Source organism: Cornus florida, unplaced genomic scaffold (genome assembly GCF_030987335.1).
Source record: "Cornus florida cultivar Cherokee Brave unplaced genomic scaffold, ASM3098733v1 CherokeeBrave_3.0.0_Hap2_Chr10, whole genome shotgun sequence".
NCBI classification, from domain to species: Eukaryota; Viridiplantae; Streptophyta; class Magnoliopsida; order Cornales; family Cornaceae; genus Cornus; species Cornus florida.
This window is the reverse complement of record NW_026775580.1, coordinates 65971771-66042807: the sequence shown is the minus strand read 5'-3', so window position 1 is coordinate 66042807 and position 71037 is coordinate 65971771. Positions and strand designations below refer to the sequence as shown.

Below are 71037 nucleotides of genomic sequence, written 5' to 3'. Positions count from 1 at the left end.
TAGTTTGCAAGAAAAATTATTATGGTAACCATTGCCAAAATTTATTAGTACTTTATTTATATCATTTCTAAATGTGCTATTAAAAAAATGTTTAATAATTTGGCCCCAAAATTTTTATTTCTGACTCTGCCCCTGATTACATAAATCAAAGAATGGTTGCAGGAGCAGATGAAGATTTGCAAATGGTTAGAGTAAATGATATTGTGTAATAGAGATACAAGTGTTATTATTATTTAATAAAAATCATAAATATTATAAAATTATTATTATCATTATTAATATTATAAAATTATTACTATCAACAACTTGCTGCGATTCTCGTCTATAGGTCAGACGGCAGACCTCGTGAGGTTGAAATTTTCACTTTCAATGGTTTCGCCACTTTATTTTTTATTTTTATTTTTTATTATTATTATTTTTATCTATATAAAATCAACAAGAAAACGAAATATATATATATATCCTAGTAAATTTTGTTTACCAATTCCAGACGTTGAACAAAAAAACTCAAATAGGCGGTTTCGATTAGTTGCGTTACGCATTTTATACGATGTAAAGGATAGACATGAAAGCCAATAACGATAAGGTTTTATTTATGCCAGTGTAATAATAGACACGACATTTGATGCACCTTCCCATATAAGGGAATGTGATGCGACAATAAGAAAGTCAATCCGACAATAAAATTTTATAATAGAGCTCACATAAAATTATTGTTAATAAAAAATATTTATATATTTGATAATATATTTTATGAAATACTTTTTATATTTGCGTGGTTTAAATTTATTTGGTAATAATATTGTTTAAAATATTTTTTATTATTAATTTACTATATTAGACATACACTAATAATAATATTGTATAACATTAATGTGTGATTCATTCACCTAGCATAATTATTACATGATTATTATTATAAAAGTAATTTAAATACACGTTACAATTGATCTTATAACCCTCTCATTTTTAATATCTATTTAATATAAAATATTTTTATGCATAATTTTTTAAATTTATTTAATTAGATTTCCATTACCTTTATTTTTAATAAACAAAAGCTAAAAGAATCTCTTTAAATTTCAAAAAAATTATTTAATTAAAATTTTCGCATTGCCTCTATTAAAAAAAAAAAATTAGTCGGTTACAATTCTATATAGTCTCGATAGTTCATTTGAAATAAATAAGAACAATTTAGTTAAATAATAATATTTTCATTATAATCAAATACATTTAGTAAAAATTATTTCATTTTTTCTATTACTTTCACCTACCATTATTTATTTATTTATTTTTCCGCAAAATAGTGACCCTACCAAAACATGTGAGAATTGCCAATATCCTCAAGTAAAAAATTAGGATGATCCTAACCCTTGTCTTATCATCATCGTCACCTTACCACTTGCTTCTTTTTGCAGTTTAGCTTCTCTGCGAAACAATGTAGATCTTCAACTACTACCATGTCAAATCCAAATATGCCACGTCACCCAATGGACCTCAAATATAAAATATGGGGGTATTATTGGTAATTCAATCGAAAACATAAAAATCCACCTATCGCCCCATACATGATGTGGCACGCATTTCTTGGTTCGATTGGGACCGGAGGTTCAATGATTGCACAAAAGCAAAAAAGGTCCCAACGGGTATGGAGCAGATACAGACCCAACCCATTGTCCAATTGATCATCATCATATAAAAAGCTGCAAATAATTGTAAGACAATTGGGACAACAAAGAAAAATTCAAAGATCATCATCATACCTTCATTTGCATACAAATTATACAATCCCTTTCAATTTCTGAAAACTAGAGAAAGTTTGGTGAAAAGGGTGGTAGTCTCCGAGCTTGGATTTGGAAAATCGGTGAAATTTTTTCCTGGAAAGTTGGTTTTTTATTTTCTGGGAAAATATAGAAGTGAAGGGTGAAGATGTGGGGATTTGGGGGAAGGTACTACTGGGGAAGAAAAGAAGGCGGGAAAGTCGAAGGGATTGTGGTGGTGTTCGCGTGGATGTCGAGCCAGGAGAGGCACTTGAAGAACTACGTTGAGCTCTACTCCTCTCTCGGTTGGAATTCTCTCGTCTGTCATTCCCAATTTCTCAATCAGTAAGTTCAATTTCACTCAATTCGGTACTTCTAGATTCCGATTCCTTCCTTCGTGTATTGTTTTGACCAGTAATCTGTTGTTCTTGTTTATGGGTTTGATTGATTTTGACTGAATGAGCAAAAAATTGGCTTCTTTATTTTGTGGGTTTTTGAGTTTTTATATATTTTTGGATATGTCTTTGTGCTTGTGTACCGTAGAATATGAATTTGGATGGAATTTTCTTGAGGATTAAGGGGTCAATTGTTGGTCTGTGGAATCTGTGCTACCTTGTATGTAGTTACTATATAACTTGTAAGTATAAAGGTTTATAGTGGGTCTATTGGATGCCTTGGTATCTTTGAATCTCAGTCCACAAATTGGGTGAGCAGGGGTGGTGGAGATTCATAAAATTTCTTGATGGAGATTACAAAGGAGGAATATGAATTGACTTTGTTAAAGCCTAAAGGTGGATTGCCTAGTTTAATACCTTGTAGTAAATTAGATGACACTGAGAAACCTTAATCTGTATTTAGTAGTTGGGTTGTATAGCTTATGAAATGGAGTTGACGAGGGTTACCATTGAAATAATATCTTGTTCCTGGGAATTCCTTGTTGAAAAAAAAGATATCTTTTTTTGGATAAATGCAATTATGCATGTCTTTCTTTATGGACTTGCTAAAATCATTGACACAGGTGCCAGTGTCTGAAGTGAGCTTGAATCCTCCAATGTAGGTTCAAAAGGTTGGGAAGATGTTCAAGAGAAGCAAATATCTTAGACAGATGTGTTTCTTGCTATATTGTAGTATTTTTTTTTTTGATAAGTCTTGCTATATTGTAGTATTTAATCTTAAAAGAACAGGTACTCTCAAGTAAATTATAACAGTGAAAGTTGTACAGTTATCTCTGTTTATCTGTTGTGTCAGGTGTTCATTTGATATTAAGATAGTTGAGCGTTTATCTCCAAAGAAGAGTGTTCTAATGTTCTCATATACGCCATGAGAATCCACCAATTATGTAGAAAGCATAACTGATGCACCTAATTCAAATATGTGATATCAGGTATGTAGAGTGTTGTGTCAGGTGTTCTTTTGATATAAAGATAGGTGTATCTCCAATGAAGAGTGTTCTAATATACTCATATACGCCATGAGAATCCACCAATTTTGATGCCAGGTGTGTAGAAACCATAACTGATGTATTGTATAACTCTGAGATCTTCCCATAGAAGTTTAGTACAATGTAATCATGAAGTTTTATGTCTAAATTAGCTGCAAAAAAAAAAATGCCGATGAGGATGCTGTATATATGTATTGTATATATGTAACTTATTGCATGGTAAAATGGAAGAGCTGTGACATGCTAATAGATGCAATTGATATGCTGATGAGGGTGTTGTACAGTTATAAAACATATGTCTAATTTTGCAGATGAAACAGAATTTAAGTTTAAGTTGTGTGAGATCAGAAAATCTGTGATGGTGTGCTGGTGGGGTGTCATAAGTTCATGGTTTTTTGTGCTACGTTTTACTTTAGCAGTTTAGTGTGTGGCCCAAAGGGAGCAACAGCTGTGTGAGATCATCTGCTTTGAAGTTAGTGAATTGAACTTGTCCTTCTGAGGAACTCTGGATTGAGCTTTAGATTTTGATAAATTGAAGTTGGGCTTTGCCACACTCAGAGATATTAGATAAAAAATAAATAAATAAATAAATAAAAGAAGAAGGAAGAAGAAGGAAGAAGAAGATTGTCCTTACCGACGAATATTCAATATTAAGTAACTTCAAAAAGAACACGGGTTGAAATCAATGCTTTAGTGGATTTACATAGTTTTCTGAAGTTTTAATCTGCCCAATATTTTAGATGTTTTGCGAACCTTTTAGCTCGGATTGTAGTTAGGTTTATTCTATATTTCTTTTTAATTGTCATTTTTTGTTCCCAAAGGAAATGAAATGTGATAGCAAAGTAGGAGTATGTTTGGAAGCCAGCTTTTGTATTTATGAAATTTTATCGTCTTATGTTGGCTGTATCACTAGCTGAGTGACTCATGCTTATTATATTGATTGGTTCTGTAACACATCATAGACAAATTTGGGAACCATACACAAGTGTGGTTTTTTGCGAGACATGCTTAGACTTGCATATTGTAAGAGTATAAACCAACTGTCACCAGTGCTTCAACATTGCATATGAATGGAATTTAATCTAGCAATCATAGTTCTCTGTGTTGGCCAAGTCTCTGTGAACCGGCTGAGTCGCAACAGACTCAACCAAGGCCGAGTCTGATACAAACCAAAATATTGGTGAGAATCGGAGACTCAGCCGAGTCGTAGTGAATCTACCAAGTCAGCACATCTGATGATGTGCAAGTTCGAGCAAATTTCATGACTGCTATAACCAATTCCATTACTTTATGCGCCTTATGCCCAATACGGTCCTGAGCACGTTACACTGTGTTACCATCTGCGCCTTCAAACCATGCTAACAATATGCCACTACTATACAATGTCACCAAACTAGATTGGCAAATTGCAAAGTTCATCAGTTAACCTTTGTGCTATTCAAGGTCATTCATTTTAGTAGCTTGTAGTTGATTTAACTTCTTATAAATTATGGAACAATAGAAGACAGTTAGCATTGAAAATGTTTTACAAAATGAAATTGAAATGTTTGACAAATTTCCTTTCTTAAAAAGATGTAATAATAATAAAGAAAGAAGAAAAACACGAGAACCTGGCTAGTAATTTTTTTCAAAATCATTCAAATTGAAAAGAAAATTCCAAAAAACTGGTACTTGTTTATGGCTGGTATAGTTAAATCGGTAATAGTTTTTCTTGCTGGATCAGCCAATCTTCGAATTATTTCTAAAGCTTAATTATCAACTGCACATATGGTATTTCTACATTAACGAGACAAGTACTGCAATTTATATTTGTTCAATTAAAGGATTGTTTGATTAAGAGATTGTTAAAAGATTTCTAGATCTATTGACATTTTTGCTTACTGCCTGTGGAATTAATAAAACAGTTTACATTTTAAAATTAAATTTTATGTTGTTTATTTATTTATTTTTTTTGATAAGTGTTGTTTAATTTAATTTGAACTTCATGAAATCATTAACTTTTTGCAGATTCTTCCCTGATCAGGCCACATCATTGGCATTTGAAATTCTCAACGAGCTCGTCGAGGTCAGTGCCATATAACATCGTCTGGTTGTTATTATTGTTTTGTGGGACTAAGTTCTATGAAGGATCACCAATTACAAGTGGATTGCTCTTTTATATTGTCACTCAATTGATATTCTGAATCAAAGTCTATAAGTGCTACAATCTCAGCTAGGCCCGATTGGTGTTGAACACTTTGAGACTTGATTGAGAGACTTTGAAAAAGGCAAACAAAAATTGAGAGTTGAAAATTAGTATAAGCTTGCATTCTTGCTTTCTATATCGTCTGGCTCTCACTTTGCATTTTTTTTCTTCTGTGCTTTAACTTACTATTATTTTTCTTTTTGATCAGCTGAAACTCGGGACATCAAGCTTAGTTTTGTTGAAAGTTATATCACTTTAAAGTTAACTAATGATTGCTTCATTTTGATTTTGTATATGAAGGAGCTAAAAATTAGGCCATGCCCTGTTGTCTTTGCATCTTTCTCTGGTGGTCCGAAAGCATGCATGTACAAGGTTCTTCAGGTAAATTTCAGTCTCGGATGATTAAACGATAACACAAATGATGAAGTATGTTTACTTCTTGTCTTGGTTGTCTCTGCATTGATTGTAGCATTCCAGTTCTTGATTGTTTGTATGATTGCATAAGCTATGGAGGTATAACTTAATTTTTCTCTATTTATTTCAGATAATTGATGGAAAGTGTGAAGCACAAGTCAATCTGGTATTCTTGATTTTTCCTTTTTCGGTTTGTTTGTTTGTTTTTTTGTTTTTCCTCATGTTCCAGATTTTATTACTCTATTCCATGGCTTGTTTACTTCTATTATTGCATCAAGGTTAAATTTCTTGTTTTTGCATTTCATATGAGATTTAAGCCGTTGTTTGCTTCGTGTATGACTTAGATATTTAGATAACTTCATTACATGGTCTGCTCATCTTATTGTTTGTTTCTTGTGAAGGATGAGTACCGCCTGGTTAGAGATTGTGTTTCTGGCCACATTTACGATTCAAGTCCCGTGGATTTTACCAGTGATTTGGGTACTCGATTCATTCTTCACCCAACTGTTCTCAATATGTCTCGTCCTCCAAGAATAGCTTCCTGGATCGCAAACGGCATTGCTTCCAGTCTGGATGCCCTCTTCCTTAGTAAATTTGAGTCCCAGCGTGCCGAGTATTGGCAGACTCTGTATTCCTCTGTAGTAAGTATTTTAAGATACACAACCATTTAAATTTGTTGATTTCCTTTGCTGCTCTGCCTATTCATCAAAATTCTTATACAGAGCATGGGGGCTCCATATCTCATTTTGTGCTCTGAAGATGATGATCTTGCTCCCTATCAAATTATCTGCAATTTTGCTGAACGCCTACAAAACCTTGGGGGTGAAGTCAAACTGGTAAAATGGAATAGCTCTCCTCACGTAGGTCAGCTCCTAAACCTGGATAATTGTTTTGTGAATTCATTGCCTCATTACACTTTATGATTGATTCCAGACATAATTTTACGTCTTGATGTTGTACTAAAAGATCTTGCAAGATAAAAAATAAAAAAAAATAAAAAAAAAAAGAGGAAAGAAAAAGAAAAGAGTATGACAGTTACCTCTGCTATTCTTACCCCCCAGATCATGTTGATTTTGCTGAAAAGGTGACAGAATAAAAAACAAGGAGGAAAAATAAAAATAAGAAGAAATTGGAAAAGAAAAATAATTATATGTTGACGGCATTGGATCTTGTTTGAAAGTTGTGATACTGGTGGTAGTCAATATTTATGCATAATTTTTACTGATAGTAATTTAGTACCTATATATAAATAAGGGGGATTTTCACAGTTGTACAAATTATGGCAGTATCAAATTAATAAATTAATATTTTTATAACTTTGGGGTGAGAATGGTTGAACAAGGACTAAGACACAAGACAATGGTGTTGGGGAATCAAGTTGAATTTATATTGGGAATGTCAGTGGATATTTACTTGACAAGTAGACAAATCGAAAGATGAATGTTCTTATAGATCTGTAGATTACCTATAATAGCTATAATTATTGGCACGATAAAGTATATATATGATGGATCTGTGACTATACTAAGAAAAATTAAGGAGAAACTTGTAAAGTATCAATTATGTAGGTTTACATTAAGGATTGGCAACAAGTCTGCATTTTCACCCAGTGATGAATTGACAAAACAAATTCAAAACGAAAATTCACAGTATATACTATTTGCTAATGATTTGTTTTGATTGGTGAAACTTAAGAAGTGATAAGCATGATTAAAACTAATTATATGGAATTTAACTTCAGAAAAATATAGAATATTATTTCCAAAAAAAGAAAAATTAGGAATACATGTGGGGATATAAAGAAAATTGGGGTCAATAGATATAAAAAAGTGAGTAGTTTTGTTTCCCATACTAGATAGTTAGAGAGAGAGAGAGAGATAAGAGATGATGTTACTTGCATAATTCGTTAGTGGAGTTAAATGCTAGAGTGCTTCTAGCATATTTGTTTGTATACCTTTAAAATTAAAGGGTAAATACTCTAAAACAATTATTAGGCTGATTGTGCTTTATGGTACGTATTGTTTGGCGGTTAAGAAACAATGTGTTTTAAAATGGGCTGGGTTTGAAATAGAAGCACGATTGCATTTTTGTAATAGTTTGACCATATGCAGCAAGCACTAGTAACTATTCTAAAGAGGAAGAGTGACGCGATCTACACAGTAATATCAGGGGACTGGGAATATTAAAAAATAATATGCTTTGAAATAGTAAAGAAAGAAAATGACAAAACATGATTCATTGTCAATTTTCTAATAGATGTGACAAGGCTTTATTGAGTTGAGTTTGAGAACTTTGAAAATGTTTGTGTCCAATTTGCTTGCCTTCTGCATTGCACTATTTGACACATTATATAAAGAATTTTTGTAGAATATATTATATGTTGAGAGGAGGTATATAAAGAAACTTTTTTTTTTCTTTTATAAAGAAAAAGAAAAAAGAAATGGTGTGTAAAATGTACTTCCATTCTGCCTGCGAAAAAATGCATCCTAATCTCCCGTATTAGCAAGAAGTTGCTTTTTTCTATATGATGGAAACTCCACAAGGAATGTTGGCTTTGCAAGATTAATATTCCTTTGCACCAGAGTTAGCCCATTTTTTAGATTTTCCTTTTCCTTTTCTTTTTCTTTCTTTTTATACAAATCATTGTGATATTTATCCTCTTGACGCGCTTCAATGCTGTCAGGTCATTATCGGCATTATCCAGTTGAATACAAGATTGCCGTGACCAAGCTACTTGGAAAGGCTGCTACAATTTATTCCCATAGAATTCGACAACTTGAAGGAGAGAAAATAGGCTTGGAGGGGACACAACATGAGATCTCTGTGCCATTTTGCCACTTAAAGAAAGTAGCAGCAAGCTCAAATCAGAGCTTTCAAAGAGTTTCCCTCGAGCTGAACGACCGCTTCCTCGTTCCCAGTTCAGTTGAGTATCATGAGGGTAGAGATGTTGGGTCTGTGCCTGATGAACGTAAAGAAGGCTTTATTCATCTGTCCACCCCACCAAGCATCAATGCTCATGGTGTTCTTGGCCAAATCCTTTTCGATGTATGTGTTCCCAAGAATGTTGAAGGGTGGGATATAAGATCATCACACTCCTTGAATGGACCACAATTTGCTTCTACGCGAAAGCATTCAGCTTTCAATCCTATGAAATGCATTCGTCGTTCCAGATTATAATATCTCCATCTGATTTAAGTTGCAGCAGAAGTTGTCGCTGCATGTGGAAGTCCGTGTTGGGTCCCCAGAATTTTGTTTGAATGGTTCACAATCTTGTAAGCAATTGCATTTGGTGGCAGCATGATGAAATACAAGAAAGAATGCGAAACTTTCACTTTGCTGTTTCTGTTCGGGCGACGAGGATATTGCCATGGTTTGAACAAATGGCCTTTCTTCTGACAAAATGTACAGCTAATTTACAGATAAATATGGATACTGAGGAAGAATGGAGTTCACTGTATTAGAAATAAGAGGAATTTGTGAGTTGATATCTTCGAAATGCTGAATTTGGTATGCGTTCTATGACGTTAGTTCAAGCTTATTTTAGTTCCGAGTTTTTGAATCACTCTCTGTAATGTTGTTGTTTATAATGTTATTCTCCTTTATAACCATCAAGCATTAAGGGTCGAGGAAAATTGAAAAATGGTTTTCATGGTGGTGGTTATTTTTATTTTATTATATATATTTATTTATTTTCATGCTTAAATTAGATTAATACCTTGTTTGGTTGGAAGTTGGAACCATCCTTCAGTTTGATGGAAGAGAAGAGAGGGAGGAAGTGAGGATCACTTCAACCCCCCTGCCTCATGTTTTTTATCCCTCCAAAATTGGGAGGAGAGGGGAGAGAGAAAAACTGCCCCAAGAACATGTAATACTATTTTTAACCTTTAATTATTTACAAAATCATCTGTTATCATTTTTATTAGTTTATATAACGAAAATGTAAAATCTATTCTTACATCCCTTTCGACCAAATGATGAAAGGTGACACCCCTTTCGACCAAATGATGAAAGGTGACACGTTTCATCTCTTAAGGATGACTCGTTCTGTCATTTATCCCTCTACTCTTCTTTCCATGGATCATAAAAGCTACATAATTTTTCAAAATGATTAAACAAAAAAAAAAAAAAATGGCAATTGATATGCATATCATGTATTTCCTTTCTTTTTCGTCATTATTATAACAAACTAGAAAGATTTTCATCATGGAATGAAGAGGAGAAAATCAAGGGAGAGGAATGAAAACCCTTTCCAATGTTTTTGGTAGAGAAGAAAATGGAAGGACAATGAAGGGGTGTGAGAATTGGGAAGTCTTTTTCTTTCTTTCTTTTTGATCCACCGAATTCCTTCCTCTATGGTGTTGGTGGAAGGGAAGAGCAATGGACTTTCCTCTCTCTCTCTCTCTCTCTCTATATATATATATATAAGAAAATTATTCTTTTGATTATGTGTTATTAATTTAATGTAGAAGTCAAAACATGTAATATACTTTTTGTCTTATTATTTTCCTATTTAATCAAGGGAATAAAACAAATCATACCAGAAAAGTTATTTATTGTCTTTGATGGTGTGTTTGAATTTTAAAGTTGTTTATGAAAATTGATACCTTCATACTGAACCGGATCTGAGTTGAAATCAATCCAAGGATAGCCCCAATACCTCTTCCGTCCTATCCCCTTATAATTTTCATATTTCATATTAAACAGATAAAAAGGAAACAGAATATTCCATTTATCAAGAGATTGACCTTTTTAAATAGATTTTACCTTTGAATGGCAAGTGGTTGGAGCGGGTTTAGTTAAATTCTATCAATTTTTCCTTTGTTTCGGGACGAATTTGTGATTAGTATACCATATTCACTCTTATTTCAACAGATGAAGTACTGATTCGATTCCGGACACTCCGTTTAATTGTGGAGGCAAGACAGGTTATGTCATTTTTATTATTTAGTATAAAAAAAAAAATAGTTCAATGTGTTGAAATTGGGCTGATAAATAAACTACTTCAACGTTTAAATTATTTAGTGGTGAATATTAATATATTAACAAAATATTATAACAAAAAAACAAAGTTTTAAAAATATTCAATATATATTATATAAATATATATATATATAATTGGTAAAGATTCATATATAATTGGGGTGGGGGTGGGGGGGGGGGGGGCAGGACAGGTATATCACTAACTTTGTCCCCTCCCCCAATCCACTTTAAATTTTTAATTATTTTATCGTACTTGTCCAACTCATTTGGGGCTGCCTTTTAGGAGCGAGGCTGAACGGGACAAAACCCACTAGTGAGTGGAAATTGTCATCCTACCTTTGTAATAATTTTAGTGTGACAATAGTGAGATTTTAATATATACTAATTAATTAACGATGAATCATGGATGATGGATGATGGATGATGGATGATGGGTGATATTTTGTTTAGCTAAATTGATGACTGATAGAAAAAAATATATGTATATTTTGGTGGTACAAAAATATCATACATTATCATGTGGAAATCACGTGGGTGGAGCTCCACAAACCATTTCCCCTCATCCATTTCACGGTCCTCGTCCATCGTCATCCATTTCTTCTCTCTCACTAGCACACAGTGGGAAATCCAATCTCCCTAATCTACAGTAATATTATCTTCCATTGTTTTCTTCAATGTCTGGTGTACTTCAAACTCTCACCGTCCCTCGCTATGCCGGTTTTCCAGCGACTACTTTGGCTCCGATTTCGTGTTCCTCGGTCTCTGTACTTTCCGGCAACCGTCAATCGGTCATGTTACCAGAATTTAGAGGATTGAAGATCCAGTTGAGTTCTTCGACTCGCTCTTTTCAATCGGTGAGTTCGAGTTCGAGCTCGAGACTCGTTCGTCGTGGCGGACGAATCGCGTGCGAGGCTCAGGACATTGACCTGCAAGGTTCGTTTCACCTTTTCGCTTCCAATACTCGATTGAATCAACATTTTTGTTCACACATTGGCAATTATATGCTTTTAGTTTGTTTATTATTTATATTAAATATATAGTGATAGTAGTTCGAACTCAATTTTGATTGAGAACCGAAATTCTTTACGTGTGCTATGGTTCTTGTAGAAAGTTCAGGTTTTGTTTGGGATGAAATTGGTTGCGAAAATGATAGATAATGCTTTAAATTGTTTGAAAATTTTGTATTCATTGAAGTCGAGGCTACAAAATATTGTTTTTTATTTATGTTTCTCAAATGTTATATACTAATGAACAAGAGTTGACCACCTTCCCCAAAAAACATAAAAAATGAAAAATCAAGAGTCAATTGCTCATTATCTTCAATTGGTTGTTAAACTCATTGACTTAATTGAATTTTAATCAAATTTTTTAACCATGAGTGTGAAGTCTACTTTGAGCTTTTTGAAGCTAAACATTGATAATTTTGTTTTAATTGACTATACATTGACATTGACTGACTATTCAAAAGGAACATTTATTTTGGGGCAATGGATGATACATTTTTGAAGTAGTTGCATATCATCACTAACATAAGGGATGTTGAACTCTATGTCAATAATCTTGTTGGCTGCATATTGTGACCATATATCTTTGATGATCCTCAAATAGGCTCTTAGTGGTCAAACAAATTGGTTGGTTAAGTACCTTAGATTCAAAGTTAAGAGAATCTGGGAAAAGGAAAATATTTTGAGAATTGAAAATGAGACTGAAAGATCACTTATTGGCCGTGAAGGGCTCTGAAAAATGATCATTTTCATTCACATATGGATTAAAAGTTAAAAGAATCTTCACATAAATTTTCTATTTACTAATATATGAAAAGAGCTGTTTATGTTTGGTTTGACTCATAAAAAGTGGAACGCTGAATGGTCTCAAAATGGACTATGGATCCCGTGAAAGAATGTATAGGATTTTCTTCTTCCTTTTTATTTATTTTCTCAAACTGAACTACAAAAGGTACCAAATGGGGTGTACTTCTTGTACACAATAAAAGAAAGCCTATAGTGTCCATGTTATTAATGCTGGTTGACATCTTGTTTTTAATAAGTAAAGAATTCATTAAAAAGTGCAAAGGCCAGCAATTTTTCTATATTGCAAATGAGCAAGAAAACTGATGGGATAAGGTGCATCGGCTTTTGCGCAGCTCAATCAAACAGATGTCCAAACCATGGATATATGATGTATATACAAACTTTGAGCCTAGTTATATAAAACTATATATTGAAGGGCTTTACCTTGCACCAGCTGATTGCTTGCCCCGTCTATACTGAAAGGGCAATAAACCATATTCTCATTTATCTCAAAAAAACTCTATAGAAGAAGCAACCAAAATTGAAACTGATTTCAAGCACTTTGATCGAGACAAGGAGCCATGTGCTACACATGCTTTCTCACTTATTTTAGGCAGAGAGATTAAAATTGAGGGAAATTTCATTTTATTTATTTATTAGGTTTTAAATTTTAATAATTTAGAATTTCTATCCCTAGTGTTAGATTATTAGGGTTTTATCGGTTTATTAGTCATTTCTATTTGATTTTCTATTTTGCTTTTGTTTTCCCTATATCTAAGAGGCTCTTGTAATGAATTATTCAGACTTGATTAATGAAGAATTTGTGAAGAATATTGATTTGGGTCTCTCCCCTTTCATCTTGTTTCTTTGTTTGATTTCACATCCTCGTGTCTGGCTTTATCTCATCATTTGTTTCTCATCCCTTTTGCTTCATTTCATCTTTTTTTGTCTCAGCCCCCTTTTTCTACAACAAATTATTTCAAAGCTCTTTTGGGTTCTGGATCAGTTGGCATCAGGATGTTTTCTTTACTCCTGCATCATCATCCCTATAAGCCAACGGTAATGAGATGTGAAGAAAACATAATTTTTTATCTTTTGTTCCATTCATGAACATTTGTAATCCTATAATATTTGTTATGAATAGTTTACTTATTACTTTTTGCCGAAGATATGTTGCATAGGAGTTCCTAAAAGTGATCATAATTTACAACTAAATCTTCCCATGTTGTCTCTCTGCGCCTTCCAATCATTTTCTTATAGGAGGCAAACATTCGGAACTTGTTACTTAAAACCCACAGCGATCAAGGATCAAATCTTTTGCAAATACTAACGGAACAATGGCATTGACATAATTTATGATGACTCTCCACATCCGATAACACTCCTTTAATATGGTCATTCTGAATGTTTGTTTTATTTTTATTTTTATTTATTTTTAGGTATTGTAAATATTTTGCAAAAAACTTACAATAATCCTTCATTTTCTTTTTTATTCTTTTTACATTACTGCCCAATTTTCAACATTGGTTTGAAAACAGTTATATAACCATCCAACTTGCCACATAAATGAAATTTTGCTTTATGTTTGTTAAATAACTGCAGTTCCTCCCGTCACTGATGCAACATGGCAGTCACTTGTACTAGAGTCTGATTCTCCTGTTCTGATTGAATTTTCGGCTCCATGGTGTGGGCCGTGCCGTATGATCCACCCTATTGTTTCTGAATTGGCAAAGGTTTATGCTGGTAAACTAAAATGCTACAAGGTAAATACTGATGAGTGCCCCTCAATTGCAACCAGATATGGGATCCGAAGCATCCCGACTGTCATGATCTTCAAGGATGGAGAGAAGAAAGATGCAGTTATTGGTGCGGTTCCCAAATCAACACTGACCACCAGCATAGAAAAATTCTTGTAGTCGTCGTAAGTATATATATTCCTTCCAGAAATGACGATCTCTCTCTCTCCTTCCTTTTTTTTTTTTTTTTTCTTTTGGGTATTTGTTTCTTCTTTCTCTAGCTTGTTGTGTTGGAAGTACTATGCTCCACAGTAAACACAATGTGCTCATGTATGGTTATTGGATGTTGCTACTTCCTGTTTGCCTTTAGATATTATGTTGCTATACTTTGATAATATGAGGTCAGCAGATGTACCAATTTAGTTAGATGAGTATTGTTATCCACATCCATGTTATATTTGGTTTCTGTTGTTATATTATTATCATTTTGATGATATTAACACACTACTTCTCTTTGCTTGCACTCCCCTTGTGTTTTTTATTTATAAAAACACACACACACACACTCAATTTCCACAATGGTTTCAAAAAGGTGCTTGTACACTGCACTTTCAAGGTGTAATCTTGTCTTGCCCAATTTCCACAAGTTTGGGATGTATATTGATTGCGACTGTTAGAACGTTGTGCATTTTCATCCGTTTGATCCATTGTTATGAATGTGCTCAAGTACATTGAACACTTTTTTTTATATAGGTTAAAAACACACACACACTCAACACTTTTTTTTAGATAGGATCCGACGGAAAGTTTTTTTTTAGATAGGATCCGACGGAAAGTGGAATGGGCATAAATAAGTGGGTATTTAGTGCCTGTCCATTATAGTTGGTATCAGAGTCACATCCAGTCTTTAATTCGGTGTCATGCTAAACGCCTGGCTTGGAGGCGTCTGAGTGAGTCCACCCGGGTAGGCAACTGTAACGAGGGGGTTGCGAATTCGGGTGGGGTGAATGTTAGCGTGGATATTACTTGTCCTATATCGGATCCGAATGAGAAGTTAAATAGGTATAAATGAGTGGGTATGTGCATTATCTAATTTTTTTTTATAGATAAATGAGCAAACGCTCACTGGACATTGAACTAAAATCTTACCACCATCTTTTGCAGACGATAAAAGAAAGCCCTTACATTTGTAATATAGATTTTTATAATTGTAAAGTATACAACATGTAACTTTACCGGAACATCATGGAAACACATGAAAAGAAGATAAAGACCAGAGAAAATATAATCCTTTATATAGGCATCAAAAGCCTAATGGTCAAATCCAATAAATTAAATTTTAGAAACCCAATAAATCGTCATCAAAACGCTGATAACCTAAATATTAAATTGAAAAATTAATGAGCTACCATATGAAACAGAAGAAAACCTTTCAAATTCCAACACAAACATTACCTCCATTATTACTTATTTAACGAACTTATGACATGTTTAACTAAATGTATCAATTAAGTTAAATCACTTTTTTAAAACTAAATGAAACATGTTTATTATGATACCTCTAACTGAAAATTCTAATTGCATTAATTTTATTTGATATTTAACAAAATTTTATTTTATTTCTGAAAAAAGATGTTACTATATAATTATAAATAATTACGTAAATTTATTAAAATTTTGAATTTATTTATTTATTTTTGTCATTTCAAAGCCACAAAGTCAAGCTAGAAAAAACATACAAATTATGAAGAAAACAAAAAAATGAAGAATATGCTCCAGATCTGTAGAGAAAACAGAGCCTAAAACTCTACAACGGAATTACCATTGGAGAAACGCAACAAACTGGAGTGACTCAAAAGTCAGACCATTATTCAGGCAACAGCTCCAAAATTAAAGCCACAAGGCGCTCCGATACCCAAAACCCCGCACAAGATTAAATCAAGGAGAAAAATATCAAATCTAGGCGGGAAAAAACCAAAACCGACTTAGATTGGAAATCTACTCGAAGAAGAACAACAGATCCGTCAATGAGAGCCGAAAACGAACCCAACAGGAGCAGATCTAACCGAACAAAAACAAAAAATTGCGTAAAAAATACCCACAGAGCGCACTTATTGATACACATCGAGTTTAACTATCATCTCCCACTTCTCATGGAAGAGAGCAGGGAGGCACAGAGGGAAGAAGACGAAGACTAGATAGAGAGAGAAAGTTAGAGAGAGGTGGGACAATTTTCTATTTACTAATATTATTTTATGAGTGTTGCATTTTGTGAATTAACTTTATTGCATTAAATTGAAAAATTAATGTGCTACCATGTGAAACAGAAGCTTTTAAAACCTTTCAAACTCCAACACAAACATTACCTCCATTATTACGCATTTAACGAACTTAAATAGGTTGTAGATATCTTCGCATTGAATTTTCAAAACCAAATGAAACATGTTTATGATACCTCTAAGGCTCTAACTGAAAATCATAATTGCATTAATTTCATTTGATATTTAACAAAATTTTATTTTATTTTAAAAAAAGATATCACTATGTAATTTTTAATAATTATGCAAATTTATTAAATTTTTGATTTAATAATATTATTTTATAAGTGTTGCATTTTGTGAATTAACTTTATTGCATTAAATTGAAAAATTAATGAGCTACCACGTGAAACAGAAGATTTTAAAACATTTCAAATTCCAACACAATCATTAGCTCCATTATTACGAACTTAAATAGGTTGCAGATATCTTCTGAATTTTGTATTGGACATGACATGTTTAACTAATGTATCAATTAAGTTAAATCAGTTTCAAAGCCAAAATAAACATGTTTATGACAACTCTAACTGAAAATCCTAATTGCATTAATTTCATTGGATATTTAACAAAAATTTATTTTATTTCTAAAAAAGATATTACTATATAATTTTTAATAATTATGTAAATTTATTAAAATTTTGATTTAATAATATTATTTTATGAGTGTTGCATTTTGTGAATTAACTTTATTGCATTAAATTGAAAAATTAATGAGCTGCCATGTGAAATAGAGATTTTAAAACCTTTCAAATTCCAACACAAACATTACCTCCATTATTACCTATATAAATAGGTTGTAGATGTCTTCGCGAATTTGGTATTGGACGTGACATGTTAAACTAATGTATCAATTAAGTTAAACCAGTTGAATTTTCAAAACTAAATGAAACATGTTTATGACACCTCTAACGAAAATCCTAATTGCATTAATCTAAAAAAGCTATTACCATATAATTTTTTAATAATTATGTAAATTTATTAAAATTTCAATTTAATAATATTATTTTATGAGTGTTGCATTTTGTGAATTAACTTTATTGCATTAAATTGAAAAATTAATGAGCTACTGTGTGAAACAGGAGTTTAAAACCTTTCAAATTCCAACACAAACATTACCTCCATTATTACGTATTTAACGAACTTAAATAGGCTGTAAATATCTTAGCGAATTTGGTATTGAACGTGACATGTTTAACTAATGTATCAATTAAGTTAAACTCGTTGAATTTTTAAAACCAAATAAAATATGTTTATCAGTTTATGACACCTCTAACTGAAAATCCTAATTGCATTAATTTCATTTGATATTTGACAAAATTTTTATTTTATTTCTAAAAAAGATATTACTATATAATTTTTAATAATTATGTAAATATATTAAATTTTTGATTTAATAATATTATTTGATGAGTGTTGCATTTTTTTAATTAACTTTATTGAAATTGTAGTAATACATGAGATCACGAATCAACAAAACAAAATTGATAGTAAAAATAAATTGATATGACCATTAATGAAATAACAGAGAGATTCTACTTAAAAAAAATGGGTAACAAAAATCAAATTGGAGAGGTTGCAACTTACAAATTTAATATTAATGAATTAAACATATAGGAGAGATTTTATTTTATTTCATTTTAATATTTATTGGAGGTGTTACAAAATCCGACCCGTTTGTGTAGACCATATAAATATCGTGGTGGGGGAGTTGAACAATGTACTAAAACCCTCAAATCTAGAAGACGCTCTCAGACGACAACACTCCCCAAAACACCTCTCTCGCTCTCTCTCTCATCTCCTTCATGCGAACACATGAATTCAATTCAGCAATGTGTATTCAGAGTCTTAAATCGATCAATTTTGAACCCTAGAAATGCTTTCGAAGGCACGTGCTTGATCAGATCCTACCGCAGGGGAAGGTACTCAGCAATGGACTCCCTCTATTCCAGAATTTGTTCTATCGGGAACCCTAATCTCAGCGTCGTCCCCGTTCTCGATCAATGGCTCCAAGAGGGAAAAAATTTCAGAGACTTCGAGCATCGACAAGTCATTCGCAATCTCCGCTACCGCAAGCGGTACTTTCATGCCCTTGAGGTCCGATCATTTCTCTGTGTGTGTCCATTTTTCTAACGTTTTTATATGCTTGATGAGAAAATGATGCTGGAAAAGAAAACAAGATCGAAATCTTGGCATTTTTGGATTGGATGGTGCATTTCACAATTTCTGAAGCCAAAACGAGATAGACCATCAACTTAAAATGCTCTACTTTTGGAAAGATACAAAAATCATCATTAGGGAAAACACTGTTTAGTGCAAAACTGTATATTGTTCATTTTTGTATTTGTAAAGTCATTTTATTGTTTCACCTAACCTCTTCTCTACACAATGAGTAACCCAAAGACACTCACGGAGATCAATCTCCCAGCGAGACGGCTGCCAACTTGCCCGCCTTGCACCACCACCGGAGAAGAACCACCCACTCCTCCCCCATGCAACAAACTGGTAAAAGCCCTAGTCCCCACCATGCTGTTGGTGGATCATTATTGGGCGCTGGTTGCTACCTCTTGTTAGAGGTGGTGCATTGAGTGCCCGTCGTGTGTTGTGAAAGGGGGCAATGTTAGGTCGGGTCAGGCTGAGCCTCTGAGGGTGGATGTGATCCCCAGAAGACTACTCCTCCAAAGAAGAGATACCCGGGAGGGCGACCTGGGTGCTGAATCTTCGACCAAACAAAGAAGAAGGAGGTCAACCTGCTTCTTCTTTGATTTTCTGGAAGACTTGGCACCTGAGTTGCCTCCCTGTATCTCTTCTTTGGAGGATTAGTCGTCTGGGATCACATCCACCCTCAGCCTGACCCGACCTAACATTGCCTCCTTCTGCACCACCACCGCCGATACTCAATGCACCACTTCTTGTAAGTGGATCACCGGCGGCACCAGCGGACGATAATGATCCACCACAGGCATGGTGGGGATTAGGGTTTTGATCAGTTTGTTGCATGGTAGAGTGGCTGGTTCTTCTCCAGTGGTGGTGCGAGGCAGGGCAGGTTGGCTGCCGCCTCACTGGGGAGATTGATCACCGGAAGTGTCTTTGGGATTACTCATTGTGTAGAGAAGAGAGTCAGTGAAGAATAGAAGGAAACGGGACCCAACAAAAGAAGGGAGGAAGTGACTGTCCCTGTGTAGAGAAGAGAGTCAGTGTATTTGGGGTTGCTCATTGCTAGCTCGAAGTTTATGGCTGGGGACAAAATTGATTGTTATATGAAACAAATTGAAACTGTAGCTTTTATAAGCAATTTGTAACTTTGGCTTGCACATGAGCTTGATCATAGGCAACTTGTTTCTATGTTTCTTACTATGTTGAACTAGTGTTTTGTGGGTTGGTCAGGTATCAACCATCATGACTGAACTCCATATATTTCAAGAAAGCTTCATCTTATATATTTCATTAAAGTATTGGCGATTATATTGTTGCATGGGGTAGCTGAGTTGGCATTGTGTTCAACTTCAGTGTTCATGATAACTTTACCCGAACGTGTCGAAAATTTTAATCTTAATTGTTTTGCTGGGATGTTCTCAAACTTTCAAATACTACTCATTCTGAAACGTTTTTCCTGCTCCATTATTTCTGTACTCCTATCTGGTAACCATGAATTTAAGTTGCCTTATTATTTTTTTTAAAAGAAAAAAATTAACTTTAATTTCTGCTGTTGGCCACTTGTTGGAGCAGATATCTGAGTGGATGAGTGGCAAAGGTCTACTCCCACTTTCACCAGGTGATTGTGCTGTGCAGTTGGATCTGATTGGCACGGTCCGTGGGCTGAAAGCTGCTGAAATCTTCTTCCATAACTTGAGTGACCAAGAAAAGATTGACAAAACCTATGGTGCACTCTTAAATTGTTATGTCAGAGAGGGTCTTATTGATAAGTCCCTTTCCCTTATGCAGAAGATGAAGGAGATGGGTTTTGCTTCCTCTGCCCTCTCTTACAATGACATCATGTGCCTCTACGCACATACAGGCCAGATAGAGAAAATCCCTGATGTGCTGTCAGAGATGAAGAAAAATGGAGTCTCCCCTAACAACTTCAGTTACAAAATCTGCATTAATTCATATGGGAGAAGATCTCAAATCGAAAGCATGGAGAAGGTTCTAGAAGAAATGGAGAATGACCATCAGATCTCTGTGGACTGGAGCACTTATTGCACGGTAGCCAATTGCTACATAAAAAACGGATTCAATGAGAAAGCACTCATTTTCTTGAAGAAATCAGAAACAAAACTACATAAAGATGCAGTTGGCTACAATTACTTGATTTCACTCTATGCAAATCTTGGGAAAAAAGATGACGTGATGAGATTGTGGAGCCTCCAAAAAGTTGTTTGTAAGAAGCTTTTTAACAGGGACTATATAGTCATGCTGAGTTCTTTGGTGAAGCTTGATGAGCTGGAAGAAACTGAGGCATTGGTCAAGGAGTGGGAGTCATCTTGCCTCTATTATGATTTCCGAGTGCCCAATGTTCTCCTCATTGGTTACTGCCAGAAGGGATTGATTGAGAAAGCTGAAGCATCGCTTCAGGATATTATTGAAAGAGGTAAGACTCCTACTCCAAATAGTTGGGCAATCATTGCTGCAGCACATTTGGATAAGCAGAACATGGGGAAGGCTTTAGAATGCATGAAGGAAGCTCTGGCAGTACAGGCAGAAAATCAAGGTTGGAGGCCTAAACCTAGACTGATTATAAGCATATTGAATTGGCTTGATAAAAATGGAGAAGTTGAAGAGCTAGAAGCTTTTTTGAGATCATTGGAGAACATAGTTTTGGTTGATAGGGAATTGTGTCATGCCTTGGCTGAAGCTAATTTTAGAAGTAGCAAAGTAGTGGTTGGGATAGAAGAGGGCAAGGAAGCTGATAAAATAGATGAAGACGAGGAAGAGAAAAATCTTCTCGGGGAGAAAAATCTTATCGGGAAATGTTTGTAGCAGAACAGAATGTCCATTCCAGCTCTCCGTTCCGCTTCCACTGTTTGGTCAGCCAACATTAAGTTGGAAGGTAGAATGGCCACTCCCTCAATGTTGGAATACCTATTCTTATCTATCAGCTAGGGGAAAGGCAGTCCTTTTCATGAGAGAATCATTACAGTAATTTTGAGTTGGTCTTCCTTGTCTATATCATCCTTTCTCTCCCTCTCTGTCAAACCGCAAACAGAGCAACACCTACATGCCTCATCATGTCACTACCACCCTCAGCCATTGTCAACCATTTAACGTATTCACCCTTGTAAGTTCTGTTTTGTTTTGTTTTTATTTATTTATTTTTATTTTTTTAACCTTGGCAAGAAACACACTCACACCCACTTGCACCCTCGATTTTCTGCTTTGGAAGTGCCAATAGGCTACAGCCTGTGTGTTTACCAAACAGTGGAATTGGAATTCTTATTCCATTCCTGCCTAATTTCCATTATTTTACACTCCATTTTCCTGCTTCATTCCATATTTGTGTTAACGTAGCATTAGCTGATGTCAGACAATGTTTAATAACTCTGAATTGGTGATTGTTATATATTTATTTGCATATTAAGTTTTAGTTCATCGTTGACTGGGCTAGTAATGTTAAAGATGGTTGAGTGATGCATGCAGATTGAATGATGCGTGGAGATTAAGTGAAGCAATTCAGGGTGCTTCATTGAGATATCTGTCTTGCCTTGGCTCTTCCACCTCAAGCTCACTTGTCCTTCATAATCAAGCACCTCACTGGGCAGCTGTAGAAGTTAAAAAAAGTCTTCCTTCCTTTGGACTGCTGCTCTTCCCTCTCTATGGCCTTCTCGGTTATCTTACGAGCCGAATATGCTCCTGCTGATGGAAGCTCCTTTCCTTTGGGAGTGGTCTAAGTTTTTCTTGAGAACTGCAGTTTTTCCGATACAAACATACATACATACATACATATATTCCCTTCTTGCGTGTGTGTGAATTTGCCCCTACAGGAATTTTAGCCCTCAACCTTTTTATTTTTGAGATAGAACTTGACTGCAATTCGTGGCAGTTATCTACATTAGTGAGATAAGGAAACATACCATTCGGAGCTATCTTTATGGAGTCCGGATTAGTCTTTCCTAGCTGCAAAGTGCTGCTGAGATTTTCAAACACACTTAAAATCGTGTTTTAACTCATCTGTTCTTGTTTCAATACCTACAACTAGAACAAATGTGTTGACACTTGAAACACGCGTTGAAACAAATAGGTAATGATGTTTAAAAGAGATTTTTAACACAGCTAACTCTTGTTCCAACATATTTGTTCTAGATTTAAACACACAGAATTTCTGTTGAAATCTTGAAAATGTGTTAAAACACTATTTAAGTGTGTTAGATAATTTTTTAGACAGCATCCTACAGCAGTTGCTTGGTTTAATTACCAGATTCACTTGGCTAACAGTTTACTTCAGAATACTTGATGTTCACTGGAAGCTGAATTGAAATACATGGAACTTTACAGAGTTGCGTATAGAATTCTCTCAAACTGTAATGCAAATTCAAACCATCACAAAACCTGTGGAAACTTGGATATAGTCTTTTATAGAGAGGAGAAGAAAATTTTAGACAAACATTTAAATTATAAATATTGATACCTTTGAATGTAAGGAAAAATATAAAGACCTAGAATTGTGAGTCAAAGGAAGTGTGAAATTGTAAATATATATATATGTTTCTCAAGAATTGTAAATATTGATGCCTTTAAATATTTAAAAAAATTAAAACATATAAGTCTTATCTTTTTATCATTGTCCTTTATATTTTTTAAAAAATTCAAACTTAATAATTATATTTATTTGAAATAAAAAAGACAAATTAATAATAAATTCAAACTTAATAATTATATTTATTTGAAATAAAAAAGACAAATTAATAATTTTAAAAACAAACAGATGTATTATTACATGTCTCCAGTTCCGTTCCAATTTCTAAATGTGGAACTCTGGTGTGCAGTCTTTAAATTCACAGCTCATCAACTTTTATTAAATTATTATTATTCGTATTTTTAATTAATAATCTCTTTATCTTCAAGTTAAAGACATGATGGTATTATTGGGTGAGACGAGTGAGAGTGAGAGTGAGAATGAAAAAGAAGAGTAACGCTGTTGACTTTATTGGGTGAGACGGGAAGAGTGAGAATGAAAAAGGTTTTGGTGACCGGCGCTTCCGGTTACTTAGGGGGCAGACTCTGCCATGCCCTACTGAGACACGGCCACTCCGTCCGAGCGTTCGTCCGTCCGACCAGCGAGCTCTCCTGCCTTCCTCGGCCTACCGACGGCGATGATTGCGGCGGATCTCTGGAGCTCGCCTACGGAGACGTCACCGACTATGGGTCCCTCCTCGACGCCTGCTCCGGATGCCATGTCATCTTCCATGCCGCCGCCCTGGTCGAACCTTGGCTTCCAGAACCTTCCAAATTGTTCTCGGCAAGCAAAACCCTCCCTTCTCGCTCCAATTCTCGCAATTTTTTATATGAATTTCATTGAATTCAGACTTAAATTTGTGGTCTTCATTTTTTAGGTTAATGTTGGAGGTTTGAAGAACGTACTGCAAGCATATAAAGAAACAAAGACAGTGGAGAAGATAATATACACGTCGTCGTTTTTCGCTTTGGGATCAACTGATGGATATGTCGCAGACGAGAGTCAAGTATTGAATAATATCGATTACCATTGATGCATGACTTTGATTACTTTTTAATATTTGTTTTTTAGAAGATTATTTGTGGATTCAGATTCACCCTGCGAAGTTCTTCTGTACGGAGTATGAGAAATCGAAGGCTGTTGCCGATAAGATCGCTATTGATGCCGCGGCGAAGGGGGTGCCAATAGTAGCGGTTTATCCCGGAGTTGTATATGGTCCTGGCAAGGTCACAACTGGAAATATCGTGGCACGAATGGTAAAGATTTTACTTGTGCTTCAGCTGAATTTAGTAGCAGCCATGATTTATTTATTTATTTTTTAAACTGGTAGCAAATAGCAATAATTGGTTAAAACAAAAATGTCTTTGTGTGTGTTTATCTGATATCTGCATATGCCAGACCTGTGGTTTGGTCTTCACTTTTTGAAGCATCTAATATAGTTGGTAACTAATTATACTGCTCTAATTGAGATCTTGTTTAAAATCAGTATGGGGTTTTCTAGCTTTTTCGTCGAACCACATATCCTTTTGTTAGTGGAAGTATGAATTCTGGTTTTGAACAATGTCCACCACAACATCTTCAACATATTTGATGGCATGACCTGAAAGTTACTATGTATTTATGGTGTTGCATTTATCAAAATTTCCTCTCTCTAAATACGCACCTTTTGATCGGAGAACCTGGATCCTCTCCTTGCACTGGTCCGTTGAGTGCACAGGATAGGATGGAGATCTCTCCCACATGGAGTGGGTTCCACTCTACTTGTTGGAACCGCTGAGGTGATCTGTACACTTCCCTGTACACTGGACCATCTAATGCACAGGAGGGGATCCTAATTCTTTGATCAGAATAATTCTTGGTGCATTATTTATTAGTGAGCAAATATCATAATACTTGATGATAAGCTATGAAATGCGCCTACTTACTCTTGATTATAGAGGTCATATTCTGCTCTTTTTGATGATTGAAGTTTATGATGCATTTGAGAACAATTTATGTGCTTCTTTCAGATAATTGAACGCTTCAATGGTCGGTTACCTGGTTATGTAGGCTATGGAAACGATATGTTTTCATTTAGTCATGTTGACGATGTAGTAGAGGGGCACATTGCAGCTTTGAACAAAGGTCGACCAGGTGAAAGATATCTTCTGACAGGAGAAAATGCATCCTTCATGCATGTTTTTGATATAGCTGCCAGTATCACTCAGACAAAAAGGCCTTGGTTTAATATCCCTTTGTTGGTGATTGAGACTTATGGATGGTTGTCGATTCTCTTCTCTAGAATAACAGGAAAGCTTCCCCTGATCAGCCCACCGGTATGCTCTTTATGACTCCTATAGTTTTAGCTGGTGTTGAGTTTTTTTATTTGGAGTATCATTTCCTTAAGTGTTACATCCACAATCAAGGATTACTGAATGTTCTGATATATGAATCTATGATCCAATCTCAAATCAGAAATTTCTTGTTTAAGCATCAGCATAATGATTTCATTTGTGAGACAACAGAACCACATGCATTAGCTTCAGAAATAATTATGTTACTGCATGATTTTAACCCCAAAATCTGAGTATTTTTGAACTGCCGGCAAGGCTGTTTATCTTTAAGGTCAGCATCAACAAGGATTTATGTCCTTCGCAGATCTGTAGACTATGACTGCAGCTGCAACCACCACCACCCCATTGTCTCCAAGCCACCGCCATTACACAAATGTTTAACACAACATCACTGCCACCTTGCCACTGTCTTTGCCAAAAGATTGCTGTCATCTTCATCTTACTGCTACTGCCAACACCACTTCTGTTGCTACTGTGACAAGCTGTACCACAGCTGGCACTTCTGCCATCTACACCGCATTATCACCAATACTAGCACCAACACCACCATACCTTTGTTGTCACATCATTTCCATCATTCCTACTAGCACAGCACCAAGCTGCCATTGCTACAGTTCACCATCTAAACCACCCTACCACCACCATTTCTGCCATTTTGTGTCTAATTATGCGTTCTCATAATTTTATTGACTATAATAACGTTTAGAGCTCCTTGCTTTTTTAAAATGTGAAAAACAAAACCAAAGATTTGAAATTTGTATACGAATTTGAATTTTGTGAATCCAAATGCAGTGTGATTGGATTGTTGTGATTAATCTAATGTCACATCACTTTTTGTATAAGCTGGGTTAGTGTGCATGTTCACCCTCAGGGTCCCCCAACTTGCCCTGGGTTCTGTGAATGGTCTTTCCATCCCTTGACATGTATTCTTGCTCTGATTATATAATATTTTCTTGGGTAAAGTACAAAAAAAATACTCTGAACTATCCCTCTATGATAAACCCTCCTAAATTATACTTTTGGCTGAAAACACCCTGAACTAGTACATTTTGTTGCAAAACCCACCCTGCCATCACAGTGCCGTTAATAATTTAACTTTTACAAGTGCACAAATAAGTCGCATGAGTTTATAGAAATTGATAAATATCAAAAATACCCTTTGCAAGGATTACGCAATACAACAGGGTCAAACCCAGATTCCGTTTATTTATTGTCTCTGTGGAGGAAATTATCACGCATCATCTCTCACCTCTCTGCAATGCCAATGACTGCCTTTGTTGAGCTTCATTGAAGCCAAAGAGGCTATGGCTGTTCTTATTCCTTGTAAATCTGTCCCAATCAAGTTTCAATCAATTCGTGCAATCTATATTTCTTATTTGGTTGGTCGGTTGGGTATAGGGGTTCACTCATTTCTCTCTCGGTGCATAAATGGGGGCCATTAATAGTGAAGATGGGACTAACTAATTTTTCAGATCGAAAGGTTTTGATCTTGAGACCCTTCCAATCTCATCATGAACTCATTCTTGTAATGAGAACCAACAACAGTAGGTCTTCCTCTTGTGGCCCTCACTACCACCACAATCCCTCAAAATCCAACTCTGAAATCGACTGCTTGGTTCCTCTATTCACCTGAAATCCTTGAAAGATCCACCTTTGTGTTAAAAACTAAATTCTGGGCCGCACTGTATATCCACATCAGAAGATACCCAAAACCCACATAGGGAAAGCACATACTGGAAAGCTGAAAGAAATTGAAACAGGAAAAGAAAAAGAGTCTACAAACGAATTGTCTTATAACCAAAAGGTTTTACGTGCTTTGAGAAGGTTGTAACCAGAAAATGAATTTAATCACAAAAAAATTGATTTTGACTTCGAACTATTTCTCCCTCTTAGATGGTTGATTTGAACTAGGGGCATGAAGTGTGTGGATGAGATAGTTGATGGATAGGGACTTTTGTGTCTTGATCACCATCAAGATGGAAGACGGCAGTAGTTTATATGGTCAGATTGAAATGATGTCGTTTAATCACTTGCACCTATTTTATTCTTACACTTTTTCTTTCATTTATTAAAAATTTGCGGGCAAAGTAGTTATTTCACACTTCTTTTAGCGACCAGATGACGCCGTGGCCTTATATGCATATTTTCAGTAGTTCCAAAGTATTTTGTTGTTGTTGTTGCACTTTACCCTATTTTCTTTCTTTCTTTTTCATCTTATTCTTTCCCCCTTCATTTCTAGCTTTTAAAATTTACAATTTATTAAAGCTCTATCGTGAACAGACTGTGTATGTTCTCAAACATCAATGGGCCTACTCTTGCGAAAAGGCCAAGTTAGAGCTGGATTATAACCCTAGAAGCTTGAAAGAAGGTCTGGCGGAGGTACTCCCCTGGTTGAAGAGCTTGGGCTTGATAAAATACTAGAAGGATACAGCCTCGAGGTTGTATTGTTGATACTTCCCGCTAAGGTATGTACTTCAGCATGCTGATGGTAACAATGCATTCAGTATTATTTATTTATTTATAATACCATGAATAAACTTCTTGTAAAGTTGAATGTATATATGTACACGGATTTTGAGTTCTCATCTTGGTAGAAAATCTGTTATTTCAGAAATAAATATGTTTTTGCATTTTAAACAGGTCTTGGTATGACATACGGTACACAACCGCGGACAGAGGGATAGAGAGGGAAAATGTGATGCACATTCTTGATGGCTAGTTTAGTTTGACTGAAACGATGGATGTGCAATCAGTAAAACCTTCAAGTCCAGTTTGATTCTTGAACCAGTAGACCATCTCATGAGGGAACGTATTTTGTTTAGATGTAAATCCTGAATTTGCTCTTATCTGTTTTAAATTTCACTTGTACCCCCGAAAAATCCCACAGAATTGTTAATTTTCATTGTGATTTTACAGTGGAGAAAGAAAAATTGTGTGGCTAACTCTATATGAATAAGACAAAGGTATGGATGATGACGACGGCAACAATTTACTTTTTTCCTTCAATGTTGGCTAGTTGAAAAAAAAAAAAAAAATTTTTTTTTTGAGAAACAATGCATTTAAAGCTAGGATTTGTTTGAGATTTAGTTGGAAAACAATGTTCTTTTCTTGTGGTATCTCCTCCTTCTAAATAGAAGATTGATTATCGAGATAAATGAGCATGTTTATGATTTACTTACAAAAAATAAAAATAAAAAGTTCAATTGATATCGTGAAAAACAGATCCAAAGGTGCTTTTATAAGGACAAACTAACGCGGAAGTGTCGTGTCATCGTGTTTTTAAGTATTACATATGGCTTGTTATCAATTTTCAAATTTTAAATTCTTATGAAATTTGTTTTGTTTTTTTATAGGATACCTGATCTAAATTTCTCAAATTTGGTAATTTGGGGTGCTTGTTGGTATCTGAAAGCAATAGTCGGATTAAGTGAATTAGGACACCCAGACATTGAAAAAAAAAAAAAAAAATTTCTTATAAGTAACCATAAAAAATAAAAAAATTGGTTAATATAAGTACCAGGAAAAGTTTATTTGAAATTTGAAATTGAGCCGTTTGATTGGACAGGAATAATTTGAGTAAACTTCTGATCACTTGACCAGACATGGAAATGGTAAATTCCTAATTCCCTGTGAACAAGTTTAAACTATCAATTTTTTTTATTATTATTTTTATTTAAAGAAATAAATATAATAAATATACAACTAAAAAGTAATCCAACCAGATTCCACCATTAAGTTCCGCACTCAAAGTGCGAGTCCAACGGTCGACTTCGCTCTCCATTAAACCACCCAAATTTTCAACCATTCCACTCGAAAAATATTTCAGAAGCAGAACTCTGCTCTCTTTTTCTCTCACAGTGTGTATGAATAGAGAGAAATGGTGGTTGCTAAGGTCACGTATGAGGAGTTGCGTCGTCAGAGGTTGGAGGAGAACAAGAAAAGAATCGAAGAGCTCCATCTTCCCCATCTCTCTTTAGCTCTCAAGAACTCTTCTCCTACACACTCTCCGGTTTTCACCTCTCTCTCTCTCTCTTCCTCTGTTCTATACACACACAAACACACACACACACAGACAAGAAGTTCCTAACTACTATGAACTTACTCTGCTTTTTTGTACATTCGAAAGATGAAGCAGTCGAATCCTCGCCCAGATAGGAAAAAGGTAGTAGTGATGGTAAGAAGGTCGAATCGTGTCGCAAACAAGCCAGCCCCTGATTACAAAGAAGCTGTAAGCTATTTTCTCACTCTGCTTAATCTTTTCCCTAATTACTCCTCTTTACTCACACTCGCTATTCTGAAAAATCAATCTTTTTGACTCCGAATATTATTGACAGGTCACCTTTGAGCATTTCGAGTATAGTAGAAGGTAGTTTGTTCTAAATCTTTAGTATTTATTTGATCAGGGTTTACTGGTTTTGTGCATTGTGTATCTAATACTTATATATACACACACACTGTGTGTGTAGAATCTGTAAGAGGAGCGAGCCAAGGAGGAGGGACTTGTCGGATCGGGTATATGCTTCTGATGCAGCAAGAGCTAAGGCTATAGCGAAAGCGGAAGAGCTGGAATCGAGTCTAGGAGACAATTATCCCACCCTTTTGAAGCCAATGCTACCCTCACATGTCTCTGGTGGGTTCTGGCTGGTAAGGGACTTGATTTGATCTATGGCTTTTCTTTTTTATTTTTAATGTTACTGATTGTGTAAGGTATGTGAATCCGGTGTGAAAATTGGATCCTGCAATTAATTTGTGGAAGAGTTCGTTGGTTTAGTGTTGGTGATCATATGAATTGACTAATGCTTATTATAACTAGTTGGGAATTTTAAAACTGTTCCTCCTCAAGGCCCTTAATAAAACTATTGGGTGCTGTTTGGGACAGTATTTCAATCATGGGCAGTTGTGTCTTCTTTGTTGGTTTATTGCAATTGTTTCGATTTTTCACATTTTCATTCCTTTTCTTTTACTCATACACAGCAGATAGAGCACGAATTTAACATTAAAATTGTTATCTCTAATGCTATTTATGCCTAACTTAAAGACCATCGCTAAGACCTTTTTGGCTCCACGTTATGGGTGATCCCACCATATTAAACCCTTTTGTTCTTTCTTCATATTGATAATTATTGGGAGAATTTCATAGGAGTGATTTTAGCCTATAATAAAATATTGATTAGAGTGATTTATGGGATTGATTTTAGGAATCCTCCATCAATATTAAGAGAGAAAATATAGCGAAAGTGATGTACTCCTTTGGATTTTGTGTGCTCTCTTCTTTTATTTATTTATTTATTTTAATTATTATTCATCCCGCCATTTTTGGATTTAAAGACAGTGGATATTGCTTGGAACTTGTAAAGAACCAAGGATCCTTTAGACCAGGATAATTTGTGATCATGGCATTGGCATTGAGATTCTCCTCATTTAGAACGGTTTCATGTGCATATTTTTAGCTTATTAGATAGGCCAGCCACAAACAGAGCGTCGAAAGATTGAATTTTGGAGCAGCGCAACTCAGGATATCCCTTATATCTCTATTATGATATGCTGTGATTGCATATAAATGGATGAAATTGATATACCTTTTAAGAAACAGTAATAATTGCTTTGTACATGGTTTGACAAAATAGGGCATTCCAGTTTATTTCTGTAAGAAGTACCTTCCAAGGCGCGATGAAACTGTTACATTGGTAGATGAAGAGGGAGAAGAGTACCCAGTAGTATACCTGGCTCGGAAAACGGGACTTAGCGGTGGATGGAAAGGATTTGCAGTTGATCATGAGCTGATGGATGGGGATGCAGTGGTGTTCCAATTAATCCGGCCTACAGTACTTAAGGTGTGACGATTGCAAATTTAGCACTTCTTTGGGACTTATTCATGCTTGTTTTTCAAACTAGATATAGGTTTAACGGATTAACATCATATATAATTTATGTATACAATAAGCATCTTTGATTAAATATGAATTGTATGCCACTTAATTCTGTGCATACCATCTCTGATCATTTTGTTTTTGTTTAACCTAATCCTTCTCAGCATTTTTGATTAACTGACAATTTTTTAATATGAGATGGTTTGGCATATAAATTGATATTAATTCAACTTCTCTTTGCAGGTGTACATTGTAAGGGCGAACAGTTCTGAAGAAGGCAACGACGTCTAGAGCCTTCGATTTTTAGATGTTGGGGCCATTTGATCTAATGCAGGTAACCATACGAGGGACACTTTCCAACTGCTTGTACCATTTTATTGCATTATCATTGCTTCCCGAGTTTCATTCTGTTCATTAATAGCATAGCTTTGCAGTGACATTGTCAATGAAAATATTATTATAGGTAGAACTTAACCACGAAAAAAGTCGGGATATGGTCTGGTATGAGCCGAAAAGAGAGGAAGCTTGAAGAATGAGATTTTATGTTCATATCCTGCTGGGCTTGGTTTTCACTTTTTAACTCTTTCTTAGCTGTGCAAATGCACGATCAATTGCCACATTAATGGTTGTGGTGTTTTGGCATTGTGATAGCTAAACCTAACCAAATGAAAAATGGACACCATTCATGTATAACAGAGGCTTTGATACATGTGTGTGAACAAAGGAGGAGTATTAGAGAAAATATGAAAAAAAGAAGAAAAATTAGAAAGTTATACATCATAAATTCTTTTATTTGTTTTCATTTCAATATATTACGTTTGCCAACCGGACATGGTTTACTGCCTGCAGTGTGTTGGGGGTAACAAAACGCCCCAACGATATATATCAAGGAAGAAATCAAGGTGCCAGAAGACATACAAAAACCGCACACAAAATCATATGGAGATTGCTGTAAAAAATTAATTGCATTCCACCCCTACATTACATTTATGTTCATATAAATTATGCATCACATAATCTTTAATTTGTAACAAGTGATTTAACAAGTGATTGTCTGCACTAACAAGTGATTGTCTACGCTAATACTAACATCACATAATCTTTAATTTGTAAGGTGTCTTGCCGTAAAATCTTTAGAAGGTCTATGTTGTCATTCACTTGTTAAATCAATATTCCAACTTTCGAATTGCTTAAGTTTCTGCTGTCATTTTCTTTTTTGGTCTTTCTCTGGTACATTATAGTATGAAACATTCTAATTTTCTTGCAGGTGAAAAAGAAGTGCAGAGTAGTTGTTGATGATGCTGTGAATTTTGTCCAATGGAAGTCCAAAATCCCATAAACAATTGCACGAATGGATGAAAATCCCATCTTGTTTTCTATGAGATGAAAATGGATTATATTTTTGGTTTGTCTGAATGGTCCATTATTATTCCGTAAAAAAAAAATGAAATGAAAGTGGGGTTGATGATTTGGTATAATTATTAGAAACTTGGAAATTCTTATCATGTATTCAATCTGTGTGTATTGATTGATGTTGGTGGACCGTGAAGGAGGAGGGTAACACCTTCTGGCGAGATGCTCCGACTTCTAGGCAACCTACACACATTGGTGTCTAGTGTGTGCAGGGACGGACCTAGAACATTAGGTGAGGGGGGCAAGAATGAAATCTTTTTATAATTTCAGGGGACAATAGCAATATTTTATAGGTATATAATGAAAAAAGGGAAAAAGTAGCAAGGGCATATATATGCATGTAGGTCCGTCCCTGCGTGACTTTTTTTTAATGATCGGGATGTTCCGATTAATCCACGAGACTTGCAAGTGTCTCATACGAATCGAGTAAAACTCTTACTATGTCTATGAACGTAGTTCTTAAAAAATTGTTTATACCTAAGAGAAATAAACCTAATAGTTTATGAGACATGGGTATTTTCCGATTAGGATAACCCTAGAGTTGCTCTACAGCGACTTTTATCAGCAAATTAATATAAGATTTTACTTATAATGGAGCATTTGATGCCACTTGTTGGTGATAGTAAAGTTTTTGTCTCACCTCCATGTTTGCGTGTTAGCTTTTCCATGGCTACGACTACTCTTCTGTCTTTTTGAGAGAGAGGGAGATAATATAAATATGGTATCATCTCTCGTGTGGCTAGTGGCAAAAGCTGAAAAGGAGAAAAAAGTTTCCACAACCGTGGTATGGTGGTTCTTGCTGTATGACTGTTAAGTATTTGTCTTATGCCATGGTTGCTTCTCTCTCTTTCTCACTCTCACTCTCACTCTCACTCTCATCATATACTACCATAGAAACTATGAGTTTTGAGTGGTTAAGTGGAGAAGACGAGTCCGTCCACTAATCACTCCATGATTGGGATGTTGACCTTCTTAATTAGGGACATGTTTGACAACTGTTCGGTTTTGCGTTTCTGTTTTTATCCGAAATAGAAATAACGTTTTTGTTGTTGTGTTGTGTGCTTAATAATGATTGAGAGCATCTTTGATAATGTAAAATTTGTTTCTTAGTTTTTTAAAACAAAAACATAAAAATATGTATGGTTAAAACATGTATAATTTAAAAAATGTTGAAAGATTGAAAAACAAAATGGCTAGTTAAGCCTTTTAAAAAACAGTGTTTAATCTTATAAAAATATAAAAAAACACTAAATTGGTATTTCTGATTTGGAACTCTTTTCGACAACAAAACGAGATATGCGACAAAAAATGTGTCTTTCGTTCTAGTTATACCTTCAAGACCTATTAATGAATACAAATTTATCCATTAATAAGATTGGTTCTCATATTTTTAAGAGTATAATTTATTTGTAATTTTTCTTAATTTATATATCACCAATCATGCAAGACAAAAAATGTTACAAAAGCGATTGCATAATTTGCATACGTGTCTTTCGTTCTAGTTATACCTTCAAGACCTATTAATGAATACAAATTTATAAATTTATCCATTAATAAGATATATTTTTAAGAGTATAATTTATTTGTAATTTTTCTTAATTTATATATCACCAATCATGCAAGTAAATCCAGGCTTGAAACAATGAATGACTGAAAAGTCACGTCAGTTTTGGTCATTCCTGTTGACTCAAGAATCAAATGGGAGACAATAAAATATTTACAATATATATGTCGATATCTATAGACGTTTATAATGGAAAATATCTTAGGTACTGTGTGTATAGGGACTTAGATTCATAATTTCATACCACCTTACCTGTTTCACACAAGGATACCCATTTGTTACGGGATGTGATATATTGTTTTCCATGGAGGAGGGGAGGCCCCGATGCTCGCCTCTCACCGCGTAATAAACTCAATATGTTGTACATAATTGTTTAGTGGGTGAATTTTTTATGTTGTTTTGTTGTTATTTTTGTTAGATCTGCTCTTATTAAATTTATTTCTTGTTTGACGGGATAGATCTGTTTTTGATTTTCTGATTAGATCTTCGATTTATGTCGGGTCCCCACATCGGTGTGGGTTTTGTTGTCCCTACCTCTTGTGCGGGGTTAGGGGGTTTCTTCTCCGTCGGCCGCGCCTTGTGAATGCAACCTTAGAGCAGTTATTTTGACGATGGCCTGATTTGTGGGTCACTCCCGTTGTTATTTTCCTTCTTTGGTGGCTCCGTTGGTGCGTTGTTTTCTCAGCAAATCTGGAGCCCATTCTTTAGTTTTATTTTTTTGCTTCATGATTTGTTTGTCAATTTTTATATGGTACCGCTAAGCTCTTTGTAGATGTTGTATGGTTGTTTTTTATTGTTAGGATAAAAAAAAAAAAAAAAAATGGATATATTGTTTTCAAAATATGGAATAATAATATACAAGGGAGATAACAACATATTTTTGAGGAAAAAAAAAATTGTGGAACAAACTTTCCGAAAATATAAAATAAAATTGTGGAACAAATTAATTATAAACAAGTTTGGATCTATTGTGTTTGTGTGTGACATATTTTTGAGGAAAAAAAAATTTGTGGAACAAACTTTCCGAAAATATAAAATAAAATTGTGGAACAAATTAATTATAAACAAGTTTGGATCTATTGTGTTTGTGTGTGTGTGTGTGTATGTGTGTGTGTGTATATATATATGTGTGCTTATGAGTGCATGTTGCCTGTTTGTGTATGTATATGTTTCTCTTCATAATATTTTTAGTCAATTTTTATATGGATCATTTAAAAATAAAAAAATATTTAAAATTATGTCAAGTAAATATTTTCTTTTCTTTTTCTCTTTTAATGTAAACCAGGACGGGAGTCCTGAATTTTATTCAGGGCACATTAACACATGATAAAATAAGTTTTTAGTCAAAAAAAAAAAAAAAAAAAAAAAAAACTGGGAAAAACTTTGGAAAAAAAAAAAAGAAAGGGTTTTCTCATTCTTACTTACCAAAAAAAAAAAAATAGGGATTTGATTGAAAAAAGAAAATGCAATTTTAACGTAATCAAAAACAAAAAAAATTGAAGAAGAAGAGTATGAAGGGAAAAAATAGAAAGAATTACTGAACTAGAAGGATTTTTGAAAATAAAAATAAAAATTTAGGGGGTCATTTCGTATAATTTAATAAATTATAGGCATAAAATGTTAGAAAATTTAATATGCTAGCATGGCCCACAGGGGCAGCTTTGAAAAAAAAGAAGTTCAAGAGGGCATTTTGTATAATTTAATAAACCACATGTATAACACGTGCCCTCTAGCCCTGCTGGCTCTGTCCTTAATGTAAGTTTTTTTTTTTTTTTTTTTTTTTTTTTTTTTTTTTTTTTTTTTGTGAAGTTGATACTTCCACAGTCACACACTCCACAATGAATTTCTTGCGGCCAATAGGAGTCGGATCTCAGAACTAATACTTCTTAAGGCACAAGTCCAATTTTTTACCCACTTGAGCTCATCCTCTTGAAGTTTTAATTCTTTTTTTGCTTATAATAAGAGTTAAGAATATATTCAATTTTAATTCAGGAAAAACAATCTATCTAATTTATATGTGTTAGTTTGTACAAATATGTGGAGGGAGTGATAACATAGTTTTTTTATTTACAAAACACACCTGCACTTTCACTTTGTCCTTTTGAAAAATTAAACCCTAAACCTTATATTTTTGAAGGATAAGAATTACCACTAAATTATATGTGATGTATAAATCACTCGAGTGGGAACTATTTAGGGTGAAGAGAACTATGATGATGCAGTGGTAACTATGAATCTGCCCAATGAAAAAAATAAATAAATAAAAAGACTCGCAAAATTGGCATGAAAGTTGTGATGTTGGATGCGTGGTTTAAAGTTTTCACGGCATTAGGTATGATCCATTTATGGAGAGTCAATATTAAATATAATGACTCACATAACGTGTATGGTATATGACTCGCCACATGACATGCCATGCCTAACACAAATTCTTTTAGCAATTTTGTTGTCATTGGTAAGCTTGCTACCTAGCATTCATTTGCGTGTTGTATTTTTTTTTTTATTTTATAAAAAAAAAAAAAAAAAATCCGTTGCATTCAAAAAGTGGAGAGCCGTTAAAAATAAAAAAATAAAATAAAGCTAATTGGCCACAAATTTGAAGAGTCAAAATTGACTCTCCATACAGAATACTCTAAGCGGTCAATCCTATTTAGTGGACCTTACTCTAATCCTAATGCAAAGACTGATGATGTTCTCCATCTAATAGTATGTGTGTGCAAACTCAATATCAACATCCTCTTAATAGGTTACCTCTAATAATTCAATTAGTACTATAATAACCAGGTGTTATTCTTTAAGATGAAGTGGACGTATATTATAGTATATATTATGTATATGGAAACACATCTTCCACAATAATTGCTTAATAATTAGTGTGCTAATTCTATATTAATTCCATCTCCAAAGATTCTTCTCAACCTCCTTGTTAGGAAGAACCATTTCATGTCCATAACCAAAATCAGTTTGGTTTTTATACATATATGTCCATCTAAGTCCAAAGCTTGGATTTTGTGACATATAAGCCATACTAAAGGACCAAATGGTCCAGCGGTACATCGGGATTTCGAATCTTAGTGAAGATGAGGTGTATGTGTAATTACTTTAACTTCTTAAAAATAAATAAATCAATCAGTTTATTGTTTTATATATATTTATGTCCATCTAAGCACAAATTAAGCTTGGATTTTGTGACATAGTACCAAATGACCCAACGGTAGGTCAATGGTTTGTACCTAAGTGCATATAAGTTGTATGCGTAATTGCTTTAACTTTTAAAATAAAAAATAAAAAAATTTGGTTATTTACATATATGTCCATCTAAGCACAAAGCTTGGATTTTGTGATACATAGCTATAAAGCTAGCTGTTGAGTTGACAATGCCCCACCAATCTCAACACATACAGCTAAACATTTAACTTCATCCCAATTTATCATTTTCCATCTCTCACACTCTAATACCCACCACACCCTTTCTCTCTCTCTTTTTTTTTTTTTTTAATTCAATAAATAAATAATAATTCAATTCTAGATAAATATAACTGTTGCATTGTAACCAACTCTCTCTCTCTCATTCCCCCTACTTCCATCTTCCTCATCTCCTTATCCCTGTCCCCAAACAGAATTAGGCCTTGCTGGTTTTTAACATCATCTTTTGAGCTATGGACACCCAACACCACCCAAAGATGAGAGACAAAGTTGAAGCTAATCAACAACCACCGCCACCACCACCAACAACAACTTCACCTTCTTCCTCTCCTTCCCATGAATTCTCCTTCACAATTTCCCTCCAAACAATCAATCCCAATAAACCCAAAGCAGCCCAAACTTCTTCCATCGCCATCGACTTATCTCCGGCCGACGACATCTTCTTCCACGGCCACTTGCTGCCACTCCACCTCCTCTCCCACCTCCCGGAATCCCCTCGCTCCTCCACCAATTCCTTGGACAGTTTTACCCTCCCCATAACAGAACTCTTAGAAGAACCATCCAACAAGACCACAACCACAAACAACACCACAGATAGTAGTACTACAACTAACCAAAAAAACTATCTAGATCATCATCATCATCAAGAAAACATCAATGGTCATGAGAGTACTACAAAGGCAAGAACCAAGTCCAAGTCCAAATCATTCTGGTTCTTCAGCCTGTCGAAACGGCGAAAAGGGGGTGAGTCTAGAGAGGGAGAAGACAAGGAGAAGCAAAAGAGGAAGCTAAGGTTGGAGGTCATGAGTCATGTGGTGAAGAGGTATGCGAGAATGATAAGGCCATTCTTGTCATTTAGAGGGAGGAGGGAGAGTAGGCAATTATGCAGACAATCCTACTCTTTTTCTGCTAATTTGAGCTTTAGATCATCAAGTAAGGAAGATGCAGGGAGAGGGAAGAGGAGGGAGTACTTATCGGCACCGGCGTCCATGAGGACGTCGCCGACCAACAGTGGGCTGCTTGTTGCATCCGGAGCTATTGCCACCTCTACAAGTGACAGCACCATGGAAGAGTTGCAGGCTGCAATTCAAGCTGCAATTGCTCATTGCAAGAATTCCATTGCAGTGGAAGAGAAAATCAATTGTAAAGATTAGGTTTGGAAGTTTTTATTTATCTTCTAATTAATAGTAGTTGTTTTTACATGCTAATTTTCTAGTATATGAGAGAGGGTGACTCTGTGTGGTTTTGTGAAATGAATTTTGTAAATGAAGATAGGTCATGTAGATGAAGACAAATTTCATCTACATGACCTCTCTTCGAGTGTTTATTTGTGAATATATTCTTGTCTAATTCTATGGGTTACATATATACAAGGTGGTTTTGGCCATTGGTCAGCATTTAAAAATGTGATGGTTTAAGCATGGGTTGAAGATGAAGAATTTCTTTTCATGTGGGTACTTATCAGAATTGAGTTCTTCTATTGTATTTATAGTTTTAAAATGCCAAAATATGTGAAATTGAACAAAGTAGACTAATTGAATGATCTTGGAAAGTTAAAAAATTGAAATGTCCTAGAAAATTTTGTCATTAAAATATATTTACATATACCAATCGGAGACAAGTCTATCTAGACTTGTTATTCCATTAAATGGAAATAAGAACAGTATGGGTAAGCATGCAATAACGTTTTCTTATAATTTTTATATTATCAAAACCATTAATTTTTTAATTAAAATTTTCGTACTCAGTAATTTTTTTTTAAAAAAATTCAAATCGGAATACATGTTGCAAAAATTACTTTTGTAATTTCACTTCTTATTTTACTACTTTCACTTTTCACTTGAGAGTAATATTCAATTTGTTGTAATCAGGTTGAGCCTGAACTTGCTCGGTCTTGTCTAGTGCATGTGATTTGTGGGATGTTGCATCTGTTCTGAGATGAATTAGTATTACCCATAAAAATGTGGGAATACCTCCTCTATATAAAATATATATGTATCTAATTTATTCAGTTGATGAATAAAAAGGAGGAGCAAACATTTTAAAGGGAGGGTACGGTTGTATATTTTCTCAAAGGAGTTGAGACGCGGCTCCTTTTATCATAGATTGGGTCAGTTACATTTACCGTTTTCAAAAATTTGCAAGAACTTAAAAAGATCAAATTGCTTTTACAATACACCGTGGATACCATACATGTGGTTTTTTTTTTTTTTTTTTTTCCCCTTCCTATTTGGTGGCTTGGAAAAGAACAAATACAACAAATAATGGCAATGACCTTTCTTGTCTTTTTATGATTAAAATAGGATGTGTATTTTAATAAACTAAAACAGAATCAAATAAACAATAATAATTACTCATTGTTGATGACTGCACCACGATAGCTGTTTAAGTGGCGCCACCTCTGCAAAATTGGGACACCTGCTCAGTGCTTACCTGGTGTGCCCACAAAGGGATTGGGTATCCTCGAGCTACTCATCTAACAACTGAACTCGCTGGCCGAGGAAGGGGTCGCTACCCTTCCTCCCTTGTGGACGTGCCCCGCTCCAGTAGGATGAACTCCTCCCCTCTACTCTTCCGAGGTTGCTTCTTGAAAGAGCAACCTCGACTAACCTGCTTTACGAGCTCCCCTTTCTGGTTATAGGGACCTCGAAATATAGAATTGGGACAGAGCCCTGCGAGGTTACGAAGGCAGGACCTTAAGGAGGGCTCTTTTCCCTCTTTTGTTCGGGAATATGAGAACATGTGGACAGGTTGCTGAGATCCAAGGTATCGCCTTAGTCCGAGGCCAACACAAAAGGGAAAAGATACTCGGTACCTAAGCTCGAGCAAGGTGGGATAAAGAGCGCACTAATTGCGAGAGACATCTGATAGGACCTGTATTAATTAGGGAGCGTCGGCAAAGCGCCGTGGCCTATTCGTCAATGTCCCATCCATTAGGAGGAGTGACCCTCGAACCTTTGGGTAAGAGCGAGCTCACCCAGGTGACCAAAGGATAATGACCGAGGAGGCAAGCACTATAAATAGGGGCGTTAATTAGCTTTTTGAAGACAGAACGACCACATTAACAACTGTTTACTGTTAAGCTCGAGTTCACAAAGTACCGAGGTCGGCCTTCCCTTTCTTAATCTTTGTACTTAAGGAACCCCTTGTGTTACTTGGATCTCCACTTAGATACTGATCTCAGATTCCTTGGCTTATGTGGAACGATCTCTTCATCCTATAAAGAATCACCTTCAACATTTTAGCGACTCTGCTAGGGAGGAGCGCTTCACAGATGTCAAGCATGCGAGAGATCAGTCCACCCTCTCAAACTAGCCTCGCCCTTGGTGAGGGCTATGAGGGGTCCGTAAATATGCCTGGATCATACTTCCCCGGAACCTATTCTGATGCCTTAGTCGAGGCCCATAACGCGCTGTCATACAGAATGGAGCAGCTTGAGGGCATTGCAGAAAGAGGTGGTGACTTTACTTCGGGATATTGTTGATAAGGGGGTACCTCGGTGAGGTGCAGGTCCGAGCGGTGACTTCTTTAATGGACCCACTGGGGGATAGGTGACCCTAGACAGTTCTGTTCAACATGTGCCCCTGTCATCAGTTGAAGTAAGATATGCCGCTGGTCAACGCAGGTGGCCACAGGACACACCACCGCGTGCTCGCCGAACTCTCTTTAACACCCCACTCATAGCGCCAGCAAGGTTGGATATGCCAAACACCAATCAAAGGGAGGCATGCCGCAAGGACACAAGCTCGGGGGAGCTCAGACATCAACAGGACCTTACCCAACAGTCGTCCCACGTGACTATGGCGGAGCTGCAAGTGCTACTGCAGAGTAAGAGGAATTTGTTGACGCAGGAAACTTCCCCCGAGCCACCTTACGCACAATCCATTACGCTTCTCCCTTATCCCCCGAGGTATCTTGTAATACCCCTAATTTAGGAAGGATAATTGTGGGATTTTAATGTATGATTTTAGGTTTTTATTGCATTTGTAAAAGTTATGTGCTTATTTGCTTAATTGTTTAATTGTGAATTTATTTTATTATTTGCTTAATTGATTAGGTGTGTATTTATTTTAAATTAATTGTTTAATTGTAATTGTTTTAATTTAATTGTTGGTTAATTTAAATATTTGATTATTGGTGATTTAACTAACGTGTAATTTTTGGTAGCTTATATAATTTGTTTTCATATAATTGTGATCGCCGACTTGTATTTTATTTGGGGTTTAGAATTAGGGTTGAGTGGAAGCTTATATATATACTATATAATCCAACTTAGGGTTTAGCCGTATATATATATATGCTTGTTTGTGTCTGTAAGGGTTTTTAGAACCCTTTTCCCGTAACTGGAGGTAGAGAGAAGCAGATAGGGTTTGAGCTTGTTTGTGTCTGCAAGGGTTTTTAGAACCCTTTTCCCATAACTAGAGGTAGAGAGAAACAGAGAGGGTTTGAGGGGAAAACACAGAGGCAAATTGAGAGAACCGGTTAGGCATTCAGACGTGGACTGAAGGACGTACCAAGGAGGAAGGAAGGGATGGCTTGTGGGATTGGAACTGAGCAGTATGAGGTTTACCGATAGTCGACCGTCGTCGGAGAATTTAAAACCGACGTTGAAAGGTTTCAAACTGAAACCTAAAGACAAGTTTCATTCTATCTCCTTCCTGTAAACTTATGTTTTGTGCATTCTTTATAGTCTCCAGGGATTAATTCAATTTTTAAAACTGATGGTTGATGCATGTTATATCGGATTGTAATTTGTTTTATGTTTAAATAACTGAAATCGGTTTCTTGCATAAACTATGTTGATTATGATTTTAAACTTTTGTAAATTAATTCATAGTGGAATGTGAAGAGTTTGTAGTACTGCTTGGATATAAATTGGACCTTAAGAAGTTTAAAAACAATTGGGACAGAAACTTGGAACTTTGCCGGAAGCAAAGAAGACAACACAGGAGAGGAAGGAGCGTAGCACGGCTCTTAGGGGGTGAGAGCCGGCTCCCTAGGTGAGAGAGCCGACTCTCCATGAGGGAGAGCCAGCTCCAAGGGTGCTAGAGCCGGCTCCCAGAACCCTTGCCAAAATACCCCTACAAGGGTATTTCTGATACTTTTCGCTACTCCAGGGGTTAAAGGATAATTATGAAACTTACTTGAGGGTTCCTAAATGATATATATTACTTGATTAAAGCCTGAGAATGTTGGTTTAAGCTGTGGTTGTGGACATCATGAAATATAAAAATATATTATGCGTGTTGTAAAGGAAGGAGGAAGATTTAAGTTGATAGTTTGCTTTAGCAACTTAAACGGACTATTATGGAAATTTCTTTTGGGATGTTATATAAATTATATATATAATTTAATGAAGGTCAGAAAGGTTGGTTAGGATATAGTTATGGACATCATAAACTTTAGATACTAAATTGCATGATGTTAGGAGTTATAGGAATTTTAGTTGCTAGTTTTGTTTTAGTGAACTAAATGGACTAGTATGGGAATACTTTTGGGGTTTCATAAAATGTACTCCGTGTAGATTTCTGAGTGTCGTTATATCAGACACATGACTTATAGTGAGGATTAAATGGACGTCATGTAATTTAAGTATTAATTGACATGCCGTCAAGGATTGTGCAGGTTTTTAATTGCTAGTTTTATTTTAGCAAACGAACTGGACTAGTATGGAGGTATTTTTGGCATTCTAGTATAATGTGCTCAGTTATAATTCTGTTTATCATTATATCGTGCTATGGATGTTAATTGATGTACTGTTATAATTTTATGTTCAGTCAATTATATGGATGTGGATGGTTTAAATTGTTTATCATTAGATTAGCAATTTAAAAGGAGTTTTTATGATTATAATCATATACTGGATGCATAATAGAATCTTGCATATATCTGACTTCTATTATGTTTGTCTCTGGATGTTTTTGATGTTTAATTGAGTGTGCATCATCTATGGATTATATGCATTGTATGCACCGGTATGGGACGGTGGCATACTGGGGATGGATTAAATCAAAACGCTAATTCCTACCTATTCATACATACGGAATGGATTAATTAAAACAGTTAAATCCTACATGGATGCATGTCCTGTCAACTAAAACAGTTGAACGACATAACGGATGTTTGCTTTACTTTTCTGTATTAGGAAAGATTTATATATATCATTATGGTACCGTGATATGAGCTTGAGTCTCCTAATCATGGTTAGGGTGCGTATATTGCCTTGGATGGATAACTGGACCGAATGACATTCCCTGGTAAGTCTAGGTGTGCATGACTACGTTACATGCGTTTTGCGTGTTACCTTCTACTCAGGTGTGATGACTATAGGTTAGTGAGCGTCGTATAGTGTGTATCTATATCTATATGGACTATTTTAGATATTGCCGAGCTATCTAGGATGTATTTGCGTATCGGATTTATGTATGGATTGTGATAGGATTGAACTTGCATGTGGGCCTTACACACTCTTATTTTTCAGGTGTTCGTCAGTACCAGACTTAGAGCTTGATCGTGATGATGCAGATACAGACACTCACTCTTCCGACTACGTAGGACTTCCTTTCGTATTTAGTTTTGGATTTTGGTTATGTAATTTATTTTCATTTGGGATTATTAAGGGTCCACTGGATGGATTCCCAAGTTGTACGGATTGATAAGATTAATTATATTAATCTATTTTCTATTTGGAGACTTTTTATATTTAGAATTCTTTTCAGCGTATTATTTTATTTTTTTATTCTTTTGTACTCTTGCTTGTTTACATATTAATTGTCTGGTATCCCTCGGATCTGTGTTCGGACTTGATCACCCGTGGCTCTAGAATCGAGGGGTATCACATATCTGGCCCCTAAGTTCAGCAAGTTTGATGGGAGGAAAGGGAATCCGCGTGAGCATGTGGTGCGATTCATAGAAGCTTTGGGGCCCTTCGGGAATGATCACACTTTACGGCTTAGGGAGTTTTCAAAAACTCTCACGGATAGGGTCTACAAGTGGTATGCGAATTTGGAGTCTGGGTCACTCACCACTTGGAACTAGTTAGCCACAATTTTCTAATCGAAGCTCTTTCAAGCAAAAAAAATGGTGACTACCCTCTCTTTGACTAAGGAGACTCAGGGTCCTGGGGAGGACTTGCTCATATATGTCCATAGATTTTATGATCGGGCTATGGAATGTTATGAAACACATGAAGAAGAGGCGCTAGCCAAGATTTGCATACAGGGCATGCAGGGGTCCTACCGAATCCACCTCATTAACCTAAAGCTCCTTACCTTCGCTGATTTGATTGAGGCATCTCAGAACTTGGCAAGTAATCTAGCCATCTGTACGCAGGGTGCCATGCAAGTAGAATATCGGGGCAGGCATAGACCCCAAGTCTCGGCCGCGGACACGCCTCCCAATAAAAAGAATGCGAGGTCAGCCCGCGCTCCTCGAACAAAGAATCCGGATGAAGTGCCCCCCTCGGTTCCCATGCACTTCAGAAGAAGTAGAAACTATCATTAAGAAATGGATCCAACATAGAGACATCAGATTGCCAGAGGTTGCTCGTGAGCCCACTCTAGAAGAAATGGCCTATCCCAAGTACTGCATGTATCATCAACATACTTGTCATCCCATCTTCGATTGCTGGGCTTTGCGAAATACTTTCCACAGACGAATTACTAATGGCGAGTTTATTATCCCTTCCAGGGTTATGAGGGAGGAACCTTTCCCTACGCATGATCAAGGTGTTGCAATGATGGTATCTAGCGAAGTAGTTGACAGGGAAGAGGTCGAGGATGATGTTGCCCAGGTCACGCTGGTAAAAGGAGATGATCTCGATGCATTTCGCTTGTTGGAAATGGCCCTTGTCAAAAGCATTCTCCAGAAGATGGATTTTCCTCCTTTTGCTCAGAAGGAGATAGCTAAGTTTCTGTGGCTAGCAGCGAAAGAAGGTGTCAAAAAAGTTGCGTCAATCACATCACTTCCTGTACCACAAAGGTCGCTTGGATCGGCCATTGTCTTTACTGAGGAAGATAAATGCTTCCCTACACTACACAACAGGCCATTGTATGTTACAGCCTCGCTTAACAGGGTTGAGCTCAAACAAGCATTTTTGGACAATGGTTCGTCTCTCAATATCATGCCTTTGGAAGTCTTTCGCCGAAGTGGGCTCCCAGACGAGAAACTTATTCGAAAGCCAACTGAGATTGCCGGGTTTGGAAGTGATATCCAGAGGACCGAGGGGCACGTGACAACCGAGCTGGTTGTTAGAAAGTTCAAGGGTTCAATTAAGTTTCATGTCATCGATTCAGATACCTCCTACCATTTGCTTATGGGTCGAGGTTAGATGCATAAGTTTAGGATTGTCCCTTCTTCATACCATCAATGCATAAAAGGGTTCTGGAATGGGAAGCTGGTTACGGTCCGTTACTCCGATCAACCGTTTACAAAAAAAGGAGTCTCACATGGTGGAAGTTGGATTCTTTAATGAGCTAGAGGATGCAGAAGAACCTCAGCCACTGATAGCTATACATTTACTAAAATGGGAAGAGATTGAATAACAAAAGAAGAAAAAAATGCCAGGAACGACTGCGAATCAGAAGAAGCTAGCAGTCTGCAAAAGGGTGCGCTTGTCTGATAGAATGATTGCTTATCGTTTGTGATGGTGTGGGGGGGGGGGGGGGGGAGGGGCATGACCTCGGGTGAGACTGCGCCCCCGAATGGAATCATGTCAGCCGGAATCGCTGGATTTTGAGGAGGAAGCAAAAACGGAATCCGCAAAGTCGCCTCGACTTAGTCAAGAAGAACTGGAAAAGGTCGACCTAGCTATCGACGATCGTTCTCGGATAGTTTATGTATGCAAGAGATTGAAAGGAAACAAAAGGTTGGCATTGATTGATTTACTCAAGGAGTTCAATGATGTTTTTGCCTGGACATATGAGGAAATGCCGAGCTTGGAGCCCCAAGTAATGGCTCATCACCTTAATGTGCGGCCAGATGCACACCCGGTTAAGCAGGCGCGGATGAGCTTTCGTCTCGAGCTCGAGCTGCAAATAAAAGAGGAGGTATAAAGGCTCTTGCAAACTGGTTTTATCAAACCTATTCAGCATCTTACATGGTTGGCAAATGTGGTTCCGGTAAAGAAGAAAAATGGGAAGATCAGGGTTTGTGTGGATTTTAGAGACTTGAATAAGGGGTGCCCTAAAGATGATTTTCCGTTGCCCATAATCGATAACTTGATTGACTCGACCTCAGGGTATGAAATGTTCTCATTCATGAACGGGGTGTAGCGGATATAATCAAATCAGAATGGCGTAGTATGATGCGGAGAAGATGGCATTTCGCACCCCTATGGGGAATTTCCATTTCACGGTCATGCCTTTCGGTTTGAAAAACGCAGGTGCTACTTATCAGCGAGCCATGACGGCTATTTTCCACGATATGCTGCACAGGCAAGTGGAAGACTATGTGGACGATCTGGTGGTGAAGTCACGGGCTAGAAGTGAACATTTGGTTGACTTGAGAAGCGTCTTTGAAAGGTGTCGAAAGTACAATTTAAGAATGAATCCACTGAAATGTGCCTTCGGAGTCGAGGTTGGTTGGTTCTCAGGCTTCATAGTACATCAACAGGGCATTGACGTCAAGCAAAGTAAAGCCCGAGCTATCATAGAGATGCCCCCCCTGTGGTCCTTCAAGCAACTAAAGAGCTTGGTGGGGCGAGTTTCGTACTTAAGACGCTTCGTACCAGCTCTTGCTGAGGTGACACATATCTTCAGTGCTTTGATGAAAATAGGATTTGAGTTTAGATGGAATGAGGAGCACCAGCAGGCTTTTGACTGACTTAAGAGATTATTGTCCTCGCCTGCCACAATGATAGCCCCTCAGCTGGGAGTCCCTCTCAGGTTCTACAGTACGTCGACTGAGCATTCCATTGGAGCACTTCTCACCCAGAAAAAGGAGGGCCGCGAGTGTCCCGTATATTATATCAGCCGAGTCATCTAAGGAGCCGAGGCACGTTATTCTACGATTGAGCGCCATTGCCTGTAACTGGCGTTTGCAGCCAAGAAGTTTTGCCATTATTTCCTGGCTCATACAATCCATCTTATCACCAAGTGTGGCTGAGGTATTTGTTTTCACGATCGATCATATCAGGGCGAGTTGCATGATGGCTCGCTGTTCTAAGACAAGCTATGGCAAATCTTGTAGCTCAGTTCCTTTCTGAAAATTTTGAGCCAGTATGTGATGATCTTCCTCATGATAAACTCGAATCAGTCTGTTGTACGGATGAAAGCACTATCTAGACTTTGTCATTTGATGGGTCTTCAACCTTTACTGGGGGAGGCGTAGGGGTGGTGTTAACCCTAGAAGAAGGGAAAGCCCAAAATTTGTTATATATGTTTAACTTTGGATGTTCCAATAATACAGCGAAATATGAAGCTCTGGTTTTGGGTCTGTTGACAACACGAGAAGCCAAGGTCAAACGGTTACATATGCAGGGGGATTCAAATCTAGTGCTGAAACAACCTGATGGCTCCTATGCCATCAAAGAACCGGCCTTAGTGGCATATAGAACAGTCATCCGGAAGCTCAATGGTTTTTTTAGCGAGCTCCGTATAACTCACACGCCCTGGACGGCTAACCGACATCTTAACGCCCTGGCTACTTTGGCATCCAAAGTTGAGATTATGGGAGAATCTATAGATATCCGCATTCATAGGAGGGATGTAATACCCCTAATTTCAAAAAAGATAAAATTGGAATTTAAGGTTGATTTATGTGCATTTTTAATTGATTTTGTGTCTATGTGCTTATGTGATTGTTTATTTTAATTATGTGATTTACATTAGGTGATAATTATTTGGTTAAATTGCTTGTGTGCATTGATTCATTGGTTTTAACTCAATTATATGTTTAATTTTATTTAATTGTTTAATTGAAATTTTTAATTAGATTAAGTGTGTATTTTATTTTTAGTGTGAAAGGATGGGCTTGGACAGTAGTGATGGACCAACCGTTTGGGTCTCATGGACTACTCGGATAGGAGGGTAATGGGTATAGTTAATACCCATAGATGCTTATACATATATTTTAGGGTATATGTATATGGGGTAAATCTAATTAGTATGATTTTAGGGTTTTATATATATATGAAATCCGTAGCCGACTTATATATTATATATTTTATTTTTAGTTTCTTTTCTTTTATTATTAGCCGACTTAGTTATTGGATTGGAGTTAGGGTTTTGTTTAACTTATATAAATAGACACGATGGTCTGTAATAGGGTTTTGGAAAAACCATTATAGTAGCAGTAAGGGACGGGAGAATACAGAGAGGTTTTTAAGAGAAACTGAGAGAGAAGAAGCTAGGGTTTTGGCCAATGAATTAGGCCGGACCAAGGAGAAAGGTTGAGGGTTGTTCAAGGGTTAGAACCGGAGAGAGGAGTCCTTGACGGTAGTCGCGATCGCCAGAAAAACTTAGGAAGACGGCGACGAGGTTTTTATTCAAAAACCGTAGAGGCAAGTTCTATTCTGTCTCTATCCCTTTGTTCTATGTTCTGTGCATCCCTAGATGATCTCTAGGATCTTAATCGGATATTAACTGAAGACTACATGCTTAATAAGTGTTAATTTGCTTGTTTGTATGTATTTAATTTAATCGGTAATTGTTGTTGCAAATTGGAAGTTTTGGTCTGTAGTTAAAACATAATTAAATCGGTAATTGTTTTTGTTGTTCTTTTGAATGAAAATTGGTTGGAATGAATAATTAGGATGTTACTGGATGCATATAAGACCCTTAGGGTCAATTTTAATAAAGAATAGAGGAGGTGGAAGCGGCCGGAGACGAAGCAGAAGGCCGTGGAAGTTGCAGAAGTGCAGACGGCTCTCAAAGGAGTGAGAGCCGGCTCTAGGGCAAGGAGAGCCGGCTCCAAGCTAGGAAGAGCCAGCTTCCTCTTGTTGGGAGCTGGCTCCATGCAAAAAATTACACCTGTAGGTGCAGTTCTAAGATTTTTTTATTATATAATTTCAGGGGCTGGGGGGTAAATCTGAGATTGTAGTTGGGCTTCTAAATAATTTTAAATAACATGTTAAAGCTCCAGGATGGTTAGTCTACGCAATTATGCTACATTGACATCATGAAATTTAATCGTTTAATTGTATGTTGTTCATGGAAGTGAGGGATTTAACTGGATGTTGCTGTTCTAGCAAGTAGTAAGGGTTGGTAAGATTATACTCCAAGTGTAATTTGGTATGATATACTCTGTTGGTTATCTGATTTGTAATATATCAGTCCCTGGATTTTTTATTATTTAATCGCACACTGTAAATGGATAGGGAATATTTAACTGCATGTTGTGATTCTAGCAAGTTAAAAGGATTGGTGTGGTTATTCTCAAATATAATTGAATGTAATATGCTCTATTGGTTTTCAGATTTATATTAGATCATTCTCTGATTTATAGTTGACTCTTTACGGTTTGCTAATGTTGTCAACTGCTGGACTGTATTATGGATTAGTTGAAATTTAAGTTAAATGAATTAAATTATCAACTACATGGATGAATTTTGGAGTTTTTAATTGATGAACTATTCAATTTTGTCTTGTCAATTACATGGATGGATTTTGGGTTTTAAACTGACAAACTATTAAATTGTGTCTCGTTAGTTACATGGATATTGTTGTGGATTTTTAGTTGATGAACTGTTTAAATTCTGTTTTATCAGCTATATGGATTATGTGGATGTTATATGATGTGCTGCTTAAAATGTTGTGTCATTTACGGATCATATGCATTATATGCACCAGTATGGGACGGTGGCATATGGAGGGAAGGATTAGATCTAAACGCAATTTCCTACCCATTCATACATACGGAATGGATTAACTAAAACAGTTAAATCCTACATGGTTTCATATCCTGTCAACTAAAACAGTTGAACGATATATTGGATGGTTGTTTATATTTCTGTATTAGGAAGGATAGGGATTTAATTAAAACATTTAAATCCTAATTATATGTCGTGTCTGGACGACGAACAGTTGACCGACATAACATTTTATTTGGATGGAATTTATATACATATAATTTATGTTAGTCTGTGCGGTTGAACAAGCTGAACGACTAACTGGATTTCTTATGGACGGATAGGATCGGACTTTAAATATATATTTATGGTACCGCGATATGAGCTTGAGTCTCAGGATCGTCGGTTAGGGAGCGTATATGCAGTCGGATGCGTAGCTAGCTATGGTGGTTGAGGTATACCCTGTTAGGTTTAGGTAGTCATACCCACTCAGGTGCATTTTGTATGTTGCCTTCTATTCAGGTTGAGACCCCCATCATAGTCCAGTGAGAGTCCTGCAGTATGGATATATATATATATATATATATATATATATATAGTTACGGACTATATAGATATGGTTGAGACATCTAGGATGTATCTGCGTATCGGGTCTCTAATTGGATTGTAGTTAGGATAGAACTTATTCGTGGGCCTGACCCACTATTATTTTTTAGGTAATGGACGGTTCCAGGTCTTAGAGCTTGTTCATGCTGAGCAGAGACGGCTACTTATTCTTCCGACAACGTAGGAGTTTCTTCACGTTTTAGCATTAGAGTTATTCAGTTGTTGTTTTTCAGTGTTAGAGTTTATTAGGGGTCCACTAGATGGATTCCCGAGTTGTATTGGAAATGGAGAAATTTAATATATCAGAATAGTTTCTTATTTATAAAATTTTATTCTGAGGTTTCAGTTTTTTGGATTATCATTTTAGTTTCTTTTCAGCAGTTTTATTTATTTCAATTTATCTTAATTGTATTCTGTGTTCGTTTATTACTAATTGGTTTGATATCCTCGGGTAATCGGGAGTGGGCTTAGCCAACCCGCATCCGGAAATCCGGGGGTATCACAAGGGACGAGTCATGCTTACACGATGCAGAATTTACTGACCAAAAAAACAAGGAGGACTGGCGAAGCCCGTACGAGTCACAATTGAAGGGCGGTATGGGTGAAATTCTTTTGTTGGAACTTAAAAGTTTCATATTGTATTTGGGGGTGTTATACTTCAGAGCACCTGGTGGAACTTGGGCAAGATGTGTTGGAAGGCAGAAGGCTAGGCAAGTACTAAATGAAATCCATGGGCGGACGTGTGGCAATAATTTGTTGAGTCTGTACCGTAGAGTGCAAAGGCAGGGATACTAAAAAACGCAACAACTATACAAAAAACATGTCCAGAGGCCAAAAACTGCTTGAGGAAGCCCAGTGTGTGGCTAGTGTTGAGGAAGACTGGAGACAGAAATATGTAGAATATCTTGAAAAGCGATTGTTCCCACAGGACCATGAGGAGGCCGCTCTATTGAGGAAGAAAGTAAGGCAATTCTTCATATGCAATAATGAATTAATGAGGCGAGGTTTTGATCGCAAAGCTAAGTGATGCGTCAGTTCCACTGAAGCCCGTAAAGTCCTGAAGCAGGCTCATGAGGACGAACACCATGGGTGGAAGAAATTGCACAACCGTCTCATACAGCTGGGCTACTATTGGCCTACAATGCAAACAGACAGCAAAGAATACGCCCGAAAGTACCGAGAATGCTAAATCCACAATCGCGCCATCTACGCACCAACAGTAGAGTTGTATTCCACGGATGCTCCCTGGCTATTCCATACTTGGGCCATGGATTTGATAGGTCTGATTTCGCCCAAATCCAGAAAGAAGAAGTGGATACTGGTGGCAACAGAAGTCTATATCAAGTGGGTTGAGGCGATAGCTCTGTCAACAGCAACCGGACAAGTAGTGGCGAATTTCATCAAAGAAAATATCATATGCCGCTTTGGCGTACCTCAGGTCATTGTATCAGACAATGGAACCCTCTTTGTCAATAGCAGGGTCTGTGCACTCCTTTGAAGGTATTAAGTGGCCCATCGACGTCTTATTACCCAAAAGGCAATGGACAGGCAGAAGCCACTAACAAGATACTGATCCGAATTCTGAGTAAAACTTTGAAGGAACAGCGTGACAAATGGGCTGAGTAGCTACCGCTTGCACTGTGGGCATACTGACATACCACAAGAGAAGCCACAGGTACTACGCCTTTCTCCTTGGTGTATGGTACCGAAGAGGTACTCCCAATTGAGATAGCTATTCCTTCTGGGAGTTTAATCGAATGGAGTCGGCCACAGTTCGACCCTAGGATTGGGGAGCTCGAGGGATTTCAAGAGCATAGGGAGCGAGCAAAAGGCAAAATTGCAGTTTACCAGAAGTGGGTAGCTCGGGCCTATAATGCCACTATCCGGCCTTGAGCGTTTCAAGAAGGCGATCTGGTTTTGAAGTCTACGATGCATGTGATGCGGAACTTGTCTACGCCAAAGTTCACTCCAAAGCAGGAAGGCCCCTTCGAGGTTAGGGCTGCAAATCCCAGTGGATACTATGAAATCGGGAGAGTAGGCAGCAACAAGATATTGGGCATGTTTAATGCCAAGTGGTTGAAGAAGTATTATTCCTAGTCTGTAAGCCTTCTGAGGCTTCTGTAATTGTAAGAGGTCCTAAGCCTCGATCCTGCTTTTTGTAGTAGAAAATATATGAAAAGGGCCTGAGGGACCCTATACTTTCCCTCATATTTCTAATGACTGAATGCATAATGCTCTTTCCTAACTTATCCTCTGAATTACCTCGTCTCTGGAAGGGGTCATTTATAATAACCGTTGTATCACCTTGTCTTGGGTAGAGGTTATTTATAATTTCTGGTTTACCTCGCACCCTGCAGAGGTTATTTGTAATAACTTCCATAGCATACTGCTGGAATATATATATATATATATAAAGAAAAAAGAAAAATAATTTTTCATACTGTAGTCCAAAAAATTTTAAAAATGGTAAAATGAGTCAAAAAGAGAATGATTCATTGATAAAGAGCGACATACACAATCATCCTTGAACGGGGTACAAACAGTTCTCATTACAAAATATCACAATGTCAAGGTAAGTCACCTATCTAGAGTAGCGGGGCCGAGTAGGGACGACCTGTGCTCGATCTCAATGTCTAAAGAGGCAATGTCTTGCTCCCTCGAGTGCACCTGTTCTTGCAGTTCGGCCAAACGGACCCTCTCGGTATGAAGTATTCTTTTCTCTTCCTCGACCTGATCGCGAAGGTCTTTGATTTCTTCCACCATCCTTTCGCGCTCTCCGAATGCTTTGATTCGCACAAGGATATCTTCGGCCCAATTTACTTCAATCTGTGCTCTCTTCAAATTCGTAAGAAGACAATTCAGGGAGTCGAGCTCCTTCTTGCCTAAAGAATGATCCTTGGCCTCACAAACGCTTACCACCAGTTCGTATGTGGTTTTGTATGCGAAATCCAGAAATAAAGGCAGCATCCCCTCGAGATTTCCAAAAGTTTGAGGATGTTTAGCTTTTACTTCGTCCAGGATTTTGGCCTCATCCACGGAAACAATGGTCCTACCCCATGATACACGCGAGGAGGCACCTCCCCCTTGATCTAACCTCGCGGGACTTCATTCGGCTTCACTGTAATACCCCTAATTTTAAAAGGATAGTCCTGGCATTTATTTAATTGTTTAATCTTTTATTTAAATTATTTTAATTGTGTGTTTCTTCCATGGTTATTTAAATTTATTTTTTTTGTTTTAATTAATTGATTAAATTGTTTGGTTTTCTTTTATTACATTGTTTTAAATTAAATTATTTTATGATGTTTTATTTGACTTAATTGATAATGGGGTTTATTTAATTAAATTGGTTTAAAGTAGGATTGTGTTTTCTGTATATTCACGTTTTAGCCGACACAGGTTTTAATTAACTACTATGGGCCGGTTTGGATTTAGTTAGGGCTTGAATTAATTTAGGGTTTGGTATAACTCTATAAATATATGGGTATACGTCTGCTGAGGGTTTCTGAAAACCCTATTCACCATATTCAGGTATACAGTGATACAGAGAATTGTGAGGGCAGAGTAACAGAAAGGGAGTTTACGTACGTTACAGAGAGAAAGATTTAAGGGAAACACAGAGTGAACTTGGGTGATTAGCAAAGCAACTCAAGGAGGAAGGAGCGTGGTAGTGGGGAACTACAGTGTAGGACATAAACATATCACACAGAGACGGTGAATTAGAATTTCAAATCTGAAATTCAAAGGCAAGTCTCTGTTCCACTCTATCCCTTTAATCTGTGTTCTGTGCATACTTAGTTAAGACTCCAGGGATTAAAACAAGGATAAAATGGACTTAAATAAACTTTATAACAAGTTTTATATGCATGTATGAATTTCATTTACTCTCGTGAATTAACTGCTTTGCAAGAATTGTTGATTTTCTGCTACTTGATTTTGCTGCGGATTGTTTTTGAATCTTGTGTTAAATTCTTATTGTGAATATATATTTGTGCTTGAGAATTAGTCTGAGACATTAAATGAACCCTTGTATAAGTAATTAACACAGTATTGAATGTCACCAAATTAATCTGTTGTGAGTTGCTTAAAATTTCAGACTAAGGTTCTGTGATCGTTGCTTCTAAACCTATGTTCCATGCATGCTATCATTGAATATCAGTGGTTCAAATATGTACCTAGGATTGAGATTGAACCTAGAATAAAAATTAAAACATGTTACAGAGGCTCTGGTAATCACCGAAATCAGAGAAAACGAAGCTGGAACGGACAACAGCTGCTAAGGGAGGGAGAGCAGGCTCCCAAAACCCTTAGAGCCGGCTCCCAAAGAGTTGGAGCCGGCTCTAAGTGATTTAGAGCAGGCTCTAAAAGTTTTAAAGCAGGCTCCAAATGGTTTTGAGCAGGCTCAAAGTTTTTAAAGAGCCCGCTCAATCTTAAAACGCACAGAATTGAAGTTTTAGGGACTTTTGGCTGAAATTGGTTTTTCTAAAATTATTTAAAGGCTACTGGATGTTGTAATTTAATGTTTAAGACTTGTAAAAATGTTGGGAAGCATGATTACAAGTAGGAATTAAGGACGGGATTAATCTAAGATTAACAGTGAACCCGTAGGTGGATGATTTGAAAATTAATTTCTGTTGTCTTCTATTTTTGGAACTTTATTTCTCTGCATGACTTGGATTTATAAATCATGTTTTGCAGCTGTGTTATAAGCATACTGTGGTATTGTTATATGTATGCTTAGTTGGGATCAATTAGTGTTAAAATCTGTTTTACATTGCATCAGTTATGGTACTGTTTGGAGAGGTAGATTGTGTAACTCTACTTTATCAATTTAACGGACTGTAATTGGGATTCTAAATCTTATATTGAATGCATAAGTTGGTTATATACATGTTAAACTATATTTATGCTAATTCTGGAGTATGGTTGATAAATACTTATTCTTGTTTTTGTCAACTTCGTTAACTGGAGGATTGTATGTACCGGTATGGGACGGTGACATACTAGGTATGGACTTGTTCAAACACTGAGTTCTACCTAACTTGGATTAAGGTATGGATTAATCATATAGGTTAAGTCCATCACCTACTTGTGTCATATCAATTGAGAATTGAATGACCTACTATGGTTTCAGGATGAATTTGTTATACATATATCAGACCACTACATAGATGGATGGTATTTTGTATTAGGAGGAGTACGGACTTTATGTATATATTATATGGTGCCGTGGTATGAGCTTGAGTCTCATGACCATGGTTAGGGCGCGTATATTGCCTAGGATGGATAACTGGACATAGGTGTTGTTCCCAGGTAGGTCTAGGTACTCATGCCCACCTTCGGGTGCGTATTCGCATGTTACCTTCTATTCAGGCTGAGACAGACCTACTGGACTAGCGAGCGTCCTATAGTGTGTACTATATACATATATTGACTACTCTAGATATTGTTGAGTCTTCCTAGGATGTATCTGCGTATTGGATTACTGCTTGGATTGTAATAGATCAGGACTTGCATGTGGGCCTGACCCACTTCTTTATTTTTCAGGTGCTCGTCAGTTCCAGGGTTAGAGTTTGGATGTGCAGAGCAGATATAGCTATTCACTCCTCCGATTATGTAGGAATTTTCTCTATGTTAGCTTTGGATTTTGTTTTTATTATTTCAGTATCGTTTGGAGAATTTAAATAAGGGGTCCAATGGATGGATTCCCGAGTTGTAAACTGATGGAGTTTTGGAGTTCGGGTTTGATGGATTTTAATAATTATAATATTTTGCGGATTCTGTTTTTAGTTCTTTTCAGCTTTAATTTCATTTCTAAATTTATTTTGTATTCCGTGTTCATTATAAATACTTTAATTGTTTGATATTCCCTCGGGCTCGGGCATGGGCCTGATCAACCCGTGTCTCGGATCCGAGGGGTATCACATTCACCCCTTTCAGGAGAGCGACCCTCTCCCTTGTTTGTATTCACGTTCAACTCTGGCTCAGTTAAACCATCAGCCTCAACTCGATCAGCATTGTCTCTCGAGCCATGTGATCCCAAGCCTCATCTTTGGAAGAACCGCTAGAATTCGAGCTCCCGGGTTCATCTAAACTATCCTCTTCAGGGAGAGGAAGGGACTTGATAGCTGATTCTACCATTTGCTGTAACTCGACAATGGGTTCTCGAGGTAGTACATGGACAACCTAGACTTGTGAGCTAGTATCACTGTCTTTACCCTCACGGTCAGAGTAATGACCCTCGGAACCAAGAGCAGCCTTGGCTACATCTGACATAACCACCTTGGCATCGAAAAAAAAAAAAAATCAAATAACCAACAGTTAGTTTTTTTTTTTCCTCTTTGGCCCTTCGCAAAAAAGGGGGGAGGGGAAGGGAATACTTTCATTGAATGGTGAATGACTAGGACTTTTTTTGAAATTGAACGTACCCATAGGAGGATCTATAGTGGTGTTAACCTCCCCTGTATCCTCATTAAATCTACCCGAACCTCGGGCCAAAGGAATTAGCTCATTCACCATCCCATGCCGCAAAGGGGGAGGGGGGTTCAAGTCAGATGAAAGTATCTCCCTCGCTGCTCACTCGGGGTTCTCAAGAACACTCGCGAGAGTATGAATGGGATCGAAAGGAATGGACAAACCAGCATGCGCTTCAGGACTGTGAATGGTGCCATCAATGGGCGCGGTCGCTGCAGGAGCTTTCTCAAGGTGCGTAGAACGGGACCTCGTGCTTAAAGAAACCCCAGCTTGAGCTGGTGGATGGAGAACTCTGGAAGAGATAGTAAGACCCTTTGCAGTAGGAGCATTCTTAGGAGCACCCTAGAAACACAAGGAGTAGTTATCAGCATACATAATAATATACAAAATAACAAGGGAAACAGGGATGAAATGTAATCATCTACCTTAGCTCGTTTCGAGGAAACGATTACAGGTACAAAGGTGCTAACGTCTTGATCAACCTTGCGCTTGTCCCGGCGAGTCTTGGTAGCTCGGAGAGCTATCACAGGCACAGAAGCATCTAATAAGGATAAGGGAGGTAGATCTGTTGTACCGCAAGGTTTGCCTCGCGCAGATATAGAAGTATTCTTAACAGAGCGGAATGAGGCATCACCCTTTAGTATGGAGCGAGCAGGAGCGGGGACTGGAGCGCTGCTTATAAACTCTCTAAAAAAGATAATTACCTCCTTCCAGTGTGCCCTCGTTTTCATAGCCCATCGCCCCACTCTTGAAGTAGAGGGCACGTAAAGAATTTGGTGATTCCCCAGGAGCTCCGCCTCCTCGGAATCAAGGAAACGAGAAAAACCCGAGACATATGTGATGTGGTCATGTTGAGCCCCATAGCCATAATCCCGAGAAAGCCCCTTATGCAACCCAAACTGCCGAGCTACGCTATGAGGGTTGTAAACTTTACCTACACCCGAGTGAGGGGGGAGAAGGGTGGGAAGATAACCAGGCGAAGTCATAGCGAGGATGGTCAAGGCTGGGGTACGCCTCAAAGACTTGCCTGAAATCACCATGCCATCCCTTGAAGCGCAGCAGTCAACGCGAGGTCCATGGGTATAAGGACGAGCTACAAAACAGCTCTCTTTGTCGATGAACTCAGCTAACTTCTTCTTTATGTTATACTTATGCCATTGAAAGGATCGTTTCAAGCCACTGTCGCGAGATAGCGCGGTGGGGCGAGGACAGTACTTCAAAAAATACTCATACAAGAACATTTGAAGAAAAATTATGTTAACAGGAGAAACCACGCTCATGTGAACCACGGAATGCTCCATACAGGCATGTGCTAAGTCAAGCTCATGGTAGAGCGTACCCAGGAATAGCGCGGCTAAAGAAAAGCTTTTGCCACAAGATAACCTGCCGGCCAAAAGAATGAGGTCGGCACAAGGCCCATAATCAGGAGAACTTGGAAAGATAAATATGGATAACCAGGATAAGAGAAAAGCAGCAAGGCGAGTTGAATCCTTGCACTTAGGGCCACTGAAGGACTCCTCTTCTTCTTGGCCCTGAGGAAGAAAGTCTCAAAAATAGTAACGAGGAGCAACACGAAGGTGCACTTCTTGCCTGTCTCTGGGAACTCCCTATGTAGCCCGTCATCTTAATAGCGCGAGGCAATCTTCCTCGTTGAGGTAATGCCACTACGTAACTTGGCAGCAAGCTTGACCTCATCTTTAGGAATAGACCAAGAGCTGGGGTCGTGTTCACCAAACACATTCAAACACATAAGCTGCACTGCGTCCTCTAGAGTAGGAGTGAACTCTCCCAAGAGGTAACAAATGTGTGGGTGTCTCGGCTCCACCGAGATAAGAGGAGCGCGAGGTCATGGACATCCCGAGGTATGGTTAATTCCCGGGTGTTGCGAATAGCGTCTGTAATTTTTGAAGTCTGTCAAAGCTTAAAAAACTCAACATCGGACAAAATTGCATCTGTACATAACTCTCACCCTCGTCCATGACCTGTTTGACTCGTAAAAGCAAGATTGGAATAAGGAAAGTCGCCGCGCTCTACCCTGAGTCCCAAAACTGAGCTGGGATGGATGGGTACCCCTGCGAACGCATAAGGCTCGCCCTCGAATAGAAAAGTGCCCTCTTGAACCTCGTCCATTTCGCTCAGTGCATCACTGTTAACCCAGAAGGTGTCGCTTGGGCCAAAATAAGGGGCAACTCGCCACTCAGTCAAAGGAGGGACATTGGGGACATCATCACGCACTGCCATGATCTAAGTTTTTTTTTAACTTTGAGCAAAAAAAATCTTTAAGAGAGGAAAGAGTGAGAAAGAATAGTTTTTGTGCCTTAAAAAATAACTGGAGTATGGTTTAAATAGTGAAGGCTCGGCATCCTAAGTGTCGCGCCCCTGACTAATGAAAAAACGTGACTCATGACCCGAAGCGTCATAAGCTAACACACCAATAAAAAGGCGACACGTGGATTGAGAGGCCAAAGCGACATGACCTCTCGAAGCGACGTGACTCCTCGGTGCTGAAGTAAGGTGACCCTTTAGTGAAAACATAATAATGATAATAAAAGAGAGTGGACCTAACTAATGGTTTGTTTGAGCTCCCCTCTTGGTGACCTCGAGTAGGGGGGCAAAAATGTTGATGATCGCGCCACGATAGCTGCTTAAGTGGCGCCACCTCTGCAAAATTGGCACACCTGGCCAGTGCTTACCTAGTGTGCCCACAAAGGGATTGGGTATCCTCGAACTACTCATCCAATAATTGAACTCACTGGCCAAGGAAGGGGTCGTTACCCTTCCTCCCCTATGGACGTGCCCCGCTCTAGTCGGATGGGCTCTTCCCCTCTACTCTTCCGAGGTTGCTTCTTGAAAGAGCAACCTCGACTGACCTACTTTACGAGCTCCCCTTTCTGGTTATAGGGACCTCGAAATATAGAATTGGGACAGAGCCTTACGAGGTTACAAAGGCAGGACATCGAGGAGGGCTCTTTTCTCTCTTGAGTTTGGGAATATGAGGACATGTGGACAGGTGGCTGAGATCCAAGGTATTGCCTTAGTCCGAGGCGAACACAAGGGGAAATGATACTCGGTACCTAAGCTTGAGCAAGGTGGGATAACGAGCGCATTAATTGCGAGAGACGTCTGATAGGACCTGTATTAATTAGGGAGCGCCGTTAGCTCTTTTGACCGGGAGGCAAAGCGCCGCAGCCCATCCGTCAATGTCCCATCCGTTAGGAGGAGTGACCCTCGAACCTTTGGGTAAGAGCGAGCTCACCCAGGTGACCAAAGGACAATGACCGAGGAGGCAAACACTATAAATAAGGGGTGTTAATTAGCTTTTTGAAAACAGAACGACCACATTAACAGTTGTTTACTGTTAAGCTCGAGTTCACAAAGTACCGAGGTCGGCCTTCCTTTCTTAATCTTTGTACTTAAGGAATCCCTTGTGTTGTTTGGATCTCCACTTAGATACTGATCTTAGATTCATTGGCTTACGTGGAACGATCTCCTCATCCTACAAAGAACCACCTTCAACACTCATAAGTGACATCAAGATATACGTGGAAAAAATGATAAAAAAATGCACGAGAAATGGAGTTTGATTTTAACTTCCACAATACTGAGGTACACTAGTTCTTCTCTAGACACCACTAGCGGAGTATCTATTGGGAATCGATAATAAATCATACTTGGATCACCACAACAATATACACTCACTAAACGTCGGTGGATTCCAACAATAAATCAAAGAGAGAGGTTTAGATCTCATCAAGTGGGCAAAATAGGATGAATCAAATCGACTAACTTGGAGAGGAAAAATGAAAGATCTGAACCGGTAGAGGTGTAAAGCTCGTCACCAAGAATCACCACCTAAAATTTTAGCCAAAACAGAGTAAGAATTGCCGTATGATCTTCCGGCCAACATCCACACTCAACCTTTTTCTTTATCTCTCTCTAATCACTATTTTCTAACAATTGATATTAGAATTAGGTTCCAAAGAATCGTATGTACATGGACTCAAGATCCTTTAGTTGACGGAATGGCTAGTGACGTTCTATTCACCAAAAGCCTCGTTCGAAGGAGATTGTTAAAACGTCGAATCTCAAGTCTGATTAAAGTAAGATAAAATTCACCTAATAAGTTTACCTTTTGAATTAGATACTCTCAACCCAATATTGAATCATTCATTAAGTGAGCGCGCCCACCATCGATCACATCCTTGCGCAACAATAACTACGGTAGCCTTTACAAACTCTTGTTTTGAACATCACTATGATAATTATGAAACGAATAAATTGCATGGAATTAGGCATTGATTGATTGCATGGAATTGGCCATTGATTGATTGACTCGGTATCTTTCTGAATATAATTTATCGTTATTCCACTTGATTAAAAATAAAAAAAATAAAAATAAAAATAAAAATAAAAAATACCCACTCCCATGAAAGTGCAATCTTTTGCTTTTCATTTGAACACAAAAAAAAAGTCATGTCAGTTCAAGAAAACAAAAGAGAAAGGCACACGATAACTCCATTATTAATATTAATATTCAAGAACATGCTTAAGAGTTAAGAAAGTGACCATGTTTTTTCTTTTCTTTTTGGGGATATACGAAAAAGTAATTATGTTCATAACAATTACAGACACTCGTGGCTATAAAATACTGACATCTTTTCCGAGAATGGTGCAAAAGAAAACGAAAGGTATACTCATAATAATAATAATATAGAATATTGGTACAACACAAATGCATCAAAAAAAAAAAAAAAAAATTTAACGAACTATTATATTATAAAAAATAAGTTTTGCTCATATTATTCATTCCGAGTATTATAATGAATGAAGTCGCTAACTTGAAGCAATTTGGAGTTAGATGTTTGTTGTTTAAATTTTATATTATTATTTTTAATTAATCTATAATATAATTTAATATTTCATTGGAAAAATCGCATTCCTTAAGAAAAATAATTACAAAATAATTCCAATCGAGACCACATTCTTCAAAGAAGCATAATTACAAAATTATTTCGTGGTGTCCACAAGCGTCCCATGGGGGCGGATCCAGGAGCCCACTCAAAAAAATAAAAATAAAAATAAAAATAATAATAATAGTACTAGTCCACCCCAGAATAGATTAGCCCACCAGCCCATTTTACATTTTTGGATCCGCTCATAACTTCATGCCGGTTTTTTCAAGGGAAAATTTAGATTTTAAAACACTTTTAACTGTGTTTGTTTTGACTACGTTCCACACGCAGTTGAATCACCTCTTTGTGGGCTTTTTTTTTTTTTTTTCTTTTTTGGGCCTTGGGCCTGGGGCTCCTTGCCTTTTGGGTTCTGCTCTGTTGTTGTCTGGGCTGGGTCTCTCCTCCTGTGCACTTCTTTTTTTGTTGAATGGAATTGATTTAGAAAACTGTCTGTCTATCTTCATAGGTTATCCTGACTTTGTTAGTTTTTAAAGTGTTGGAACTTGGAAGGATATATTGGGATAATTTTAATCTTTTGATATTGGTTTATTTTGAAAGCATTATTATATACAAGAAATGAACAAATGTAAAAGAAAAACTTCATTTTAATAAATCTTTTGACACCATTTATAATTATTGGAGCCACTCCCTGAGGCAGTATTTTACCTCTCAATCATTTAGATGGGTAGGAGACCAACATTCTATATTTGGGAGCACTAAATTCGCAGCATGATTTTAGAATTGCAAGAAATTTAGTTAAATTTTTGAACTAAAATCGTTCAAGTTCCAAATTCAGTACTCCTAAATGCAACAAAGCTCAATTTGACTTGTTCTTTAGTATGATTTTTTATTTTTATTTTTATTTTTATTTAACAATTCTGAAAAGTGATATGATATTTACATTTTACTTTATTCCCTTGAATTGTATTCCACTGAATTTTTAAATGAAATAGCAAAATTACCAGTCAAACACGCTTACACTCCACTTCTGAGTAGGGCGACAAGTTGGGCTGGCCTAACCCAGCCCAGTCCTAATCCAACCTTAACCAGAAATCGGGTTGAGTTGGGCTAACCCGAATTGTACACAACATGGGTTATAGTCATAACCCGAACCGAATATTTTCGGACGGGTTGGGTCAGGTTGACGGATTGAGTTTATATATTTTTTATTTTTTTGGGAATTTATTTATATATATATATATATATATATATATATTATATTTGATTATATTATTATTAAAAAACAAAATATTTTTAGGGCAAATCATTTCAACCTCCCAATCGCCTCCATCTCTATTCTCGTTCTCGACTCTAAACTTGCCCTCTCTCTCTCTCTGCAACTGTAAACTACAAAATCTACAAGAATCAGAAGTTCAAAACACATATATTTTAGTTTATCTATCTGTCTGTAAGAATCAAAAGTTCAAAACCCATATTGGCATATCATTTTCATATTGTTCAAAAAATCAAAACCCATATCAGTTTCCATCACCCGCTATTCCAATTCGGGTTCGCCGTTCGCAAGCTTCAGCCGATGTCTCTCAACTCTCAAGCTTGCCCCCCTCTCTCTCTGTAACTACTAACTTGTATGTATGGGTTTTGTTTTAATTTTTTGAAATGACGGCGATAAAGGTGGAGGGATGGCTGCGGCGGCGGATCAACGGCTGAGGGTGAGGGATGGTGGCGACAGCAGAGGGGACAGCGGCAAAGAGAGAAAGAGAAAGGAGGAAAAAATAATTTTTTTTTTTTTTATTTCGGGTTTTAGGTTGGATTTGGGTTGAGCACGAGCCCAATCCGAATATGTTTGGGTTTTGACAAAATCCAACCCGAACATGAGCCCGATTTGTGAATTTAAAGCCCAAATTTCAAAATTCCTAGGTTGGGGATTGGGTTGGGCTAATCCAGCCCACCCAAGTTGCAGCCCTACTTTGAGTGTGATTTTTCCTTTTCTGGTTGCAATGCCAATCATAAGTTTAGAATATTCAAAATTAAGGGTCAAATGGCCACCCAAGATGGGCTGATTCTTGATTAAATGATTCAACATAATTAAATGAGCTGAGCCTGCAACTTTGGGCCAACTAAAATTACGAAATTTAAATCCATTACATGCCCATTTGGCAAACCCTACTTATAGGGAAAAGAGTAGTCCCATAATGCATAGATGACGTAAAATGTTATTGCAGATAGGGCTTGCCAACATACCCAATTTGATTTTACATAATTGGATAACAATTTTGAAAAGTTCTGGGATCGTTTGATTTGTCACTCAGGAAACAATTCTTAATAATTCAAAAAATAGAAAGTTATTTTCATAGAATTATAAAACACAATTATCTCAAAACTAACATTTTTATAACTGAGTTTTCAAAAAAACTGAACCAAACAGATTTATTTATTTATTATTATTTTTTTTACAATTTTCTGGTTTTCAGTTGGCCCAACGTTTAGTTAAAAAATTCCAATGCATTGATATTGATATTAACCTAAACCCTAAGTTGAACCTGAAAATATCAATTTGAATCTAACTTGATAATAACTTTAAGAGGAGAACTTAAACTCCGTTTGTTTCGACGTAAAATATTCTTTTTAGAATTTTTTTTTTCAGGTAAAATATTTTTTTATTTTTACTTTGTCGGTGTTTGGCAAACGTTTACGTCGACGTTAAGGTTGAATCCATTGAACGGGACATGTAAAATAACTTGCCGAAGATTGATGGATAAGTTATTTTTGTTAAATTTTAATATTTTTTTTCTTCGTAAATATTTTACGACAATAAAATACCAAAAAATAAAAAAATATTTTTTGAAAAATATTTTACGTCCAAACAAACGGAGCCTTAATAATAAAGTTTCTCACCTCATAGTTTGGGTGTTTTAAGAAATCTAACACCACTATTTCTTTTTTAAAGCAAGAAACACTTACACACCCACTTTTATTCCCGTAAAGACTTTAACTCTTGACTTTCTACTTTAAAAGACTAAGGACAAATTAATGCGAGTAGTTTATACTGTTCATTTGTTCATTATAATCCATTTATACTGTTCATTTGTTCATTATAATCCAAAACATAGAATAATCCAATTTGAGTACTTTTAATTTTAAAGTAGAATAATCCTCGGGTTGCTGTCAACCCGGTTTTAAATTCGAGAATCCAACCAAACTCAACTTAGACAAAGAATATAGTTGGGTAGCTTTATAGTCCGTAGGGCAACATATTTAAAACTAAACATAAATATATACTTTAAATAAAATTTTAACTTTGTATACATATGCATACAAAGTACAAATTTAACTTTGTACAGCTTCCTTTAGTCCAAACTCTATCCAAAACATTATGGGTAAATTACATTGACCGTACTTATGTTTGGGTAAATTACATTTAAGTAAAATATTTGGTCTTTATTATTTTAATCTCTCTTAAAATTTGGCCTGTGTTTTCAATGACACCTTTTGTGGTTCATGAAAATCCAAAATTTGACTAAATTGTTCTTTTCTTGTGTCAAAAGACCTCAATAACCTTAAATTTTAACATGAAATGAAAAAAACACATGAAATGCCATTGAATTGCAAAGTATCAATTTTCATACCAATTTCATATTATTATATTTTATATATATTTTTTTTAATGACATTTGATTAGATTTCTTTATAGTTTGCAATATTTCAAGCCATAATTAGTTTAGATTCATATGGTTCTCTAATTTACTTTTTCATAGTGCTTTTTAACCCAAAAAAAGAAAAAATGGTACTTTTTGAATTATTTTTGTACATATCAGTCATATTTATCTAGATATAGGCAAAAGAAAAAAAAAAAATTAGTAAACAAATATAGATTTTTGCATGAATTTAATCAATAGTGCAATATTTTTGGCCTAAAGTTTGGCCCCCAACCATGGGATCCTAGTTTCGCCCATGCCTATGTTCTTCATTAGTTGTATACACACGTACACATCCACTGGCGGATCCTTGAGCTCACCCCCAAAAAAAGCCCAGTCCAATTTTATTTATTATTTTGTTTAACCTACCCAAAAAAAATTAGTCCACCCCATTGACAATTCCTGGATCCGTCCTTGCACAGATGAGTGTTTACGAGCATGCCTAGATGGCTGCTCTACCAATTGAAAGAAAATAACATAAAATATGGGTATGTATGCTTACATTGTGTTCGGCTCCTAAAAACCGTGGTCCTTTCCAAGTGTGGAAAGGAGGGTGAATTTCGGGCGTATTAGGAACTGCTGTCGTTCCAAAGTGGATATCCAAACAATTATCCAGTAGGAGATTGCAGGGATCATGCGACTGTACGAAGGACTGGAATTACCACATTCGGAGGTTCTTTTTGCCTTGAAAAAGGACTTCTGGACTACTTTATGGCTAGTGGAAGGAAAAACGGTATTGAAAGTGTAGGACTTCAATGTAAAGTGCTGGAAAGTAAGAAAGATAAGTGCAGGACTTGAATTAAACATATTGAAGGTGCATTACATGAATGTAAAGTAATTGAAGTGGTGTATTGCTGTGTGATTTAAACAGGGTTTGCAAGTGAACCTTAAGTGCTTTATTTATAGAGCTTTCCATACATGCAGCTTGGTATATAGCAACTTTAGTAACTTCCACTTGTATTGATTTCAAGCTGCCAAATGTCCCACATTTTCTTGGCAGTTGTAACTTCTTCTTTTATCTTCTTATATCATATCTTCCACTTTGTCTTCCATGATTTCTTGTTCCCTTTTTTCTGCCGTAAATATCTTCCCCTTTTAGACACGATTTAACTAGTCTTGCCATCCATGATTTACAACAACTTCCTTTCAGTTAATGGTAGCAGTTACATGAAATACCACACCTTCAACTGACGTATCCTTGTTTGGCCAAGTGTCCCACGGCTCTTATAATCTCCTCTTTCTTTAGAATCCTTCTTCTCCTCTAATTCCATATATACATGCATGTATATAGGAATTATTACAGACCCACGTTTCCCTCATTTGACTGAACTTTCCTACCTGAATCTCCTATAACATCGTGGCCTCCTGAATTTCAGCATCTTTTTCATCATGGACTATATCTGACATAAATATATATATGCATAAATATACATATGGATACAAATCATCCCACACCCTTTTCTTCTGTAGACCATGCCTCCTTGATTTTAAGGTAAACTTTCCATATTAACTTCATGGTGTCGTGGTTATTTTCCATTCTTCCACTAACTTTACATCGTGGGTTGTGGTTGTAGTTCACTTCCGTGATTTTAGCTTCTATCATGGGTTGTTTCTTACATGAATAGATATATCATCCTCCACATTGGACAATCACGTCTCCTTGATTTTAGCAACATTGTTTGACTTGGTAAACAATCGTTGAAGTCTCCTAAAAATAAGGAGAAAATCAATCCCACGTTCTCCTTCTTTGGTTAGGTCAACTTTGGACTTACCACCTTTGGTAAGTCTCCATTTTATTGAAACCATGGTAATAACTCTTTAAAGGAATTGATATGCCATGGTCAGAACTATGGTAAGCTCAGTGGAACTCGCCATGTGTGGTAAAATTCATTCCATATAGGAAGATGTGGGCCCTTGCTTTTAAAGATGGCGAGTCCTAATTGGACTTGCGTCTTTCCTTTTAATAGAAAAAAACCCATATAGCAAGACTATACTGCCCACTTGTAATACTACATAGCTTCCAATAACAATTCATAAGAGTTGCGATCCAGCGTGGTAAGTTCCATTAGAACTCGCCACATACTCCCTCCCTATTAGTGGATAACACAAGATCAAACTTCAGCAATTCCATATTATGCTTCCTCTTTTGGACATTTAAAGTATTAATCCAATGTGGCAAGCTCATTGGAACTCGCCACATGTCTCATTTCCATTGGGCCAAAAATAATGGAGTAAACATATGCCTCCCAAATTCCATGCCATGTGTAACAACTTGATGATAAGGCATGGGATCTGAATTCCACCATCATGACCTACTTAAATTCCAACTTCCATCTTTTCATGCGGCTCACTCTTTGGTTCCTTCAAAATTAATTTCTTCCTCCAGTAATTTGAAAAGTACCACATATCCCAAGAAGATCTTATCCATTTAAGCTAACAACCAAAAAACCCCATTCATTCCCTTTTAAATTTTAAACTTTCCAAATAAACCCCCTTAAAAATCGTCATTGGATTTGGACACTCAAAGTAACCATCAGGGGAAGAGCTATACAACACGCTACTGGCTCCTCGATTTCCTCCATGTCAATCTTCATCTGCCGCCACTTTCAAAAGGAACAATCTATATCCCAATATAAGTCTTATCCATTTAGGGCTAAAAACCATCAAACTTCCTAATCTTCATTACTTCCCTTTTGAATTTTGAAACTCCCAACTACCAAACCTCGAAAGGCATAATTCTCTCATTGCCTCTGTATATATATATACATATCTATCTTCTGCTCTTACCATAAAGCTTTTCTTTTTTCCCTCTTTCTTCTTCTCCAACCAAACCCTAAAGTAGCAAAACCCTAATTTTGTAAAAGTAACGAACGATGACTCCTGTCAAAGTTAAGAAACCTCCCAAACAAACCACTAGTTCCTCTCTTCCAGCCCCATCAGTTCAACCTAAAATCAAAACTTGAAGCCTTAGTCATCAAGTCCAATTACTTCTACAATCTTTAAATCCTGCTAGGCTGCATCTCAATCCTCTGGTTCCCCTTAAAGATTCTTCAGTTGGACTTGGACCAACCTTTGCAGGTGTGGCCCCTTCCGAGTTAGCAAAGTTCTACCCTTTTGGTACGTCTCATCTTTCCTTTGATTATGAATTTCCCCTTATTTCAAAGAAGGGAAAGAAAGTAAAACCCTCCTTCAGCACAAAGAATTGTCTACCCTACCGTTTTTCTTGGACTTCTTAGGTAAGTCGTCTTTCCAAAGATGAGCATATTTCCTCTCAATGGAAACAACAAGAAATCTTTGACATTATTCAGATTAGCAAGCCTCAATCACACTTGACCCAAATCTCCGCTTTCCAGCCCTTTTCTTCTGGTCCACAACCATGAATGCCCTCCACCTGAAATGTGAAATGATGTCTCCTATTCTAAGAGATGTTTGTTCTATTATCGGCCTCAAATGTAATACCCCTAATTTTAAAAGGATAATCACGGTATTTAATTAATTATTTTATTGCATTTTTATTTAATTATGTGATTATTTGGCTAATTGGTTACTTGGGAAATTAATTTAATTGTCTAATTATTTATTTGTTGTTATTATTTGGCTAATTGGTTACTTGGGAAATTGATTTAATTGTCTAATTGTTTATTTGTTGATATTTGAATAATTTGGTTAATTAAATAATGTGATTAGATGATGTGTGCTAAGTGTTTAGTTGTAATTAATTGTTTAAATTAAATTAAATATTTATTCAGTTTATTTTTATTTTAAAGGAGTTGGGCTTGGATAGTAGTAATGGACCACACTAATGGGTCGCATGGACTACTTGGACAGGATTTCTAATGGGTACGAATATTGACCCATAGAGGGATGTATATATATATTAGTTATATATATATATGTAGGAATTTATTTAAGAATGAGTAATTATTATTATACTAGGATGGTAAGGTGCATATATATAAGTATAAATTATGTTTTATAAATATATATTTAGGTAGTCACGTACAGTATATTATATATATGTTATTATGTATTATTTTCCTTTTATTTCATTTTATTTTCATTCCCTCGTTGTTAGACTTGGATTGCAATTAGGACTAGGGTTGGATTATGTTTAAAACCTATAAATATACATAAGATGGTTTGCAATAGGGTTTGTAAACCCTTATAGCAGCAGAGAGAGAGACGTGAGAATAGAGAGATACAGAGAAAGAGAAATTGTGAGAGAGAAGAGAGAGAGAGTTTCGGCCAAGAAGGGGCTGGACCAAGGAGGAAGGAAGAGGGTCTACTTGTGGATTAGAACCAGAGCAGTAGGAGGCTTGACGGCAATCAGAGATCGCAGAAAAATTATAGAAGGAGTTTGAGGTTTTGAACCAAAAACCTTAGAGACAAGTTCTTTCTCTTACTCCTTCCCTTAAACTTGTGTTCTGTACATGCCTAGGTAATCTCCAGGATTTAATCGGACTTTAAATTAATCTTTTGTTCATGCTTATTCTAATCTAAAACAAGTTTATGTGATTGAAGTATATGGCATAATTAATTATTTTTATTGTTGTTAATTAGGCATAATTGATTTATATAAATTACTGGGATGATTCGGGACATAGTTCAGACTCTTAGGATCATTATCAATGGAGAACAGGAGAGTTGAAACTTGTTGGAGAC

At 36.7% G+C, this 71037-nt stretch overlaps 6 protein-coding genes across 10 annotated transcripts; all 6 read left to right on the top strand.

Moving 5' to 3' along the window:
* Window positions 1–1651: 1651 nt before the first annotated feature.
* Window positions 1652–9475, top strand: LOC132276273 (uncharacterized). 2 transcript variants are annotated; one of them, XM_059777627.1, is made up of 8 exons: window positions 1972–2105; window positions 3009–3144; window positions 5209–5266; window positions 5687–5767; window positions 5931–5966; window positions 6202–6441; window positions 6523–6664; window positions 8484–9475. In XM_059777627.1, the coding sequence occupies exons 2-8, from the start codon at window positions 3116–3118 to the stop codon at window positions 8975–8977; spliced, it is 1080 nt and encodes a 359-aa protein (XP_059633610.1). In that variant the 5' UTR covers window positions 1972–2105; window positions 3009–3115; the 3' UTR covers window positions 8978–9475. The 2 variants fall into 2 exon arrangements, with proteins under 2 accessions (XP_059633609.1, XP_059633610.1); XM_059777626.1 differs by lacking the exon at window positions 3009–3144 and having other exon boundaries at window positions 1652–2105.
* Window positions 9476–11299: 1824 nt separating this feature from the next.
* Window positions 11300–14732, top strand: LOC132276678 (thioredoxin M2, chloroplastic-like). Of its 2 annotated transcripts, XM_059778231.1 has the most exons (3): window positions 11573–11713; window positions 13525–13629; window positions 14173–14732. In XM_059778231.1, the coding sequence occupies exon 3, from the start codon at window positions 14271–14273 to the stop codon at window positions 14484–14486; it is 216 nt and encodes a 71-aa protein (XP_059634214.1). In that variant the 5' UTR covers window positions 11573–11713; window positions 13525–13629; window positions 14173–14270; the 3' UTR covers window positions 14487–14732. The 2 variants fall into 2 exon arrangements, with proteins under 2 accessions (XP_059634213.1, XP_059634214.1); XM_059778230.1 differs by lacking the exon at window positions 13525–13629 and having other exon boundaries at window positions 11300–11713.
* Window positions 14733–18358: 3626 nt separating this feature from the next.
* Window positions 18359–23587, top strand: LOC132275881 (pentatricopeptide repeat-containing protein At4g21705, mitochondrial-like). Of its 3 annotated transcripts, none has more exons than XR_009470796.1 (3): window positions 18359–18718; window positions 20351–21671; window positions 22259–23587. XR_009470796.1 is itself a non-coding variant. In XM_059777067.1 (2 exons), exons 1-2 carry the CDS (start codon window positions 18437–18439, stop codon window positions 21599–21601), a joined length of 1533 nt encoding a protein of 510 aa, XP_059633050.1. In that variant the 5' UTR covers window positions 18359–18436; the 3' UTR covers window positions 21602–22215. The 3 variants fall into 3 exon arrangements, 1 of the variants encoding a protein (XP_059633050.1); XR_009470795.1 differs by having other exon boundaries at window positions 20351–21899; XM_059777067.1 differs by lacking the exon at window positions 22259–23587 and having other exon boundaries at window positions 20351–22215.
* Window positions 23588–23692: 105 nt separating this feature from the next.
* LOC132275882 (uncharacterized) lies at window positions 23693–28633 on the top strand. The gene is made up of 6 exons (XM_059777069.1): window positions 23693–24077; window positions 24172–24300; window positions 24386–24550; window positions 25304–25609; window positions 27908–28092; window positions 28268–28633. The coding sequence occupies exons 1-5, from the start codon at window positions 23790–23792 to the stop codon at window positions 28046–28048; spliced, it is 1029 nt and encodes a 342-aa protein (XP_059633052.1). The 5' UTR covers window positions 23693–23789; the 3' UTR covers window positions 28049–28092; window positions 28268–28633.
* A 701-nt stretch (window positions 28634–29334) lies between these two features.
* On the top strand, window positions 29335–33002 carry LOC132275883 (B3 domain-containing protein Os06g0194400-like). Its single transcript, XM_059777070.1, has 7 exons — window positions 29335–29636; window positions 29754–29855; window positions 29962–29993; window positions 30094–30271; window positions 31255–31461; window positions 31741–31831; window positions 32765–33002. Exons 1-6 carry the CDS (start codon window positions 29505–29507, stop codon window positions 31786–31788), a joined length of 699 nt encoding a protein of 232 aa, XP_059633053.1. The 5' UTR covers window positions 29335–29504; the 3' UTR covers window positions 31789–31831; window positions 32765–33002.
* Window positions 33003–38007: 5005 nt separating this feature from the next.
* Window positions 38008–39305, top strand: LOC132278706 (BRI1 kinase inhibitor 1-like). Its single transcript, XM_059780564.1, has one exon. It carries the CDS (start codon window positions 38134–38136, stop codon window positions 39052–39054), a length of 921 nt encoding a protein of 306 aa, XP_059636547.1. The 5' UTR covers window positions 38008–38133; the 3' UTR covers window positions 39055–39305.
* The last annotated feature ends 31732 nt before the right edge of the window (window positions 39306–71037 follow it).

Coding starts and splice junctions, on each gene's coding strand:
- LOC132276273 (XM_059777626.1), top strand. CDS start 1,930: ATGTGGGGATTTGGGGGAAGGTACTACTGGGGAAGAAAAGAAGGCGGG. Junction 6,442..6,522: donor AGACTCTGTATTCCTCTGTA/GTAAGTATTTTA, acceptor ATTCTTATACAG/AGCATGGGGGCTCCATATCT. Junction 6,665..8,483: donor GAATAGCTCTCCTCACGTAG/GTCAGCTCCTAA, acceptor CAATGCTGTCAG/GTCATTATCGGCATTATCCA.
- LOC132276678 (XM_059778230.1), top strand. CDS start 11,455: ATGTCTGGTGTACTTCAAACTCTCACCGTCCCTCGCTATGCCGGTTTT. Junction 11,714..14,172: donor TCAGGACATTGACCTGCAAG/GTTCGTTTCACC, acceptor AAATAACTGCAG/TTCCTCCCGTCACTGATGCA.
- LOC132275881 (XM_059777067.1), top strand. CDS start 18,437: ATGAATTCAATTCAGCAATGTGTATTCAGAGTCTTAAATCGATCAATT. Junction 18,719..20,350: donor GGTACTTTCATGCCCTTGAG/GTCCGATCATTT, acceptor TTGTTGGAGCAG/ATATCTGAGTGGATGAGTGG.
- LOC132275882 (XM_059777069.1), top strand. CDS start 23,790: ATGAAAAAGGTTTTGGTGACCGGCGCTTCCGGTTACTTAGGGGGCAGA. Junction 24,078..24,171: donor AACCTTCCAAATTGTTCTCG/GCAAGCAAAACC, acceptor TTCATTTTTTAG/GTTAATGTTGGAGGTTTGAA. Junction 24,551..25,303: donor GAAATATCGTGGCACGAATG/GTAAAGATTTTA, acceptor TGCTTCTTTCAG/ATAATTGAACGCTTCAATGG.
- LOC132275883 (XM_059777070.1), top strand. CDS start 29,505: ATGGTGGTTGCTAAGGTCACGTATGAGGAGTTGCGTCGTCAGAGGTTG. Junction 29,637..29,753: donor CTTCTCCTACACACTCTCCG/GTTTTCACCTCT, acceptor TACATTCGAAAG/ATGAAGCAGTCGAATCCTCG. Junction 29,856..29,961: donor CCCCTGATTACAAAGAAGCT/GTAAGCTATTTT, acceptor TATTATTGACAG/GTCACCTTTGAGCATTTCGA.
- LOC132278706 (XM_059780564.1), top strand. CDS start 38,134: ATGGACACCCAACACCACCCAAAGATGAGAGACAAAGTTGAAGCTAAT.